The sequence below is a fragment of the Poecile atricapillus genome, chromosome 2, assembly GCF_030490865.1.
Source record: "Poecile atricapillus isolate bPoeAtr1 chromosome 2, bPoeAtr1.hap1, whole genome shotgun sequence".
In the NCBI taxonomy this organism is placed as follows: Eukaryota; Metazoa; Chordata; class Aves; order Passeriformes; family Paridae; genus Poecile; species Poecile atricapillus.
The window spans coordinates 152,185,359-152,255,272 of record NC_081250.1 but is presented as its reverse complement, the minus strand read 5'-3'; the positions used below and the strand labels follow the sequence as shown (position 1 = coordinate 152,255,272).

General features: G+C 46.7%; 2 protein-coding genes and 1 long non-coding RNA gene across 6 annotated transcripts; 1 reads left to right on the top strand and 2 right to left on the bottom strand.

Moving 5' to 3' along the window:
* Window positions 1-11,163: 11,163 nt before the first annotated feature.
* LOC131575115 (ly6/PLAUR domain-containing protein 2-like) lies at window positions 11,164-33,450 on the bottom strand. Of its 3 annotated transcripts, XR_009276707.1 has the most exons (6): window positions 28,491-28,641; window positions 28,200-28,296; window positions 17,124-17,896; window positions 14,114-14,233; window positions 12,691-13,079; window positions 11,164-12,381 (listed from the first exon to the last, which is right to left on the bottom strand). XR_009276707.1 is itself a non-coding variant. In XM_058830160.1 (5 exons), the coding sequence occupies exons 3-5, from the start codon at window positions 17,173-17,175 to the stop codon at window positions 12,868-12,870; spliced, it is 384 nt and encodes a 127-aa protein (XP_058686143.1). In that variant the 5' UTR covers window positions 17,176-17,896; window positions 28,200-28,296; window positions 28,491-28,641; the 3' UTR covers window positions 11,164-12,867. The 3 variants fall into 3 exon arrangements, 2 of the variants coding, with proteins under 2 accessions (XP_058686143.1, XP_058686144.1); XM_058830160.1 differs by having other exon boundaries at window positions 11,164-13,079; XM_058830161.1 differs by lacking the exons at window positions 28,200-28,296; window positions 28,491-28,641 and adding an exon at window positions 33,281-33,450 and having other exon boundaries at window positions 11,164-13,079.
* A 2,663-nt stretch (window positions 33,451-36,113) lies between these two features.
* LOC131575119 (prostate stem cell antigen-like) lies at window positions 36,114-40,358 on the bottom strand. Its single transcript, XM_058830167.1, has 3 exons — window positions 40,118-40,358; window positions 37,658-37,762; window positions 36,114-36,563 (listed from the first exon to the last, which is right to left on the bottom strand). Exons 1-3 carry the CDS (start codon window positions 40,167-40,169, stop codon window positions 36,352-36,354), a joined length of 369 nt encoding a protein of 122 aa, XP_058686150.1. The 5' UTR covers window positions 40,170-40,358; the 3' UTR covers window positions 36,114-36,351.
* A 63-nt stretch (window positions 40,359-40,421) lies between these two features.
* On the top strand, window positions 40,422-50,928 carry LOC131575159 (uncharacterized). 2 transcript variants are annotated; one of them, XR_009276719.1, is made up of 4 exons: window positions 40,422-40,636; window positions 40,859-40,951; window positions 49,815-50,020; window positions 50,432-50,928. It is a non-coding gene; the product is annotated as an uncharacterized LOC131575159 (long non-coding RNA). The 2 variants fall into 2 exon arrangements; XR_009276718.1 differs by lacking the exon at window positions 40,859-40,951.
* Window positions 50,929-69,914: the final 18,986 nt, after the last annotated feature.

Sequence of the window (69,914 nt, the reverse complement as noted above, 5' to 3'; positions counted from 1 at the left end):
TGCTTGGAGAAGCTGCGTGTGGTGGAGCTGATCTTCCCCTCCCTTTATTGGCCACGGATGCTTCACCCCTTTGATGTCTGGCCAGTTTGGCAGCGTGTTTCCCACATTCCGGCTGTTCCCCGCAGAGATCATGGCTGAGGGGGGAGATCTGGTCTGAAAGGCAGAAAATCTGTGTGGGTGAGGCTTTGGAGTCACTCCCCCTGGACGGAAGTGGAGCTTGTGGTTAAACATCAACCTGAACCTCTCTGTGGTTTGTATCTTTTCTGGTATAAAAATTAATATATTAATATATATTTTTCACCTGGTGTGAAGCTGTCCTCAACTTCCTGCTTCTGGAAATGTCTCTGATTATTTATTTCCCCCAAGAGCCACAGAAGGATTTTTTTTTTGGTTCATTTTTGCTGAAATTTAATTTCCTCCCCATCCAGTTGACCTCCAGGACCATCTGTTTTTTCTGATCCTCCTCATTCCTGGGGGCTGCTGAAAGCTCTCTCTGAAGGTTTCTCTGCATTTGTTTAGGAATGAGTCTTTTGCTCCTTTTTTCTCTCCCAAGCTCTCCCAACCCTTTTTGCCTCTTCTCCTGTCATGGTGGATCTTTGGGAGAGTTTTGCTCAGTCTTTTCTAGATATTTTTTGAAACACTGGGAGAGGACAAGGGTTCATGTTTCAGACAAAAGGCAAGGAGAACTTCAGGGAGAGATAGATAACTTGTCCAAAATCTCTCTGAGGAAATCAGGCAGGGCTTTGCTTGGTCTGTGGAGACTGGCTTTGGAGCAGACATCCACCCCACACCTTCCTCACTCGGAAGCTGGGACGAGTTGCCACCTAATTTTTGGTTAATGAGAATTAATAAAGTGATCTGCGATTTCCTCCTAGCTCAGCTCAGGCACGAATCTTTGTAGAACAACCTGGCCCTGGTTTGTTTCTTCAGCTCCCAGCCTGAGAGACCTTCCCAAGGGCCTGGATCTGTCTGAACAGATTCCCTTGGGAGCAGCAGGATTAAGGCAGGACTCTGGATAAACACAACCTTGCTGTACACAGAGCTAATCTCCCTACAATATTTCTCTGACTATATTTTGTTTTTGCCTTGTCCCCAGAGGCAAAAGCAGGTGAATTCCCTCTTGGAAGCCCTCCTGGTAAAACCCAGCTTGGTGAGTGCAGGATATAGCTCAGGAATCTGGGAATCAGCAGACAGCCCTGACAGAATGTTTCACTGCTGCCTCTGAAAAACAGGGATGTGTGTCATCCTTCCAATCCTCGCAGAATGGAATCAGTCCAGTGTGTTTGCTAATTCTTCCTTGGAGGAAGTGTTCCAAGAGGCCAAGGCAGTTGTGACTTCCTGCTGGGATTGCAGAACCCTTCAGTGACATCCTGAGGAGGAGGCACAGAGGTTTTCTTTTATGTCCCTGCACAAAAAAGCCCTTTGCTGCTGCTCCTGAAAATGTGAAGTCTGAATTTCAACAGCGCTTGAGTTGTTCCATCTGGAAGGTAATCCCTCTAATTCCCTGGACCAGGGACACCTTCCACTATCCCAGGTTGCTCCAAGCCCTGTCCAGCCTGGCCTTGGACACTTCCAGGGATCCAGGGGCAGCCACAGCTACTCTGGGAAACCTGTATCACCCTCACAGGGAAGAATTCCTTCCCAACATCCCATCTATCTCTGCCCTCTGGCAGTGGGATGCCATTCCCTGTCCCTCCATCCCTTATCCAAAGTCCCTGTCCAGCTCTCTTGAAGCCCATTTAGGCACCAGAAGGAGCTCTAAGGTCTCCCTGGAATCTTCTCTTGTCTAGGTGAACACCTGTCACCCTGAAAACTCAGTTTTTCGATCTTGTGGACATAGTTTCTAAAAACTTTCCCAGGACAGTGGCAGTAAACATAGATATGTGTACATTCTTTCTGATACACATCTTTTGATGGACATCTCTCATGGCCAGTGTGGCTGGAAAGGTGTTAACCTGACTATCCAATCCCTGGCTGTGGTCAGAAACTTATAAATACTGAGAAAATAAAACAAAGCTCTTTTTCTTTCACCGCATCTCAAGCTGCGTCTGTGTGACTCACTTTGTGTCCAACAGCGACAAACACCCCCAGCTCTCCCAGCCCATCCATGCAGTGCCACCTCACTTTCCTGGAATAAAAAACAACCCAACCTGGATAGTTGTACCCAGAGTGAGCAGCCCAGTTTGCAAGCAGAGCTGTGCGTGTGCCGAGACCGGGAAGCAGAAATGTGTGCTCCTAAGATCCAGGACTTTCTCCCCAAAACTGATTTTAAGAAGAAATCTGGACGGCTTCCCTCACTCCGAGGAGGATTCCCGTGGTTAGATAAGGAGATTATCTTTGACTTCAAGGCTGTGTCAATGTGACTCAGGCCCTCAAGGGCAGGGCTGTGTCACCAGGCCATGGTTATGAATTTGCAAATCCCTGCTCCCTATGGCAACCCCACCATCCCCTTTGCAAACAAATTGGGAAGGACTTGGACCCAGCACAGGCATCCAAGGGAGAATGGAAACTCTTGATGTTTGGAAAGAGATCCGGCTGGATGTGACAGCAACTAGTGAAAGGTGTCTTGGGATAATGCAGAAATAAAAAAAAGTTATATAAATATTTTTATTTTAAAAATAAAATAAAAGTTGCCTCCCAGTATGGATCTGGATCTGGAATTACCCATGGGGTTGGAAGGCAGCTCTGGAGTCTGTGGTCCAATCCCCTGGGCTGATCTGGGAGACAATTCAGCTGCTTTTCCCAACAAGTGGAGGGAAGTGCTGTTCCAAAGCCCATTTTTGGAACTTCATGGAGTTTTGCAGACTTTTCTTAGGCTACACTAAGACGAAGTTGGGGTGGGAACTGAACCATTCTCCACAGTTCTCCCTTATTCATGGATGAACAATATTGAATGGGGTAATAGGAGGGTTTGAGTAGGAAAGGACTTCAAGATCATCCAGTTCCAACACTCTGCCATGGGCAGGGACACCTCCCATTCTCCCAGGTTGCTCCAAGTGCCACCCAACCTGGCTGTGGACATTCCTGGGGATGGGGCAGCCAGAGCTTCTCTGGGCAACCTGTGCCAGAGCCTCACCACCCTCACAAGAAAGAATTCCTTGCTAAATTCCAATCTAAATCTACCCTTCCTTTCAAACAGAATTGTGTCTGTCTGCTGGGGCAAGTTTAGAACTTGATTTTTTGGAATAATTAATAATTTAAATCTCTTCACAAACCAGAGGTGTTTTTTAATTTATTTTATGAACTTTTACAAAGGGCTTTAGTTCAGTGTCACACACAACAAGTTTATGACACAGCTCCCTTGACTCTAAAATGAGAGGAATATTTATCAGCCAGCTTTGATGCTGAAGTTTTTTTTTGTCTAAATTCAGGCTCTTGAGCTCCTCAGAGGAAAAGTTGTAGAGCTTCAAAGACTTGTTCCAATAATTTGTTATTTTGGCAAGGAATCCTTCCCAGTGCTCCCATTTGATTGTATCCAAGGAATTCAGGAAACTTTCCAGGTGCAAAGTTTTCCTGAGAGAAGGATCTCACAGAAAACTTGGCTGGAAGTGTTGCATTCTCCACCCCCCAAAACCAAGGTCTGGATGCCCAGTGCATTCTTGTCCCAGTTATCAGCCAGAATTAGAATATGCAGCTATTTATAAGGAAAACCTACATCTGAATCCCATAAATAGAGTGGGATAAAGCCCCGTGAGACATTAAAAAAAAAAACCACTGGAAATAACAGTGCTGCATTTCAACAGCTCAGGTTTGTCATGGGCCTGCTTGCTTTAAAAAGCTGTTTACTCCAGTGGTGACTAATTCCATGCATCTTTCCAGACCTGTAGGATGGCAGGATACAGCCCAGGGACAGAACTTTGAGTTTCCAGGAGAGAAGCAATGTGGTAAAATGAGGAACAGGAATGGTTCAGCTTCATTGCTCCTCCTGTGATCGGGGAAAAAAAAATGATCCTGCTCTGGACTGGACCTGCCTGGTCTGGAGAGAGGAACCTGCTGCCACCCATCCCTCTGGGACAATCATTCCCTTGGGATTGGGTGAACCCAGGACATGGCAGGGACATTTCCTGGGGTTATTTCTACCTCAGTGCTGGGAGGAGGTGACTTTGTCATTCCTTGTCCCTAAAAACAAAGCACGAAGATCTTGGGGCCAATCCAGCTGCAAACATCTGGGGGCTTGCAGTCAGCTCCTACAAACTCCTAACAGCCTCATTAAGCTCAGGTGCACCTAATCCTTAATGAACCAATAATGATGTCACTTGTTGTTCCCGAGTTTGGATGATTACAGGATTCCACAAAACCCATTAACTCTTCCTTGGCCTCCAGGGCTGGCAAGAGGCTGCCAAAATAAACGAGGTTATTGAGCAATGAGGGAGAAACAAGAACACAGATCCATCCATCCATCCATCCATCCATCCATCCATCCATCCATCCATCCATCCATCCATCCATCCATCCATCCATCCATCCATCCATCCTCCTGTCCTGACCCTCCCAAAAAAACCCCATCCACTCCCCAGGGCTCCTAATCGAAACACTGCTGGCACCACGGTTCAGAGGTTGGGACATGGATCAGGATGGATTCCATCACTTTCTGGGAATTCTCAGCTTGAATAGAGCTTTCTTGAGAAATTCATGGTGGGGGAACCAGCTGTCTGCTTGTGGGGTTGAGCTCCAAAGCCTGGAAAAATCCATGGAATCATGGCAAATAGAGAAATGACACTGAATAAAAGACCTGGATGAAGGAAAAAAAGAGGTGCTGAACACCTCATCTTAGACTAGAAATTAGAAGGGATTTCTTCACAGAGAGGGAGGTCAAACACTGAAGAAGTGAGAGGTGTTCCAAACCTGTCAGTGCTTCAGAAATATTTGGATAATGCCACTTATAACAAGGTTTAACTTTTGGTAAGTACATAGGTGATCATGCAGTTGGATTAGGTGGTTATTGTATGTATTGTATTCACTTCCGACTGAAATCCTTCCCTTCCCTTCCCTTCCCTTCCCTTCCCTTCCCTTCCCTTCCCTTCCCTTCCCTTCCCTTCCCTTCCCTTCCCTTCCCTTCCCTTCCCTTCCCTTCCCTTCCCTTCCCTTCCCTTCCCTTCCCTTCCCTTCCCTTCCCTTCCCTTCCCTTCCCTTCCCACATTTCCAGATAAAAAGGGAAATTCCATGCAGGAAAACCCATTTTTAGCTTTGCTGCCATTTCTCACAGGACACAGAATTTCTGCAAGTTTTAGGTGCATTCCTGTGACCAAATCATCGTCCTCTGAGCACAAAGTGAGTGCTTGACTCCTCACACCTGATACTTCTTTCCCAGTGACCTCCTGGCTTTTCAAAGCAGCCTCCTGCCAGGAATTGCATTTTATTCCAAGAAAAAGGGAACACCTGTGGGACTCCCAGCTGTGTTTTCCTATGGAGTAAGGATTAATGAATTACCTTTTTAAAGGGGTAATATAGCTCAGAGATTATCTGAATAAAACATCTCAGCTCCTTTATCCAGCCCAGGAGATGGACAACAACACATCCTCCAAGGACCGTTTTTGTGATATTCTCCTATCTGGTGACCTCTAGCACAGAGCTTGGATTTCTCAAGGTGACAGTCACAAACAATGATAATTATCGTGCTTAGAGTGCTGATCTTCCAGGAGCAGATCAGAATAGGCTGGAGCCCATGGAAATTCCACCTGAGAACAGGGAGAAGGAGAGCAGTCATTTATTCTCCATGTGGTTTTTTTGACCATTGCAGCTGTGAAAGTCTGGAATTTGAGCCACAAAGATGCACAGATTTCAAGTTTTTTTCTTCAAAGAAGAAATAAGAAATAGAATAGAAATAAGGGTGGGAGTTGACTTTTAGAAGCTCAGGAGATCCTAAGCATGTGCTCCTTGAGTAGTAAAAACCCCTTGAAATACCAAGACTGTCTCTCTGTGCTTGAAGAACCCCACCATGCCGTGACATCTTTGCACAGAGCTGGAACAGCACAAATAAGATTTCAGAAACCCCTTTTATGATCCAAGGGCACCAGCAGGCTAAAACCCCTTCCTACTTGCATTCCCCAAGGTTCTTAAGCTGCCCATGGATGTTGGATGATGGCATTTTGTTCAAAACCCCTATTTTGTGGGGAAAATTCAGATATTTTGCTATTCACTCTCTCCTCCTTTCCAGGATGACTTTCCTGCTCTGCTGTGTGCGTCAAAGTCTGTCACCATCTCCCGGGTGTTTGTTTCTCTTTCAGATTTGGGTGGCATCTCCCAAAGCACAGTGACAGCTGTCTTGATGCTAAAAACACCTCTTCCCCCGTGGCTTCTCTCCCTGGAGATTGGCAGCAGCCAGAAAAGATTAGGAACAACTTCTGGCTTGTTTTCAGCCCGGTTTTGTAAGGACATGGCTCATCTGACCGTGGCTTTGTGCATGAGCAGGTAACAACACCGAGCCGCTGCTTTGGATTCGCTGCACTGAAGGAGATTCTGGAGGCCCTGTGGATTTCAGGAAACAGATTTTTGGGTGGAAAACGCTCTTTTAAAGCTTCCACTGGGACTGAAGATACCTTTTTAAGGATTCAGAAGGTCCGTGAGGTAGGATGACATCAAAGCACGTTGATAATCATCAGCTCATGGTGAGCCTGTTCCCAGGAATCCCACTTTGGATCAATGTGCCTCGCTGGGAGCAGTGGCACATCCCTCTGCAAGCATCTCCCATCCCTGCTGGCTCCCAGCCACCCTCTGGAATCCTGCCACTGCCCAGGGCACAGTTTCGACTGGCACATTTCCACCCACCCCCGGGATTTCACGGAGGCAAAGCCTTCAGCCCAAGCCCTCGTGTTTGTGCCTCGTCCAGGGAACCCAGGGAGCAGCCAAGGAACGTGTGGAGCAGATTGCCTCAAAGAAGGAGCAGAGCTTCTCCCAGTCATCCCAAGCTCCTCACTCTGCTCATCTGGTGAGATTTTTGGAGGTGTCCTGTGCAAGGCCAGGACTCAATGATCCTTGTGGGTCCCTTCCAGCTTGGGACATTCTGTGATTCCATGATTCCAAATCCAAAGGTGCTGCAGGAGCAAATGCACCGACACTGGAGTGCCTTGACTTCACTCAACCTGCTTTTCCGGGAAATCTTTTCTATCTCCTTCCCTGATTACTGAGTGAAAGACATTTCTTTTGTAAGGATGTGAAGGGATGGATATCCCAGTCGCACCAGGACAAGAATAACTCTACTGCTCCTGGATGATGAGTCCATCATCTCTGTGAGATGTGCATTAAAACAAGATTAAGGCTGTGCATTAAAACAAGATTTGAACTTTGCCTCAGTTCAGGGGTGTCACTGCTGCTGTGACTGGGGACACATCAAATTGTCCTTGGAATGCACAGGAAAGACCTGAAGGCATGGAAAAGATATTCACCTCTTGTATTACACAGGCCTGGAGTGCCAGGACAAGGGGGAATTGCTTCCCACTGACAGAAGGCAGGGATAGATGGGATACTGGGAGGAAATTCTTCTCTGTGAAGGTGGTGAGGCCCTGGCACAGGTTGCCCAGAGAAGCTGTGGCTGCCCCGTTCCTGGAAGTGTTCCAGGCAAGGCTGGACAGGGCTTGGAGCAAACTGGGATAGTGGAAGGTGTCCCAAGGCAAGGGGTTGGAATTTGATGATTTTTACAGACCCATCCATCCCAAACCATTCCATGATTCCATTAAGAGACCTGCTGGCCAAAGGCAGCCTGTAGGATTTTTGTTCAGATTCTGGAGTAGGTTTTGGAGACTCTGATCCATGTATTTCATGTTTTGGCTTTCAGTTCCCTGTAATGTGTTTGATATCATGGATTTCAGCAGCTTTCCCAACCATGAGCTGGTGCAAAAGTGTTTCTCCCCAAGGCACAACATCCTCACCCACATTCACTGAGGATATTCAAAAACTTAAAGCTCAGTCCTAAAATTGTGTGGCTGGACCAAGCCTGGAGCCACCAGTGTGTGACAATTCCCATCTGTCCAACGGGGGCTGAGGGATGACCAGGACCCAGACCAGGGCACAGAAGGATTAAAACACATCCTAGGTGTTTTCCAACCTGTTGGGAATTTCCAGAGTGCAGCCCAGGTCTGTGCTGGAGGTGGAGCCCACCCAGACCATCTGCTCCGGCCTTTTACAACACTCTGAGTGTCTCTTTCACTCCCAAGTGACCCAAAATGACTTTTCTAAATTAAGATCCCAACCACGATGCTGTGCTCGACTTCCTTCCCCCTCAACACATCTGCTGCTGACACTGAAAGGTTCTTTTCACCTCATTTTTAGGCTTTGTTTTCAGGCCTGGAGCTGTATGGAATAAAGAGGGAAAGAGGCTTCTGTGTTCCTCTGGAATTAGGGATGTCAAGCAGCAGAAAAATGAAGATATCCAAGAGAGGATGTGCTGCTGTGTCAGAGGCAGATGCTCCAAACCCTCCAAAGCCTAATATGGAAAAATAGCTCTATTTTAAGACCGGAAAAAAGTGCACATGATAGGTTTGAGATGAGAAATAATTTGTGAGTGATATTGAAAATGATATCACTGCTGCTGTACTTCAGCGCTGCCAGGCTCATTCCATAATTAATAACTCCTTCAGATGGAGTGACTTTCCTTTGAGGGTGCAGAATTAAACATTTAAATCCCTTTCTGTAAATACAAGGCTGTGGCAGAGCTCTCCAGAAGCCTCGCAGCTACACTCTAATGTATATTTATATTCTAGATAAGTATTTTTAGCAAGAACTACAAGTCCTCTCTGTATTTGATGACATCAGAGCTCTGTTTTACATGCAATATCCCAACTGCAAAAAATATCCCGTTCTTTTTCCTGCTCTTGGAATATTGCAATAATTTCTGTCCTTGTCTCATCTCTCTTTCACATTTAATGTCTTTTCTAAGAGGGCTGTGTGGGGCTTTTTTCCTCTCTTTCACTCCCAAAGATGATAAAATATATCAATTTTTTTAAAAAACCAAGCAGCCAAACCGCTCCTGGTGTTTCCCACCTCTGCAATCAGGACATGCTGGGATAACAACCACCGCTCATGGCCTGACCAGTGTCCTGCTGTGGAAAGCGACCAGAAATGATCCCTGCTGGAAAACCCAGTCCTTTAAATATTAATCCTGCTGTTCCCGAGATGCTTCTCTGGGAATCCTGCTCAGGGCAAACCAAGATTGAACCTGGGTCCTCTTTCAGTTCAAATCCAAGCTGAGTGTTGTGACTTTCCAGAGGAGGAATTATCTTTTGGAATGCCCACTCCACCTTCTGGAATTGCGGAGTTTGCAAGTAAAGGCTACTCAAGGCTCCTATATATAGCCCTGATTTTTGGCTGGAGGTGGGACTCAACAGGGTATCCCAGCTGGAATATCCTCACAGATGAGCTTCTCTTGTTCTTTACTCTCTGATTTCTGGGTTGAATAAAGCACTTCAGGTTTGTAACTGGAAGCAGGAGATGAAGATCAGGAAAAAAATCCTCCCTGGGAGAGTGGTGAGGCCTTGGCGCAGGCTGCCCTGAGAAGTTTTGGCTGCCCCATCCCTGGCAGTGTCCAAGACCAGGTTGGACAGTGCTTGGATAAACCTGAGATAGTGGAAGGTGTTGGAATTTGATGATTTTGAAACTTCCCTTCCCTTCCCTTCCCTTCCCTTCCCTTCCCTTCCCTTCCCTTCCCTTCCCTTCCCTTCCCTTCCCTTCCCTTCCCTTCCCTTCCCTTCCCTTCCCTTCCCTTCCCTTCCCTTCCCTTCCCTTCCCTTCCCTTCCCTTCCCTTCCCTTCCCTTCCCTTCCCTTCCCTTCCCTTCCCTTCCCTTCCCTTCCCTTCCCTTCCCTTCCCTTCCCTTCCCTTCCCTTCCCTTCCCTTCCCTTCCCTTCCCTTCCCTTCCCTTCCCTTCCCTTCCCTTCCCTTCCCTTCCCTTCCCTTCCCTTCCCTTCCCTTCCCTTCCCTTCCCTTCCCTTCCCTTCCCTTCCCTTCCCTTCCCTTCCCTTCCCTTCCCAGGATTCTGCATCTCCCTAGTGCTGCCCCACACTTGCAGAAGGGCTGGAAGGTGATGGAAAAGGTAATTTTTTTTTGGCCAGATAAAGCATAAAACACTGAGGAACGCCCTCAAATCCGGAGATAAAATCTCTGTATGTGCTGGGAGGATCAAGCCCTCGGACGGACACGAAAAAAATCCTTCAGCAGAGCAACATCAGCGCTGGATTCCGCCGGCTGTGAAGCCTCACCCGGCAGGGCCGAGAGGTTGCAGGTCTTTTTCTGGCCCTTTGGAGACACATTTTCCTCTGTTCTATTTTCTCCAGCCTATATTTAAACTTCTCCCTCCCCGCGTCCACTCGACCCAGTGACGCAAAATTCCGGCCAGGCCTTTGAATCTCCTGCATTTCCTGGGGCAGTGGCGCTCACTGGGTTTAACTCCCAAGGAGCAAAGGGAGGGATAAATAACAGCAATAACCAAAGAAACAGCAAATTTAATTTTTTTTAAGTGCTCCCAGTGATGCCTGTTCAGCCTTGTGGCTGCCACGGTGTGAGCAGGTGAATTGTAATGCACAAAAGGCCATTTTGTTCCCCTGTGTGAAGGGTTTGTCACCTCTCCTAATCAAGGAATGTATTAGAGATGCTCTGAAGATAAAAAATCTGCTTTGGAGTCTGTTTTGGCTCCAGTAGGAACTCGTGGGTCACCTTGGCAGGTAAGTGCTGGGTGACAGGAGGCTGGGAGGGACAGGATGCTCACAGCCAGCGCTGGTGACACCAGGGGACAGTCCCGTCCCTCATGGAGCATCTTTGCAGCACAACATGGTCATGGTCACTCCCAGCCTCCTGCTGGCCTCGAGGCTGAGCTCAGGTGTTTTCTCTTTCGATCCCTGAAACCCCCCCAGTTCTCCCAGTGCATATCCCAAAAGAGCCTCCTGTCCCCACTATATTTTACCCTTCTCCCCCTCCTTTTCCAGCAGGGACAGCCTTAAATCTGGCTCTTCCAAGGAGGACTTTTGCACTGCCTTGCTCATCCCTGTGTGTGGTTTTCCCCTTGCCTGGCAGTTTGGGAGCTGAAAAACAAGTCAGAGACACCCTCCCTGCACCCTGTGCTGCCCCACGCTCCTTTCCCAGGGGAATATCGAGCAGAAAAGAAAGATGCTGCAGGCTGAAAAACAGAGAATCCAACTTTATTTACGAAATTCTCACCCAGAAGGGAGCCCTCACCCTCCCAGTCCCTCTGTGTCCAGACCCTGCCCCATCCACACGTGGAAGGCAGAGCCCAGGATTCTGCAGAAAATGTGGAAAGGCTGCTGGAGACAGAGCTGGAAGCCGGGATAAAAAAAAAAAAGGAATGTCATCTGAGGATGGCTGGGATGGAGCTTTGCTCCTGGCCTGACACATCTGACTGGTTTTGAAGCAGGGAAAAACTGAACAGACGAGTGGGAAGCAGGGGCTGGTGCTCAGTGTCTGCGAGGGAGGGTGGAATACTGGGATTTGAGTAACTTCCAATTATTATCCTCTGCATGGCATTTGCTCCCTGCAGATCTCAGCATTGCCAGGGGGTTCTCAGGGAAGTTGTCAGTGTTTTAGTGGAGCTCTGAGGGTTTCACCTCCAGGAAAAAGGGCTCATCATCCTCCTGAGCTCACAGGGACCTCTGCCAAGGAATGCAAAATTGTCAGAGTTTTTCTTCTAAATGGTACTGAGACAGACCTTGAGAAACAATTCCCTCTGTGCAGGGAGGAAAAAGAGCCTCATTCTTTGGCTTCTTGTGGAAACAGTGTAGAAAAAATAATAATAAAAAAAAATATTAATGGAGGAAAAATAGACTTTGCCACAGAGGAGGTCGCAGGGATGCCGCGAACACACAGGGATGGTGCACGGGGTGTATCCATGCTCCACTTGATCCTTGCTTCCCGATCATCTGGATGATCTCTGGCAATAGGAACAGAGGGGATGGCAAATTTCCTGGATCTCTGCGAGCTGGGCACACCTGGCTCATTCATATCTGCTTCCACTCCAGCTGCTTTTACAGCAGACAGGGCATCAGAATCAATCCCACATCTGCTGCAAGCAAATCCCAGCTGGGATCCCAGCAATTTTAAGTGATTTTTCCCAGAGCTGAGGGTCTGGGATAACCATTATTTTTAATATCCAGGGCAGAATAAGAGAAGAACTTGCTTGGAATAGTCTTTAAAACATCTGGAAAGGGAAGTCTGGGAGCTCCAACAGCAACCTGAGCTCAGGAAGAAGCTGAGAGGGGGTGGGGGGCACGTGTTTGTCTGGCCAAACTTGGAAATTTGCATTTCAGTTCTGACCTACCCATGTCTGTCAGTCCAGGGAGTGTTCTGAGCTTTCCAGAAATCCATCCCGTTCCCACATGGAAGCTGAGCCCTTCTGAACTCATTCCTTAGCTTATTCTTGGAGTTAAGCGCTGGCTCTCTGCAGTTGCCACCCCACACCCTGATGGGCAGGAAGTAACTGGGCCCAAATCCATCTGCTCCTCTCAATCAGGACATGGCACAGGTTGCCCAGAGAAGCTGAAGCTGTGGCTGCCCCATCCCTGGGATTGTTCCAGGCCAGGTTGATCGGGCTTTGAGCAACCTGGGATAGTGGAAGGTGTCCCTGCCCATGGCAGGGTGTGGGAACTGGATGATCCTGAAGGTTCCTTCCAGCCCAACCCATTCTCTGTGGGTCCTGACAACCAGAAGTAGCTGAAGGTGAGGAACATCTGCTTAAACAGCTGGAAACTGGAGATCTGAGGGGTTTAAGTCCAGGTGTCCAAACTCTTGGCTTGAATCCAGCGTTGAAGATGGGGTGAAACTGCACATCAGCGAAGAAGGACATTCCCAAAGCATCTAAGAGTTCATGAGGCAGCTTGGCAGGGAGAGTGGTGGGATTTCAGCTGGAGCTGGGACTCTTGTGACCTCACAGGGAGCACTGGAGGACCGTGCCAGCCACCACGGCCACCAGAGCCAGCGCTGCGGAGCTGCTCCTCACCCCGCTGCTGCTCTTGGTGTCATCCGTGCACAGGTCGGTGTAGCAGCAGGATTTGGGCCTGGATGACCCGATCCCGTTGTCGGGGAGGCATTCCTCCTCACAGGCTCTGGTCACGGTGATGTTGCCAAAAAAGGGATAACCTGGGAGAGGTGGATTGGAGAGGAGGAGGAGGAGGAGGTGAGAGAGGGGAAAAAAATAGTGAAGGAAAATGGGATTGAGAAACACTGACAGAGGAGGGGTTGGACATCCCCAATCCATGGGTGTCTCTAATCCAGCCTGTTTTTTGTAGGAATGGGTCTGCCAGTTCTCTCTGCTGACTCTCTGTCACCCTCCTGCTCCTTCCAAAATCATTCCAGCATGGACAAGGGACAAAATTCCCTGTAGATGTTCGCACCATTGAAAAATTCAGGGTCCACAGAGATATTGGGGTAGGAAAGGCAACACAAAGGGAACAAGTGCAGTGTGTCCTGATACTTCACTGTGAGGCTCCCACATCTGATGGGTTCCCTCTTTGAAGTGGGATAATTTCACCTGGGTTTTTATAGAGCCGTTAAAGGATAATCCAAGCTGGGCCTGGGATTGGGAGAGGGAAGCGTGGCCAGCGGATTGAGGGAGGTGATTCTCCCCGTCTGTTCTAGTGAGACCCCACCTGAAGAGCTGCTTCCAGCTCTGAGGTCCTGACACGACACAGACGGGGAATTGTTGGAACAGGTCCAGAGGAGGCCACGGAGATGCTCCAAGGGCTGGAGCCCCTCTGCTCTGGAGCCAGGCTGGGAGAGCTGGGAATGTCCAGGCTGGAGAAGAGAAGGCTCCAGGGAGACCTCAGAGCCCTGCCAGTGCCTGAAGGGGCTCCAGGAGAGCTGGAGGGGGACTTGGGACAAGGGATGGAGAGACAGGACACAGGGAATGGCTTCCCACTGCCAGAGGATGGGGTTAGATGGGATTTTGGGAAGGAATTCTTGGCTGTGATGGTGCTGAGGCCCTGGCACCGGTTGCCCAGAGAAGCTGTGGCTGCTCCATCCCTGGAAATGTCCAAGACCAGGTTGGATGGGGTTTGGAGCAGCTTAGTCTACCGGAATGTGAGGGTTTGGAGTACGATGGTCTTTAAGCTCCCTCCCAACCCAACCCATCCTGGAATTCCCAGGTTTCCCTCAGGGGGAGTGGTGGGACTCACCTATCTCCACAGAGTGCAGCGTCGTGGTGCACACGTTGGCTTTTGGGGAGCACACGACGGCCGTCTTGCATTTGGAAATGTCGGTGGGCTCCTTGCACGTGTAACATCGCAGGGACTGGGCTGCAGAGGGGACAGAAGGGCTCTGAGGTGACACAGCAGGGAAGATGGACCCAAATCTGCAGCTTTTTGACCAAAACGCAGCAGTGCCTGCATTAAGCATGTCTGGAGGCAATGGCAAAGTTTGGATATGCCAGGGGGGAGAAGACCAAATCCCAGCACTGGAGGACAAGGGTGGTGCAGGAGCTGGGCCTGGGCATGGGACTCATTTGGAGGCTCAGCAGCCCAAAAAAGAGGGATTTAGAACAAGAGGGAACAAAGTCCTCTTGTTCCTTGAGGAGCTTTGGTAGGTCTGAGCATCCTCTGTAAGAATTCAGCCTGGAGAAGAGGAGGCTGAGGGGAGGCTTTTTGGGATCTACAATTTCCTCATGAGGGGAAGTGGAGGGGCAGCACTGATCTCTTCTCCTGGGGCAGTGACAGATTCCAAGGGAATGGCCTGAAACTGTGTCAGGGGAGGTTTACGTTGGATATCAGGGAAAGGTTCTTCCCCCAGAGAGTGTTCAGGCAGTGGAACAGGGTCCCCAGGGAATGGTCACAGCATCAAGAGTACAGGAAGTGTTTGGACAATGCTCTCAGGCATGGGATAGGATTGTTGGGATGTCCTGTTCAGGGCAAGGAGTTAGGCTTTGATAATCCTTGTGGGTCCCTTCCAAATGAGGCTATTCCATGATCGTAAAAACCAGCTCCTTCTGCTGACAGCAGCATTCCCCACCAGTTCCCCCATCCCTCCCTCCATAGCAACAGCTCCTTGCTGCTTGTTTAAGGGGAATTCTGCAGGAATCAGTAACTGAGAGCAGGATTTAAATTTCAGAGCTGTACCAGAGCTCCTGAGGGCTGAGTGTGGCCTCAAAACCACTCTCATCAGGGGCCACTGCTGCTTTGAAAAGAGATGATGCACAAACCCTTGCTGGCTGCCACCTGAGGGAGGGACATCTCTAAATATGCAAATCTTGGTCACAGCAGCTCTCAAAAACCTCACTGCTGCCCATCCACAGCCAGCAGACACTGAGAGTGTGGATTTTTCCAAAGTCCTGCTGGTGTGGCGTGATGACAAAAGCCAGCCTGGTTTGAGATTTTCTATCCTGTCCTCCTTCCACCTGCTGGAAAGAACCTGAAAGCGTCCAGTGCCATCTATTGGTAAAAATTCACACTGTCGCTGTTTTTTTTGTTCCCGTTCTGCTGTCAGAGGAACCTCTGGGGCTTTGTGATAAGGATAAATATTTTTGAAGGCATTTGTTTGAGCACCTGACTTCAGAAGGAATTTTAAGGCATCTACTCCTCGCAGCAGCTCCTTTGGAAAATTCAGCTGTGGGGTAGAGGCCACACAGTGCAAAACTTATTTTTGTCTCTTTGCACTAATAAAAAGGATTTTTTTCATGGGAGTATTTCAATGTTCTTGTGGCCAAACTCCCTGTAAGCAGGGGTGGTGGAGCCATCCCTGTTTATCCCAGCTCAGGACCTCACTAGATCCCTTCCCAATGATCCATGAGAGGTTGTTGTATATTTTAACAGAGGTAATACAGTATCAGCAATCATTTGGATGCCTGTGGATGTGCAGGATGGATGGATGGATGGAGCAGTTCCAGCTCCAGGCACTTGAGAAACTACCCTGCAACCCTTGGGGTGAGAAGGTTTCCATTTACAAACCTCGACCTTTTCATGGATGAGCCGGGAAGTGCCTTGGGGGAATTAATCCCGGTCAAAAACTGGTTTAAGGAAGGAAAACCTCAACCCCCTCGTCTTTCTCTGGCTGGGGCATTTAGAGGACGTAGGTTTTGTGGGAAGGTTGCATGGAAGAGGAAAGCCCAAATCCATAAGGAGTGGGACAGGAGAACAGGGACAGATCTGTGTCCTGATCTGAGCCAGTAATTCCCTGCTCCTCACTGTCCAACAGGACCTTCTATTCCTTGATACAAAGCCTCGGGAATATGAACAGTCAGAGACACATCCCTCAGCCACAACAGGGGTGCCTAGACCAGCTGCTTCCCTCTGGATCATCCCCCCCAAAAATATTTCTGCCTTATTTCAGCTATAAAGCAAGGTTGATAACCCTGTCCAAATTCTCTGAGACCTTGGGTGGTTTCTCAGAAATTCCGTTAAATCCAAGACAGGGCTTCAGATGGAGAGGTTTGATCCCTGCCCAGGCTGCTTTTCCTTTGGGATCTTCCAGGGTCCCATGGAAACAGCCTGAGGATCTCTGGGGCCCATGGGCTGTAGGTTAAACCCCTGTGGGCTGGTGTCATCCCTGGAATGCCTGTTCCAGGCAGGGATGTAGCTGCAGTTGGTCACATCTCCACAGAGGAAGGACACAGTGATGGCCAAACCCTGCTGCCAGCTTGCCCAAGATCCAGACCCATCACAGACCCAGAGGAATTTCCCATTTCAGCCTGAAATAAGGGGAAATCCTGGAGCTGGGGGTTTAATAAAACTTTCCAATGTCCTTGGAGGTATTTCTCATACCCCCCCACCCTTATTTATATTGAAGTTCTACCTTCTGGCTTTCAGCACCTCCAGCAGAGAGCTGGGAGGTTTTAGGGATGTCAGGAGCTCGGGATGGACATATCCCACCCCATTCCTGAAGGGACAGGGTGGCAGCTCAGGTAGAGCTCTTGCCCAGGCTGGTCCTGCCCTGTGCCTTGTGGTTGTCCCCTCCATCCCTGGCTATGGGTGACAGGTACATATAAAATATCCAGAGGACGTGCATCGTTCCCTGTCAGGCATCACAGCTATTCCCACCAGGAATGCATCTCCCCTTTCCCATTTCACCCTCTCCTTTGACCTTCTTCTACAAAAAAAGCGTCTTTTCCCCTACCTGGGGGTTACCAGGTCTTTCCCCTCCCTCCCCTCCCCCGGGTGAGGAGACCCTGGAGTTTTGGGAATGAGGAGCTCTTACCCAACTCCACAAATGCCAGGCCCAGCAGGAATCCCACCAGGAGTTTCTTCATGCTGAGAGCAGATCCAGGCAGCCAGGACAGGTCCAGAGAGCTGCTCCCAGGGAGCTTTATATATTTTCCCACCCTCCACCACCTGCTGTTGATGCTGTGGGCGGATTCCCTTGGGGTGATCAGGGGAGAGCCCAGCTCCAGTCTGGATTGGGATTTGCAGAGGAACGAGTTCTCTGATGAGGTGACATCACCACAACGAGCAGACTCCTGCCATGCCTTGGCTCTTCCCTAGGTTTATGTCCTGGGGCTGGTCCCATGGAAAAGGAAAAACACGGCTGGCACTGCAAGGTGTGGCCCCATGCCAGGGCTTGGATGGGAAATGTGACAAGGTTTGTTTGCTCCTTCCAGTCTGGCTCCACGAGCCCAGAGCTGGCTTGTGTCACATGTGTTGCACTGGCCAACAACTGTCAAAGGGCAAGTGGCAGCAGGCTGGGCTTCCACGTGCTTTGGAGAAATGATTCCATGGGCTGGCAGGGCTGGGGTTGCCCAAAGATGTCTGTTTTCCCAGATCCAGTTCAAAATCAAGCCTGGTTTCTGGATCCTTTGGTTATTAACTGAGCTGCTGGGTGCGGGAATGACTTGGAGGGCAGTGGGATATGGTGTTCCAGGTCTGGAATTGGGATAAAGCACATGGTCTCAGGTCCTGGGCCATGCTGGAAAAGCAGAAAGCTCATCCTTCCTTTGGAAAGCTGTCAGTTATTTACCAAATTTTATCCTGTAGCTGGGAAATAGACCCAACATGGAGCAATTAATAAATTTTCCCACTCCAGCACCTTCCTGATAGCAAATTACACTTTATCCACATCAAGGCAATCCTTTCAAACGTCATAATTTATTTTGCATCTTATCCCTTAGCTTCAAATGCTTAGAGCTGAGGAGAAATTATTTACTTCTCCATTTGGATTGAGCTGCTGGTATTTTATATTTCACAGGAAAAGCTGATAGACTTTTCGTTGGGTTTGTGGTGATCCAAATTGGAAAACCCCAGGGTTGTGCAATTTCCCATAAAAACAGCTGAATAAGCCAAAGTGGCAAAGTTTGTGAATCACTGTAGCACTTGGAGATTTTAGGGATGGAGATGGGGTGAGTGAAGGTGCTTTAACGAGGTGCTTTGCCTGTCACAGACTTGTTACGACAACACATGTGGGAATATTGCTGCCAGTCCCGGCAGCCTCTCCTCCTTCCCAGATGGAGGATGGCTCCCAGTAACCTGAGAAGCATTGCTAATGAAAATTTCCACAGCCACGGATGACACAAAGCTGACAGAGCTGTGGGAAAGGGAGAGAAAGACCTACACCCTAATCCTTCTCTATGAGAGCGAAAATGTTCTTTATTTTATCTTCCTGCGCTCTCCGAGTTCAGGGACTAAACGATCCTGGATAAAACATAACTTTCTGGGCAGATAGGAAAAAGTCCACTGGGTGAAAGCCACCAGACCTGGTGACATCCAGATCCTTGCTCGGAACTGGGCAGCTCAAGGCACATTTGAGCAATATCCTTAATTGACAGCTGTGAAACTGGAAAAGATCCAGTGCTTTCAGCATTCCAGAGGGTTGTGGCTCAAATGGGAAAGCACAGTGGGGTTGGCACGGTAAAGCTGCTTTGTGCAGTGGAAATGTCCATGGAGACATCCTCTAGAACCTGAAAGGCATTCCATACCGGGAAATTTTTGGGATAAATCTGTTTGGCTGAAGGAATAGGGATAGAAATACTTAACCAGTGTCTTAACTCTGTCTTAAAGGGTTGGAAAGGTTGGAGATCTTGCACTGGCAAAACACCAGAGCTCCTGCAGAGGGGCTGAGAGTGCAGCGGTGCCAGAAAACTTGGGAGTGTTCCAGTAAAATTGTGGAGGCAAGGAAAGACCTTTAAGGTCTGTTACCTTCAAGGTATTCCTTGATCTAAAGATAGTCAGGAGCCTACAGAGAGATGGAGCCCTGGAAATAAACCCCAAGCCCAACCCAAACAACCACAGGTAATGTCCAGGCGTGTGCTGGGGTGGAAGGGAGGCTGATTTTGGAAGTGGCAACACCCTCCTGGCTTCCCAGGTGGAATTCCACTGCCACTGTCATGAATAAAATGGGATCCTAATGGAAAAAAACCAAAACAATAATGAGGAGAATGGGACAAGGTTCACAGCAAAAGATGATGCTGGAAAACACTGTCTCCTTTTATCCTGGCAGAGTTAAGACAAACCTAAGTTAAATGAGACTGGAAATTGAGGTTGGATCTTAAACACTAAAAAAATTTGGATTATTTCTGTAAGCAAAGGTAGGGGAGAAACCTGATGTGCTTTAAACCTGATAAATATGTGGAAGCCGTAGTTTGACAGAGCAGTTAGGCAAGGCTTAGACAGCTTGTAGGACTCAGGAGGCCCTAAAAATTCCCTTCTGTCTCTGTCAGGGGTGGAATAAGCCCTGGGAAAGATTTTGAGCACTGACTGACAGGAGGCAGAAGGGACTTTGGTTGAAATGTCACTTTGGGTCTGGAGAGCTGAGAATATCAACGAGGCGTGGTGTGTAAGGAAGAAAAGTTTGTGTGCCAAAAGCCTTCAGGAATTCTCAGTGGGATCAATCCAAACCCTCTCCCAGCCTGTCCATGGGAGACTGTTCTAATTTATAATGTGAGACAGGAAGAAATAATATCTCTGCTTATCACAAATACCAGGAAAGGCGGATGGCAGAAATTCAGTGTTTACAGGTAAGAAGGTGAAGTGCTTCACCTGCTCTGACTTCCCTTACGGTAAATTCATGTTTGAATGATAAAGCCACACGTTTTTATGAGCTGTTCTGTGGCAGGGAGTGAACACCAAGCTTTGCTCAGCTGTTCCAGTTGTTGATTATCAGCCACCTGTGAAATTAGTCCTGTGTAAAATATTTCTACTCTGATTTATGGAGTCCCTACAGCCGGTGGCTCTTGTTGCACCTCTCTGCTAAATTTAATTTCTCACTGCTGCAATTTTCCTCTTCTCCATAGAAATGTATTTTTTTCTGGGATATCCTTTGGATAGACTTTGTTGAGCTCTCTGACTCCTTCTATGGAAAGTCTGTTCCCAAGGCTTTAATCCTTCTGATTGTCCTTCTCTGAACTCCCTCTGTTTCACCACCTTCTCTCCTACATTGTTCAGCACGGATATGGACATTTTCTTGAGCCATTCCATTGAATCCCAGAATGTTTTGGGTTGGAAGTGACCTTCAAGATCACCCAGTTTCAATCCCCTGCAGTGGTCAGGGACACCTTCCACTATCTCAGTTTGTTCCAATCCCTCTCCAATCTGGTCTTGGACGCTTCCAGGGCTGGGGCAGCCACAACTTTTCTGGGCAACCTGTGCCACCCTCCCAGAGAAGAGTTTATTCCCAATATCCCATAAAACCCACTCTCTTTCAGTTTGAAGCCATTCTCCCTGGTCCTGAAACTCCATGCCTGTGTCCAAAATCCCTCTCCAGCTCTCCTGGAGCCCCACTTCAGCTACTGAGAGCTCACAGTAAGGTCAGCCCAGAGCCTTCTCCTCTGCAGTTCCAGGAATAAACAGAATGGATCCATCTGCCGTGTTACAAACACCAACCAAGCCAATCTGACACCGTGGTCATGCCATGGTAACCGTGGCATCAATCTACATGACATCAACGCCTTTCCTGAGAACTGATTTGCAGGATGAAGTCTGCTCCATTTTCCATTTTTCAGATTCCCGAGCATCCTGGTGACAACTGGTTTGCAGGAAAACACAGATACTGTTGATCATTGCACTGAGTCACCTGGAGCTCAGCCCCTGTGATTCCAGAGGGGTAGAATTTTTGCCAGGGGACTTTTTGGATGCTCCACCATCTTCACGTGTGACTCAGTAGCGGGGAACCTCTCTGCCCGTGCCCGTGGCTGCGGCGATGTTTGACGATCCAATGGAAGTTCCACCTCTCATGGGTGTGTGTCAACAAACAAGGCTTTGGGCTTGTTGGGGTGGAGTTGGTCTCCACCCTCCTCATGAAACTCTGCCACCGAGCAAGAAGGAATTCAGGTTTCGTTGGGCTGGAAAAGGGTGAAAATGTGAGCACCCTTCTCCAAGGAGCTCTTTAGGTCTGTCTTCCAGGGGCTGTTTGATTTTAATGTTTCTCCTCCATGGGGAGTATCAAAAAAAAATCCAGATTCACAGCTCTGATTCAGTCTCTAAAGAGCTCCTGCCTCTTATTTTCTGTGTCTGGGTTTAATTTTGCTGCTTTGCCTCCCCCTGTCTGAAGATGTGAGGTGAGAAGTTGAACCTCTCCAAGCAGAGAAGGGAACTGTACTCGCATCTCCCAGATTCTGGCTTAAGCTCACTAATCCAGAGGCTAAAAAGGATGGGAGGAAAGATTCCAGACTTGCTGGATTTGTATAAAAAGATTAGTGTTCAGGGCTCTGAGAGAAAAAAAAAAAAGGAGTCCAGGGATATGGTCACGTGAAGGCTGGAATCATTGAATCATGGAATGGTTTGGGTTGGAAGGAACCCTAAATCTCATCTCATCCAACCTCCCAGCCATGGGCAGGGACACCTTCCACTAGACCAGGTTGGTCAGGTTCCTCTTCTTCCAGCCAGAGGACTGAGGACTATTCCTTCAGGCATCGCCTGTGTTTGGTCCACCCTGGGAATGTAGGTCCCTCAAACATTTTCAGAAAACAGCAGAAATATCCAAGTTGTGATTCTGGATTGGATCCCAGAGGGATGAATATCCACAATTCAGGCATTTCAGGCTTCCTTTAAGCTGTCCTACCATGGACTTGAGAGATGTCTACCTAGTGTAAAGTGGTCCCTGAGTGTGTTATGTCCTGAACCCACTGGATTTGTTCCAGGGAATGCCCAGGCACACTCTGAGGGCCAAGGATGTTTCCAGAAAGGTCATTCTGGTGGGAAGGATGAGAAATTCAGGCACGAGCTGTGACAGTTGTGACCAGGATCAGAGAATGGATCCTGATCCCTTTTAAAGACCAGCAATGTCACAACCTGGATGTGGCCTCAGGTGCAAACCTCGTGTATTCCTCATTCTGGTGTGATTCCCTTTTCCATCCCAGAGACAGCTGCTGCCAACCCTACATGAAAGTCCAAGTGACCCATAAATCCACACATAGGGAGCCTTTGGCCATGCGATTTTTCCATCTGAAATTTGGATGATTTGGAATAATGGGATTGTTAAAGTTTGGAAAAGACCTCTGAGATCACCAAATCCAGCCACCACCATGTTCACCATTAAGCCAAGTCCTCAACTGCCAGATTGGGTGGTTTTTTGAACACTTCCAGGCATGGTGACTCCACCATTTCCCTTTTCTGATGCTTGAACACTAAAAAAGCCAAGGCTGAAGGATGCTGGGGATATTCCTGGGGGTTGCTGTTGGCTGGGAGTCTCCAGTATCTTTCTCCACACTTTAATCAGCTGATGGGACTGCCGATCTCTTATCAACATTCTGCGGTACAAGGGCAACGTGCAGAGACTGCCCAGTCACAGAGCTACTTCCTTCCCTTTATCAGGAAGATTTTCCCTCTTTATCAACTTTGGTTGTGCACAGAAAGGAAACAGAGTCCTCGCTGTGAACTTGTCACTTGTCAAACCCAGCGACTGTCCCCGAGTCTGTGACTGAGAGTTGCCTGACATCACTTTTGTCAGCCCTCAGCATCATCAGCAGTGCCTTTGACTGGCAGGCTGGCAGCAAAGTCTGTCACCAGATACAGACCTGGGTGAGTCAATCTAAATAAGTAACCCCTGCTAAGTAATAAAATTATCCTGCGCTGGGTGTTGCCATGGGGATCCAGCACAGTAATGGGAATAGCGTGACAAGGAAGCCAATTCCCGTCGTCGGGGTCTGTATGGTCAAGGCATCAAGTTGGTGGGAGCACCAATTAGCAGAAAGTGCAGCAGAAATAACCTTTGAAAATTTGCAGAGTCACAGACAGACTGAAGCAGGACAAAAAATCCTGAGTGGGAGCCACCTGGCCTAAGTACAGCCTTTCTTCTCTACCGTAGGAGGCTCCTGGGTGACTCATCGGAGCTGTTTCTTTTTCCAGTTGGGCAGACAGCTCCAAATCTCATCAGACAAAAGCTTCATCAAAAAGTGCATGGCACTGGGGATTACCTGCTTCCCTTCACTGGCTTTAGAAGGAAGCCTCCAAGGGTGGAGGTGAGGTCACCTGGAGGCCTCTTCTCAGTAAATGCGTGTGTTTTGTCATGGAGTGGCTTATGTTAGAAGGGACCTTAAAAACCATCTTGTTCCAACCCCTGCCATGGGCTGGGATACCTTTCACTATCCCAGGTTGCTCCAAGCCCTGTCCAGCCTGGCCTCAGACACTTCCAGGGATCCAGGGACAGCCACATCTTCAGGAATTCCATTCCAGGGCCTCAGCACCCTTGCAAGGAAGAATTCCTTCCCAATATCCCATCTAACCTTGCCCTCTGGCAGTGGGAAGCTATTCCCTGTGTCCTGTCACTCCATTCCCCTTTCCAAAGTCCCTCTCCAACTCTTCTGGAGACCCTTCAGGCACTGGAAGGGGCTCTGAGCTCTCCCTGGAGCCCAGCACTCCCATCCTGGCTCCAGAGCAGAGGGGCTCCAGCCCTTGGAGCATGGAATGATCCAAGCATGGAATGATCCTTGGATCCAGCATCTCTGTGGCCTCCTCTGGACTTGCTCCAGCATCTCCACATCCTTCTGCAGTTGGACTCCAGAGCTGGATGCAGTGCTCCGAGCAGGATCTCACCAGAGTGGGCAGAATCCCCCCCTCACCTACTGCCCACAACTGCGGGAACACAGCTCAGGACACAGAGGAGTCTCGGGTCTGCCTTTCCCTGGCAGAACAACTCTCAGGCACACACTGGGATCCTTGGAGTGTCCTGTGGAAGGCCAGGAGATGGACTCGGTGATCCTTGCAGGTCCCTTCCAACTCTGGACTTTCCTTCAATTTTGCCAATCGATCCCAGCAGAACCAATCTCCTTCCTCATCCATCCACGTGTCCAGCTTCGGTGACCACATCCAGCGCTCTCTCCATTTGTTGTCCTACTTCTCGGTATCCTACATAACCCCAGAGCAGTTTGGCTTTGCCAATTAATTTTGATTTAATATGACTTCAGCTCCTTTTACCCTCCTACACCACAGACCAATCGTGTCTCTCCTTCCTCGCCCATCCCTTCCCTCCCTGCTGGGATGTTTTTGAGGTGGCACACCCTGATTTCTGGGATCAGGAGTATAAAACACTTGGAATAACATTGTCCCCTCATCCAGCTGGGTTTTGGGATGATTCGGTTTTAGATAAGCAGAAGAATGTTGATATATGGTTGATAAATAGATAAATATGTTGATATCCAGGTATATTTGTTGATATCCAGAAAAAGAAAAAGTGTACTGGAGATTCAAGGACATGTGTGCAAAGTGTGAAACTTGTGGTTCACTAAAATCAAAGATTCAGAAACCTCTTTCTTTTTTTTTTTCCATAAAAATGAAGAAAAGTGGAGAAAAAAAATCTAGAAGAGTAACTGTGGCCTGATATGGGTGAGTAATTTCAAAGATTATTCCAGGAATGAGAGGGAAGCCTAAAGGAATGGATGAAAAACGGAGCAGCAGACAAAACAACATGGGGCAGGTTAAGAAATATATAAAGTAAAAACTTGCAATAGTCAAAATTACTTAGATTTCAAAAAAGACATTGAATGTTACTTATTCACTTATTTAAAGTGAATTATTTTAAGTTATTTAATTAATATGTAAAATTATTTAGCCTTTAAATTGAGAGGCAAAAGAAAGTAGTGATAGATGAAAACTGAATATTAAATTAACCACTTGTTTATTCAATATATAAAATGCTTTTGATTTTGGGGGTAAAGATGGTATAGAAAAAGATGTCCAGAAAAAGAAACAACCACAGCTGAGGTGGAACAAAAAAATTCAATGTATTCAAGCTAGGACAAAGCAGGACAGGATGTTTTCCATCCCAGAACTCTTGGAGAACTGAAATACAGATCAACAGGTCCAGATCCACTCCCAAATATTTATAAATTGGTCAAGGAAGAATCATGAGGTCAGAAATTAGCACCTAAATTAAAAAGAGGAGGGGTAACCGCCTCTGTCTGGCCTCAATAGAATGGCAGGAGTGAAAAACAAGGTTTAAAGGAAGGAAAATAATAAAAAACCCAGGAAAATACTTAAAATCCAATGTTGTATTTGCTGTTTTCACGTTAAAGCCAGATTATCATGAATTTAGCAAAGTAATAACACAGAGTAATGTGGGAATATTTATTAAGATGGCATGGATAAAAATTAAATTGATATAAAGTGGGTGAGAATTTTTTAAAGCTTGGCAGTGGAGGAGCTGGAAAGATTTAAAGTGTTGGGAGTGAGATATGAGCCTGGGGAAATTCGCCAGCACCATTCTTCACTTTTGGGGTGCTCTTGCTTAATTTTTCCCGTTAAGACCTTGAAAGATGCCAAATAGGACGGGATTTACTGGTGGCACAAGCTGGGGAAGCCTCAGCAGTTCCGGGAAGGATCAGGATATCCTGAACAACCAGGTGGCTTGGATGCAAGTCACGGATTAAATAGGATCATCCACCAGGGTAAGTCAGTCGTACGAGCTGTAAACGAGGACGTCGCCTGGAAATGTCTGGGAGATGAAAGACGCGGGAATTCCTGGATGATCCCGGGCAGAATCTCTGATCCTGATGGAAAGGTGTTGTGGCTGGGGCTGTGTCAGCAGGGTCAGTGCAGGGATGTCGTGCAAGGCACCGCTCGCAGCACCGGGTGCATTTCCCCACCTGTGGCTGAGGGACCTGAGTTCCCATCCAAAGGATCACGGGGAGTCGAGAATGGAAGGAACACAAAGCTAAAAAGGGAAGATTTAATAAAGAGGGAGAGTGGCAGATGGTGATAGGACAAAGGGGAAAAGGTTTTAAACTAGAAGAAGACTTACATTGGAATTTGGGAAGAAATACTTCCCTGGGAGAGAAGTGAAACTCTGGATTAAGTTGCCCAGAGAAGCTGTGGCTCCCCCATCCTTGGAAATGTTCCAGACCAGGTTGGACAGGGCTTGGAACAACCTGGGATAGTGGAAGGTGTCCCTGCCCATGGCACGGGATTGGAACTAAATGTCCTTGAAGGCCCCTTAAACCCTAAACCTTTCCATGATTGTAAAAGAGATGGGATTTCTTAGCAGAAGGAGAAAGGATTCCTGAATTTGGGCACACTCAACAGCAGGGAAGAATTGCCTGAGATAAGAAAAATGGTGGCACTAGAAGAAAATAGTCCTTCACTTCTCCATGTAAATGTTCCAGGTTTAGTGCCAGCCTGGGAGCTCTAAAGGCTGGAGAACTGATCCATGCTCATGACTGGAAAATTGGGATGGAGAACAGAAGTAAAGGCTGGTTTGGACTGAAGGAATGTTTTTTCCAGACACTAGAGTGGAAAGGCTTTATGACCTCCCCAGCGTCAACATCCCAGGAAAACCTTTAGTCTTGTCAGCCTCCAGCGCCCATCTGTCCATCCTGGAGAGCTGTCCTGTCATCCAAGGATGTTGGGCCATGCCTCATTTGGGGTTCCAGGTTTGCAAATACCCCCCCATAGCTAAAATAAAGAGTTTATGGACAGTGCTCAGCTCTGTGTACGCTTGAATCCAGCTCTTCCACACTCCACTGCTTGGTGGATTCATATTTGGATAACTCCAAGATTTGGAGTGGATGATGGAGGAAGAAGTGCCCAGGTAACATTTCCACTGGGTTGGAGGGGGTGGAACTGAGCAGGTTTGAAAGTTATTCCACGAGTGAGTGAGGTGAGACTAAAATTTACACCTCGTTTCTGCTGAAAGCACTCCCAAATCTCATGGCAGCTCTGCCTGGATGGGGCTGGAGGAAGGTGACAAGGAAAATAAGGGTGACTTTAGTGGAATATTCACTTGGTTGTGATGTGTGGGAACTGTTTGTCTTGGTGTACTATTAAATATATTGAAAGGCTCAGAGGGCTGGGATTGTAGAGTCTGTAGAAGAGAAGCTCTTTGGAGACCTGAGAGCTCCTCCCAGTACTCGAAGGAGCTCCAAAAAAGCTGGAGAGGGACTTTGGACAAGGGATGGAGGGACAGGACACAGGAAGTGGCTTCCCACTGCCAGAGGGCAGGGTTGGGTGAGATATTGGAAAGAAATTCTTCTTTGTGAGGGTGGTGAGGCCCTGGCAGAGGTTTCCTAGAGTTGCTGTGGCTACCCTAGATCCCTGGAAGTGCCCAAGCCCAGGCTGGATGGGGCTTGGAGCAACCTGGGATAGTGGAAGTTGTCCCTGCCCAGGGCAGGAGGCTGGAACTGGGTGACCATTCAGGCCCTTTCCACCCCAAACCATTCCATGATTCTGAACCTGATACTGATTAAGGGAATTGGACCCTTCTGGGGCTGAGAGAGCTGGAAGAGGCTGTTTCACCCAACATCCCTGAGGACTCCGATGGCTCTGGAGCCACCAGGCCTTGGCCACTTAAATTCCCAGTCTCCAGAAAAGACCACTGTAGCCAAATTGCTTGTTGGGAATGGCCTCTGGATGTGGACACACCCAGGAACTGTTACAGAAAGTGGGCACTGGGAGTGTCCCAGGTGTCAGGGACAAGGAGAGGATTCCCTGGAACAGAGACTTCATGGAGTTGGTCACCCATGCAGAAAACAGCCTGACTGGAAGACCTACAGGTGGATGAGCCCCCTTCCAGGGATGTGACTCAGGTGGTTTGGACCCTTCTCTTGACAGCCCCGTCATGTGAGGCAGAGCAGCACATCCACCCTTCACCAACCACCTTCACCCAGAGTCTGCATTGTCTCCTTGCCTCCTACATCCCTGGCTGTCCTCAGGATGCTGCCTGCCCCCAATCCCGCTGTTCGGTTGGAAAGAGGCAGCTGTGAGTTCTACTTTAGCCAGAGGATTTGGGCTTCTTCATGTCGACATCTTAATCCCGGGGCCAACAGAAGTTCCCCCGTCATTTCCATGATGCAAAGCTGTCCCCTGGTTTTTATTTCGTGGTGAGTCACCGGGGTGGTGGTGGCAGGGCATTTACCTTGGCGTAGCCACACGGTGCTGTGGCTTTGCTTCCTGGTCTGCTTGGGGCTCCACCCTTGGCGTTTTGGGGCTCTTCGCAGAAAGCACGGTGAAATCTGTGCAGGGAAAGAGCCATCTGTCCTAAACAGGTTGGATTAGATTAGATTAGATTAGATTAGATTAGATTAGATTAGATTAGATTAGATTAGAATAAATTAGATTAAATTAGACTAGACTAGACTAGAATTTTCAGTTGGAAGGGTCCTACAATGCCCATCCAGTCCAAGTCCCTGACCCATTCAGGGTTTACCAGAATTTAAAGCATATTCTGAAATCCAAATTCTGGCAGAGCTGAGTCACTGACCACCTCTCCAAGAAGCTGTTCCAGTGTTTGACCACCCTCTTGGTAAAAATATACTTTCTGATGTCCAGTCTATGCCTTCCCTGGTGCAGTTTTGACCCTTTCCCACATGTCCTGTCCCCCGGTCCCAGGGAGCTCAGCACATCTGTCTCCATTTGTCTCCTCAAAGAATTGCAACGAGGTTCCCTCTCACCCTCATCTTCTCCAAACTGGGCAAGCCCAGAGCACTCAAGGGTGTTCCTTCCAGCCCTTCTCCAGCTCTCTTGCCCTCATTCCAGGACACATTCCAGGACATTCCCATCATTCCTAATTTGTGGGGCCCAGAATTGCACAGAATGTTTTAGGGGAAGGCACAGCAATGCTGGACACAGCGGGATAATCTCCCTGGACACAGCCCAGGATGTGGTTTGTCCTCTTGGCTGCCAGGACACACTGGTGACTCCTATGGAACTCCAGTCAGATTCCTTCTGCAGAACTGGTTTCCAGTCCCTCCTCTCCCAGTTTATCTTGTGCCTGGCATTGCTCCATCTTAGGTGCAGAATCTGTCATTTAGACTTGTTAAATTTCATCCCATTAATCACTAATTTAGTTCTCTTTCACAGCTGGGGAATAAACACCCATCCCAGACTGCATTTCCATTTCTTTTCCACTTCACGAAAAGGTCTCTGGGGATGAGACATTTCCCTAGAACAGAGTCACAAAACTTTGGAGGAAAACAAACATTTTCAGCCTGGATATTAAGAATTCCTGCTGAGCATGGAGAATACGGATGTGCAGCCCCGGATGTGAGGATTTTCCATGGGCCAGCAACAGCAATGGCCCATTTTGTAGATCTTGACCTGGGTTGAGATAGCAGCTGGTTGAAAACACTTTGAAAAGGGTTTGGACAGATCCAGGTTGGGAGGGAATGGTTCAGTCTGGGAACCCTTGAATCCATGTGGAAGAGGAGTTTCCTTCAGATTACTCAGATTTCTCCTGCCTGAGCAATCCCACAATTCAATATCACATTTTTACACAAAACCCTCCAGTCTCTTCAAACATGTTCAGCCTTTTTCTATGCATCTCAACTGCAATAAATAGAATTTGGTGTTTGAAACTGATGTTGCAGAGCATCTAAAAAATTAAAGACCAAGGAATAATGGAAATAGTTAATTTTGGAAAGATTGTCAAAGATCCTCTCAACCAACTCCCTGCCATGGGCAGGGACAGAAATGCTGAGGACGAGTCTCTGGCACTGAAGCCGACTAAAAGAATGGTCTGTGATTCTTTTTCCTGCCAAAACCCACTGATTGTATCCAAACTGCCTCTGAAAATGATCTTTGGTTTGTTTTAACTCCTCTGCCACCCCCAGAAATTGGGAGATCCTTGAGCTCAACCCATGCTGGTGACAGTAGGGATGAGGAACCTCCAGTGCCCAGAGGTGTCCACTGTGAACTGTGACCTCTGGCCCTGGGCCTTGCTGGTCCCATTCCTAGAAGGCCAGAAAAGTAGTTAAGTTGTTTGTATTTTGGGTTCCATGATTTTTAAGGAAATATTTTTCTCACCCTTTATTCACCCTGCATTTCTGGGGGGGTGTGTGGGTGTATCCCACCTCTGGTGCTTGTTAAGCAGGATCCTTCCAGGGAATGCAATGTGTTACAAAATGTCCTGGGCTTGATTTACCCCAAAATGGTCCCCAGAACTTGTATAGTAATGTTAAAAAACCCCCAAAATACCACAATGAGACAATAAATTTGGGGGATACCCAGGGAGTGAATACATTTGAATTTTTTCTGGTAATCAAAGTGTCAGGGATTTCTCGATTCTTATGGATACTGATGAAAACCCTGCAAGAATTTCTGACAGGGACATGCTGGCAGTGAATCCCTGCTTGCCATGAATGCTGTGAATCCACAGATCTCCATGGTAAAGGCAAATATTTCCTTTCCTCACGAGAAGGATGAGGAGAATCAGGGCAGAGCTGCCGCACTTGAAGAGCACCTGATAACAGAACGTCTGCTGCGAAAACATCAAAGAAGATAAATTAATTGGCTGGGATTATGAAGGGCAGGGAAACAGCTGTCTTTGATAGTCCATGGGTGTGAGAATGTTTCTAAATGCTCTGTCATTTTACTGCAAGGCAGCTGGAACCAGTCCAAAGGCAATGACTGAACATGATCACCTCGTTCATGACAAGGAATTACCATTCCCTGCCTCCTCCCTGCAAGAGCAAGATTGGAAAGGGTTGTTTTCCTAATTGTTTCATTTTAAGTATTCACATCTTATTTCAATAGTCAAATTCTGATGGCAAGTCTGCCTTCATTTTTCTAAATAGGTCAGGTGTGTTCAAATTATCACCTCTCAATTAATGATTTGAAATCTTGGCCACACCTTCCTCTCTTTTTAATTATGGCATTTGAAAAGGTGTCCAAAAATAGTATTTCAAGCAGGATGATTACCTCCCTCTTCATTAAAGAAATAGTGGAGGTTACAGACAGAGATGACATTTTTTCTTGAATTTGTCTGTGAGAGAAGATGAATCTGTTATTTTTTGCGAGTTCAAAGGCTGCTGCCAAATGCAAATCCAAAGGCAGACTTCACAACTCATTTGGCACCTGTGTGTGGCACCACCCGGGTTTGTCCCTGCAAATACCTCAGTGTGTGGTGACCCCTGAGGAGAACAAATCCATCACTCCACTTTCACTTCCCTGCCCTGGGTGAAGCCCTCATTCCACGGATTCCCTCAAGGCCAGGCTGAATCGGAATGAAAATAAGCAGAGAGGAAGCAGGGAAACGTTTTTGCCTTTTCTAACTCAGACCCATGCTTGTCACCTCTGTTTCAGGGGAGGTGGTGACACTGCCCCAGCCAGGGAGGGCCACCAGCAGAGCTGAGAAATGTCCCAGGGCTGGCTCATGGTGTCTTAGAGTGATTAATGTGGAGAACCACTGGCAGAGGTGAGCAGGTGCCTTTAAATTTCACTATTCCAGGCATAGATGGGATGAACTTGTCTGGTGTAAAAAATTCTGGGAAAGGCACGTTACAAGAGCTTTTTCATTGAGTTGATGGCTTTTAAGGCAATGTCTCCATAAAATATGGATGAGAAATCGGAGAAGCCGTAGAGGGAGGAGGTTGGGGTTGCAAGAGAATCTGAGCATCATCAGAGGAGTCAGAGCAGCACCTGTTTTGCAAGGAGACCTGAGGAGGAGTTTGGGAAGGTGTTAGGAGAGCTCAGGATAAGGTCAGAAATGAGGGATCGAGGGATCTCTGGCACACGGAGCTGTCAAGTGGCAGGATGGAAGTGGGATTTGTCAAGATGCCATGGGATGAACTCGTCCTGCATGAGGGGCAGCTACAATTCGTTGAGGGAAGTTCTGCAAAGGGCAGGAATTTGGATTGGTTCTAGTGGTAACGATGCTTTAGGATTTAAACTTTTATATTTTTTTTAATATTTGTAATCCTGTAATTCTTCAGTGTATAACTCTAAAGTTCATATACAGTGTTAGCTACTGTCTTCCCATTTTGCTTTGGCAAAACAATTCCCCTGTAGGCCTGGGAATCAGGGACACCTCACTGTCTCAGGCCCTGGAGCAAACTTGAGGTAAATTACTTCAATACCTGACGTTGTAATTGGAAGATTAACCCCCAATATGCAAATGGACCCAACTTATAAAAGTATGAAAATGGACCTGTTGTCTGGGTTTTTTTGGGTGGGCTTCATCTGCCCAAAATGTACCTGAAGGCCCTTCAATAAATACAACTGCTTTTTATACTTTCATTTTTGTCTGGCCTCTGTTTTTAGGTAGCCCCAAAAAGGCATCAGTTTTATAAGAGATAGAGAGCTAACTGGTCTCTCTCAGCTCTATTTGTCCTCAAAAACACCTTCAGTGCACAGCAACATGTGCATGATTCAGAGCAGGAATGTGGCTGGGCAGGGTGAGCTGGGAACGGGCGAGCCTTCCCCAGCTGACTCTGTGAGATCATTTTTAGCCTCAATCTCTCCCCTGGCCCGTTAAAGTCGCTATCTGAGCATCTCTCCATGTATTGGGCCTGATAACATCTGTACAAGGCAGAGGAATGGAAATGCTGTGGAGCTTGCCCCGGGCCATGAAGGAAATGCGGAGCACAGCAAGGAGCAGCTGGTCCCAAGTCCAACTCATCCAGCCTCTCTGCCCCAGAGACTTTCCCCAGTGGTTTAAATCCTGTTCTTAATCAGCTGCTGAAAGCTGGGTTGATTTCAGAGGAACTTGGTGACAGTTTTCAGGCTAGTTAAGGCACTGGATGTAAATTTTAATGGGCTGTAGGAAATACTGGATGGCCTAATCCTTATCCACAGGGATGATGAATAATGGTTAATTGTACCAGGGGTAAAGAGAATCATGAAGCCTTAGAATGGTGGAATGGTTTGATTTGGAGATGAGATTGCTCCAAGCCCCATCAAACCTGGCCTGGGACACTTGAGTTTTTTAAAGACCCTGTCCTCAATTTTAGGCCTCTTGAGAAGTGTGGAGAGGACAGAAGAATTGATAAAACTGTTCAAGAAGCAACTTCCTTGGGCAAAATACACCCAGCCTTGATTACTGTGCTTGTGTGTCCTGCAGCAGCTCTCAGGATGTTTTATCAGCACCTGAAATGTAAATTTTCACAGATTTCTGCACCCACAGAGCACTTTAGTGACAGAGGGTGCAGGGCAGAGCAGAGTGACCTGACCCGCAGTCCTGTTGAAATTTGTGAAGGGTTTAAAGCAGGAGGGGGAACCAACCTTTCTGCCAACGTGCAGTCCCAGCCCTTGGGAAAACATCCCATCCTCTTCCTGGTCCTGCCCTGGCCCAGCCCAGGTTCTGATCCACGGCTGAGTCATTTATCTGCCCCAGTTCACCACCTCCTTGCCCGTCCCAGAATTCAGAGGGTTGTTTTTGAGGCTGCTCTGTCGGTGACCTGGATGGAGAGTGAGGTTTGGGGTTATTCCAAGTGCTGTGCCAGGTGCCACCAGTCCCACAGGGGGTTCCTGACCAGTTCTTTACTGTGTCTGTCCAGTCTTGGCCTCTCCCAAGGGCACCTTCTCTAAACTATCTCATCACCAAATCACAGAATCCCAGAATACCTTGGGCTGGAACCCCCTCTAGACCAGACTGCTCCAAACCAAATCCAACCTGGCCTTGGACACTTCCAGGGATCCAGGGGCAGCCACAGCTTCTCTGGGAAATGCTATGTCAGGGTCTCACCACCCTCCCAGGGAACAATTCCTTCCCCAAATCTGAGCTATCCCTGCCCTCTGGCAGTGGGAAGCCATTCCCTGTGTCCTGTCCCTCCATCCCTTTTCCAAAGTCCCTCTCCAGCTCTCCTGGAGCCCCTTCAGGCACTGAAAGCTCTCACCAGAGCCTTCCCTTCTTCAGGCTGAGCAACCCCAGCCCTCTCTGTCTCTCCTTATTGGAGAGGTGCTCCGTGCCTTCCTACCCGTGTGACTTCCAGATATGTCCACAGAGAGGATTTATCTCTAGGTAAATCCAGATGAGAATAACTCAGTGGTCAATCCTGGACTCCTCCAGAGCAGAAATTGGGAGAAGAAATCATCCCTTGATCCTCTGGGTGTGTTTAGGCATTGGTTCTCAACCACCAGACCTTGGGAAAGCCACCTCGTTGCTCAGGGAAGAAACTCCTCAATTTCATGCTCGAGGAATTAGACAGCATTGCCATGGGACCAACATGTTAAATTAGAGCTGAACAGCCTCCATTCCCAAAATTCCCATCCCTGGAAGCGTTCAAGGCCAGGTTGGATGGGGATCTGAGCCACCTGGTCTAGTGGAAGGTATCTCTGGCCATGGCAGGGCAGTGGAACAAGAGGATCTTCAAGGTCCTTTCCAACCCAAACCATTCCATGATTTTATGAATGTGTTTGACAGGAGCTGGAAGAGGCTCTTTCATCCAAAATCCCTGAGGACTCCGATGGCTCTGGAGCCACCAGGCCTTGGCCACTTAAATTCCCAGTCTCCAGAAAAGACCACTGTAGCCAAATTGCTGGTTGGGAATGGCCTCTGGATGTGGACACACCCAGGAATTGTTTCAGAAAGTGGGGACTGGGCGTGTCCCAGGTGTCAGGGACAAGGAGAGGATTCCCTGGAATGGAGACTCCATGGAGCTGATCACCCATGCAGAAAACAGCCTGACTGAAGACCTACAGGTGGATGAGCCCCCTTCCAGGGATGTGACTCAGGAGGTCTGGAAAAGCCAGAATAAATCACTCCACTTGTCCCATATCCTCCCTTCACCAATAACCAGATTGGATTCCTATAAACAAGGTGGCTCATTCTTGATTTCCTCTGGGGAAAAACCCCTTCCCAGCTTCCTACAATTAGCAGCTTCCTTACAATTAGCCTTGCATCCCAAGGATTTACGCACTTTTGTCTTTCACAACCGCAGATTGGTGTCATTATCTCCTGACATCCCTTTGACTTCATCCCATATGGGATTTTGACCCTTGTCCCATGGCTGTGGATCCTCCAGGTGATGCATCCCCACCAGGGAAATGATTCCCTGTGGTTTCAGCCTCTGGATCCTCACATCTTTGGCAGCTCCAATAGGTTTTAAGGTGGAACAGAGGAATTTGGGGCTCTTGGCCAATCTCCCTCCCCTTTTAATCCTCCCCCCATTGCTGTCCTGACTTCACAGCTCATTAAATCCTGTTCTCCCACCCAGGGCTCTCCCAGATTTACTCTCTATGTTTTCTTCCTTGTTTTTTACCAGATCTCCTCACGTGGCTCTAGCTTGGAAAACCCACCTCAGAGTGTCTCTCGGGCCTCTTTGTACTGTGCTTTTTCTGCTGCCTTTGCCAAAGGATCTACCAATGCAAGGTGGGAACATCCAAGTTTATATCCATAAAATAAATCAGCTGGAGAAGGCATGGGATAACTTTGAATCCGTAGCCACAGAGAGAGGGGCTACAACTGTACATGAGAGATATTAAAGAGTCTGCCTTGTACTCAGACACCTCACTGGTACTGAATCTCAGACCACTGGCCCTGGAACACTGATCCAGCCTGTCCAGATCCCTCTGCAGAGCCTTCCTGCCCTCCAGCAGATCAACATCCCACTCAGTTTGGGAAATTCTGTGAAATTCCAGAGGGCGGTCTTGACCTCCTCATCCAGATCAATATATTTATTGATGATTGTTGCCCTGAAAACTCAGCTTCTGTTATTTTATTTTTTTTTTTTAAATATATTGGCCTGACCCCATCACTGATCCCAGGGGGACACCATTGGTGACCGGCCACCAGCTGGATGTGGCACCATTCCCCACCACTCTGTGCCTGGAATCCAGCCAGTTTTAAACCCAGCCAAGAGAGCACATTCCCAAGCCCTGGGCTTTTTCAGGAGAACGTCATGGGAAGCAGCACCAAAGGCTTCCCTGAACTCCAGGGAGATACATCTGCAGCCTTTCCCTCATCCTCTGGGCCAGCTACTTGGTCACAAAATGGACTTCAGGTCACATTGCACAGCAGTGACCTGGGCTGGACATTGGCTGGACATAAAAGCTCTGCAGCTCTGCTGTGGCCAGAAAGAGGTGACCGAGTGATAGGCACGTGACACACTCACAGTTGGTGGAGAAATAACTTTATTTTAGGTGTTTTGCAGATAACATGAACACACATTTCCTTATCTGGTCGCACTTGAGCTTTGTAATAAGATTAAAGCAGAAGCCATCATATGGCAAAGAGCTGCCATCAGCTCCCAGGGTGCTAGGTGCCCAACACACCCCACTGCCCCTGGTTACAATTCCTGTTATTAGGAGGGTGCTCCAAGGCTTTCTGTGGCCATGGGAGGCATCTTTGCTCCTCAAAATTTGTTGTTGACCACGATCCAGAGCACTCCGGCCGCTATGCCTCCGGCCAGCCCATAGCTGGACCTCACACTGCCTGCGGCGTTGACGTTGCAGAGGTCACTGCTGCAGCAGGAGATGTTCCTGTTGCCCACGTTGAAGTCCTGGTAGGATGTTTCACATGAGGAGTCACATCCCTTGCTGATGATGCTGAAGAGCCCCACAACCCCTGGGAGGAAAGCAGGACTGTGATTACAAGGATTCAGTACAAGCCAAGCCTGATGGAACCGAATAACGGGATGCTGTTCTTATCTGAGCTCGTTCTGTGGGATGAAAATTGGAATCACAGAATGGTTTGGGCTGGAAGGGACATTCAAGATTATCTGGTGGTTATTCCAAGCCCTGTCCAACCTTGCCTTGAACAATTCCATGGGTGGGGCAGCCACAGCTTCTCTGGGCCCCACCACCCTCAAAGCGAGGCATTTCATTTTAATATCCCATCTAACCCTGTCCTCCCTCATATGAAGCCAAATCCCAAACATCTTTGGTGCATGGAGCCTTTCAGCACCTGGGAAAGGGTGGAAACACGGCTATTCCCACTTCAAATGGCACAGTTACTGTTTGATTTGCTTCACAGCCCATTTTTTGGGCCATTTTTAGCAACTGCTTGTTACCAGCAGGTTTTGACCTCCAGCAGATTTGATCCATTCTCCTCCAGGAGATCTAAAATCCATTCTGTGCAATAAATAACAGAGTTCTACAACATCTTGGCTCTCCTGCATGTGAATGTCATGGATTTGCACATTTCCAGCTGGGATAATTCTTACTGGAGATATCACATCTACAGCCAGACAGAGAGGACCTTAAATGTGAGGTTTTTGGGGTTCTGTGCCCCAGGTCTGAGAGCAGTTCAGCTGTTGGCAAAAGCCAGATCTAGAACAGAAAGGTAAAATCCTAGTTTTTCAAGTTTCCCACAGACACAGAGATGAAATTTTGTCATTTTCATTGATTTCACCTCAAATCAGTGCCTCCTAACTTCACAGCCAGGCTGGACCACGCTCAGCCCCTCCCATTTTAATTCCTGTTTGCAATTACTGCAAAAAATTAACCATTGCCCTTGCAAGCAAATAATTTTTGTCGCTGTGAAAGAGAAATAAATATTAATTTTGTGCAGGGGATAGACATTTGCAGGCTGAGGTTTGCTGGCCCAATCCACCTGGAGTATCCAGGCTGGGTGAGCCTGGAGGAGGGGACACCTGAGGTGGGAAGATGTTTGGCCCCAACATCCCAATTAAGACATTTCCCACCCCTGCTTTTCCTTACGGATCACATCTGTCTTGCACACATCCTTCTCGCCACATTCCGCCTTCGTCAGGCACCTGGAGTTGCTGAGCTGGGATGTGCAGCTGTAGCACTGCAAAGAGGAGCCTGCAAGAGACCAAGAGGGGTTAGGAGAGGAATCAGGGAGTAATGGAATGGTTTGGCTCAGAAGAGACTTTAAAATCATCAAGTTCCACCCCTCTGCCATGGGAAGGGACAACGTCCACTAGCCCAGGTTGCTCCAAGCCCGATCCAACCTGGCCTTGGACACTTCCAGGGATGAGGTAGCCACAGTTTCCCTGGGCAGCCTGATCTATTTTTTTACCACTTTAATTATAATAATAATTAAGATTATAACTATAATCTTAATTATAGTTAACCTAAATCCACCCTCTTTTAGTTTTAAAAAATTAGCCTACATCTTATCCCAACAGGACCTCCTAAAAATTTATCCCCAACTCTCCTGGAGCCTCTCCAGGGACTGAAAGGGGCTCTGAGGTCTCCCCAGGGTTTTCTCTTCTGCAGGATGGACACTCCCAGCTCCAGAGGAGAGAGGTTCCAGCCCTTGGAGCACGGAGACCTCCATGGAGATGTCCATGGTCTCCTCTGGACTTGCTCCAGCAGCTCCACATCCTTCTGATGCTGGACCCCAGAACTGGACCCAGCCCTGCAGGTGGAGAACATTTCTACACTTCTCAGGTATCTTCAATCTATCTGAAGCTCTCCAGAGAATTCTACCGAGTGCTTGCACTGGGAAACAGGATCATTCCTGGGGATCCTCAAAGGAAGGTATCTCCTCTGCTATGGGGAAAAAAAAAAATTGTTTTTTTTCTTTTTTTTTTTTTTCCTTTTTTTTGTGGATAATAATATTCCTGTCTGAGGTGGAAATCAGGTTTGGCAGGTGCTGAAGATATTTTGGATGCAATCAGTGCAGTGAGGGAGGAAAAAAAAAGAGAGCAGATGGGCAGCTGAGCTTGAAGAGGATCATGGAATGGTCTGGGTTGGAAGGATCATTTCATCACATCCCTCTAGACCGAGTTTCTCCAATCCCCATCTGACCTGGCCTTGAGTGGGGGATGAAGCAGGAATTTGAAAAGTCTCTTCCAGCCCCTTGCCTCAGTTCTTAACTTTTTAACTTGCCTTTTTCACCACACCCTCCTAGAAATCAAAGTGCAAATGGCTTTCACCCCTCTCTGACCACCAGGTCATGCCCTGTCCCCATCCCTGGTGGAAATGTCACTCCAAAGGGGATGGAAATCAGTGCTGGCAGCACCTGCTGGGCTGCTCTGTGCATCCAGGAAAGGCAGGAAAACCCTGGCAGCTCCCAAGCAACCAGCCCTGGTGAAAAATTGTCCCCAGAGGAGTGAGTTTGTGGTGTAATTATCTGTTCCTGTCACTACTTGTGCCCCTGGGTGTCACTGGAGTCTTGCAATTGTCAGTTGATATAAATATATGTGTGTATATATATATATATATAAAAATGTATGTGTATGTGTATTTTCTTGAGCCCCATGACCACCAAACTTACATCACAAATCCCCCAACTCAATATCCTAATGCCTGAATGACTCTTTTAGGATGCTGGAAAGTCCTGTTTAGAAATTGGTGAGTGAAGGAATTAACCTGAGGCACAGAGGTCTCCCTCTGTCCAAGCCTCTCTGGTTTAAATGACTGAGGCATGAGGTGAGGAGCCAACCCCCAATTTGTCTGAGTGCTGCACTCTGTTCTCACATTGATTTGACTTTTAAAGCAATAAAAGTCAAATTTTGAGTGTTCTGATGGAAGCTGGCAGAGAGGAAGGTCTGAGGGCTGTGCAAGACCCTTCACAGCTTATTCCTTAAGCATCCTCTGCTGACTGAGCAACTGCTCAAATTTGATTTTTCTCTTCTCTGGTAGCAGGGAAAAGCTGCTTTAAACCCATTTTTTATCTCGCTGAGGCTATAAAAACCTGACATTCTCTATGCCTCACCCATTCACTCTATAAAATAACGTATCATGGCACTGTAATTTTTACTGTCCTACTAAAACTCTGGAAATCTGGGCAGCATCAGAGTCCACTTTTGAAAGGAAGAGTAAAAAAAAAAAAAAAAAAGTTGGAGGAAAACTTTGCATAAATGTTGTAATTTTGATAGCCTGGGAAGAAGGAAAGTAATCCTCCCACCCCACTTAGCCCCTCCCCTTCCCCCATTACTGTATGGTCTGGCATAAGAAAATTTGGATTTTGATTAATCCAGGATTCAGGATTTACCTTTCCCGGAAGCTGCTCTCCTCAGCACTCAGATCCCACCATCCCCAGGGCAGCCCTGTGCATTTTTCCCACTCAACACCCATCCGAAGGGAAATATCTTGGGATGACAACGCGCCAACATCTCCTCCCTCGTCGCCAAACCCGGTCACAAATCCTTCTTGCAGACTGCAAATCCGCAGGGAGGGATGCGGGGCGCATCCTCCGCGGGGTCTTACCTGAGTCCACGCACAGGAGCGCTCCCAGCAGGAGCACAAGGAAAGCCTTCATCTTGGGATAACCTCTCTGGGGCTGCCTCTCTGGGTTCTTTCCTCCCGGGGCAGGTTATATATCCTGGGAGGCCGGGCGTGCCCGCAAGGTCATCCCTGAGAAGGCACCTGAGGGAGCTGCTGGCAGGACCAAGGGAGGGGTTGCTTTGTGTGTTGGGATATTTGCCTTTGGTGCCTCTCCTCTTTCCCTGCCACCCTCTGGGCCACCGCTGCCACCCCCGCCTTCCCTCCTACCCTTGGGCAAAGTGCTCACAGGAGTGGAAAAAGCCCCAAATTCTTCCGAACAAGGCCGGCCTTATGCATTTCTTCTGAGCCACTGAGGGTGCAGTGGCACCCTGTGAACGAGGCTCTCCACCCCCGGTGCCACCCTGAGTGGAGCCATTGTGTTTAAACCGAGGACAAAATGTTCTTTGGATCAACAGCTCCGGGTATTTATCTGCCTGTGTGAGTGATACTCGTGATAACAAGGTATGTGGTGGGGAGGTATGTGGGCAGATTAAAAGTGCATCGGCCTTTCCAGGTATAGAGGAGTTCATTCGCCCTCGTTTGCATTTGTTTTCTGGTAAAAAGCAATGGCCAACTCTTATCTATTGTTGTTTGAAACCCAGAGAAAGGGACTTTGACCTGGATTTATTTGGCGTTTTGAGATGTTTGGTGATGGTTCTCTTTGTGTGCTCCTGTCTGGCACAGGCTGGGTGCAAGTTTGGGCACTTGACTCACAGCAGATGTGATATCAACAGCCTAGGCTTGTCCAAAAAATGCCACTTCTCTGTCACAGACGGGGTGAGTTCAGCCACATTCCAGCCTCGAGTGTGAATGTTTGCTCTCGTGGGTTGAGCAGAGTCCTCTCCCATTCCTCACATCCTGTGACCACTTCTCAGGACGTGCCAGGGCAAAAGAACACAGGGCTTTTTTTTGCTAAATTTAACCTTTAATTTTTATTCCCCCCCCCCCCCCCCCCCCCCCCCTTCCCGGGCTCTTGGGATTACTGCTGGGCATTTCTTTCTTTCAGGGATTTATTCCCATGCAGTTTAACTCCCAGACACTTTTCTAAATGGAAAGGAAGGTGTGCAGGTGGATCATTTATCAGTGGCTGTGGGATGAAGGGTAGAGACTAAAACTCCTGCCCTGATTTAGGCCAGAGGAGACTCTGTTGTAGGAGATGATTTGACAAATCCTAATTCCTCTGTGAGGATTTTAACCAATTCCACTTTGCACTCTTCTGTTTAAAAAATACCTAAAAAAACACGCCAACACCTTCTTTCTGTGTCTATTGGCTTCTGCCTCATCATAGTTTTACAGACCATATAATTTATAGCCAAGTTTTATGGATAAAAAAAGCCTTTATTTTTTCAGGCTGTGCACTTCCTCATTTAGAGGTATTTGAGGTTATTTTTCTTTTTTAATCCCTTAGGACTGTCCCTGTAGGGTTTGGCTTTTTGTGGTAAGGAAGAACAGGGCCAAGGGGGAAAAACCCTCTCCCTATCAAATCCACCAGGGCCTGGAATTAAATATTTCTTCAAAAAAGCATTGATAAGGAAGAAAATCTCTTTCCATCTTTCCCAGTACCATTATTTTTATTCTTTTTCTAACATCAGCCAGAAAAGCTCAAAATTGGTGTTGCTGTGAGAGAATCTGACAGCTGAGAGCTCCTCCATCCCCCAGTCCTGCTTGCCTGAGGCTGTGCGAGATCCCAGGAATTCCTGTACTCTTACATAAACTGTTGATTCTCACCGATTTTTGGGAAATTGAAGTGCAATTCCTGCCCGACTCCTGAAGATGGCAAACATACCCCGTTATAATTCCACATGCATTAACACACAGTTATCCATAGGACTGGGTGTACGAGGTGGTGTTTTCTTTTCCTGAGGTTATAAAATTCCAAATTCATCTGCCTGCATGGAAAAGGCCATCAGTTCCCTCTGGGAATCTCACGGTGTCTGCAAAATCCCTTGGAATTTGTTTATTTAATACTATTTTTGCTGTCACTGCAGATTCCTGATAGAGACAGGTCTGGAGCTCTCTGTTTGGGAAGGGGGAAACAGGAGTTGATTATTTTCTCTATCCTGGTTCTGGATTATTTGCTCCTGCCCTGTGCCAGGCTGGGAAAATGGTGATGGATCACGGTATAGAGCGTGGTGTCATGGATCACATCGAGGAGCAGCCATGAGCTGGAAATTTGAGGAAAAAACAGTGAAAGGATTCCTGGAAAATCTGGACAGAGAGACATCAAAAGGAATTTTCTCCAATTTCGCGGTCAGATGTAGGGGAGCTTGTAGGAGGTCAGAGATCTTAGAATCACAGGGTCACAGAGTTATTTGGGTTGGAAGAGTCTTCAAGATGATCTCGTTCCACACCCCTGCCAGGGGGTCTAAACCCTGTCCAACCTGGCCTTGGACACTTCCAGGTGTGGGGCAGCCACAGCTTCTCTGAGCACTGCGTTGTTTTCTCAGCATGGTCGTGACTGTAACTCCTTTCCAGGATGTCCCGAAGTCCCTGTGTGTGGTTAAAATGGGCTCCAGAGGGAATTTTATTGTCTTTTCCATTCATGGATGGTGTTAACAGAGAGCTGATGCTGCCTGAAGTGCTGTTCTGCAAATCTGTGGGGTTGTGGGATGTTAGAGAAGGGATTTTAGTGACCAATTTTAGGCGTCCAAGTGGGAATTTCTAATGGCTGTTCACAGCCTCGGGAATATTCAGCTGTCCCAAATCAGAACGGGTGGGGAATAAATGAGATTGAGTCACCAGGTGGGAGTGAGGCAAATCTCATTAGAGACTCTTCTGCAAGGAGGGAAGCATGGATCCCAAATGAGGCATGGAGCTGGATAGGCAGGAAAACAGACGGATTGAGTAAGGGAGGAGAAAGATTTCAAGAGGAGGAGATGTAGACATGTTCCCAGAGATGGATGGATGGATGGATGATGGATGGATGGATGGATGATGGATGGATGGATGGATGATGGATGGATGGATGATGGATGGATGGATGGATGGATGGATGGATGGATGGATGATGGATGGATGATGGATGGATGGATGGTGGATGGATGGATGGGTGGATGGATGGATGGATGGGTGGATGGATGGATGGATGATGGATGGATGGATGGATGATGGATGGGAGATGGATGGATGATGGATGGATGGATGGATGGATGGATGGATGGGAGATGGATGGATGATGGATGGATGATGGATGGATGGATGGATGGGAGATAGATGGATGATGGATGGATGGGAGATGGATGGATGGATGGATGATGGATGGATGGATGGATGGATGGATGGATGGATGGATGATGGATGGATGGATGGATGGATGATGGATGGATGATGGATGATGGATGGATGGATGGATGATGGATGGATGATGGATGATGGATGGATGGATGATGGATGATGGATGGATGATGGATGGATGATGGATGATGGATGGACGGATGGATGGATGGATGGATGGATGATGGATGGATGATGGATGGGAGATGGATGGATGATGGATGGATGGATGGATGATGGATGGATGATGGATGGATGGATTGGATGGATGGATGGATGATGGATGGATGATGGATGGATGGATGGATGGATGGATGGATGATGGATGGATGGATGGATGGGAGATGGATGGATGACGGATGGATGGATGATGGATGGATGGATGGATGGGAGATGGATGGATGATGGATGATTGATGGATGGATGGATGGATGGATGATGGATGGATGATGGATGGATGTACGGATGGATGGATGGATGATGGATGGATGGATGATGGATGGATGGGTGGATGATGGATGATAGATGGATGGATGATGGACGGATGGAGTTTAGATTGGATTTTGGGAAGGAATTCCTCCTTTGAGAGTGTTGAGGTACAGGCTGCCCAGAGAAGCTGTGGCTGCCCCGTCTCTGGAGCCGTCCGAGACCACAACAGGACAGCAGAAGGCACCTGGTCCAGTGGAAGATGTCCCTGTCCATGGCAGGGGGCTGGACAAGGTGACCTTGGTGGTCCCTTCCCACCCAAACCATTCCATGATTCTATGGAAAACACACAGGTTGTCCCCTATCTCAGCCTCAAGTATTTTTTCCCCAGCTCCCAGCTGTTTTCCACTTTCTTCTGTCCTGGGATAGACACGAATGATGCTGATCCAGCAGCAGGAAAAAGTGATTCCAGCTGCTCCAGAGGTGCCCTTGGCTGCCAGCAGAGAGAGGTTCCAGCTCCTGGAGATATTAAACACTGTTCCATGTCCTGGCCCATCTCTCACTCCAAGGATTTATATCCAGGTTTGCTGCTCAAATGAGCTTCAGAGCACATGGATGCAAGGCTGGGATTCCTGCTGGAATTCCAGAGCCCAGCAATGGAGACTGGAGCTGCCATTAAGAGCAGGACATTGAGGGGGTGCAGGAGGTGTTTGGGTCTCTGTCACTGGGCTTCTCAGGGACCTGTGGCTCAAGCCTGCCGTTCTTTGTGCCTCTTTCTCCAGCACCATACAGGGTTTGGAATTCCTGCATTCCAAGAGAAGTTTTTGGGATCTGTGGGTGCACACGGGTACAACCCGGTTGCATTACAAAAGCTTAACAAGCAAGGAGTCTGCTTGACCTTGAGTATTTCTCCAAGGGTCTGGGCGCAGAGTGAAACATCCAGCGATTCCAATTCGGGATTTCTGAATTCCTGAGCCAGCGTGACCAGCCCTGGAGAAAAAGTTCACCTTCACATCCCACACATTCCTGGTGACAACCGTGAAATCAATGCAGGGCTGAAAATAGATCCCACCACGGTGCTGATCTTGTCAGTGGAGCAAGGAGTCCGATGGAGAAAATTCCAAGGGCTGCAGGGATTGGAGATTCCCATACGATGGTGCTGTTGCCACATGGCTGGAGCTCAACCCGCTCCCAGCGTGTGGGAGCAGCCCCAGATTGTTTGTTTAAAAATCTCAGCAACTTCAGAGCATCAAAAATGCATTTGACTCTCTCTTTTTTTTTTTTTTTTTTTTTTTTTTTGTTATTTTGCTAATTGCTGAGCTCTTCTGCTCGCAAAAGACTCAGGGTGTGGGATCCCTGCCAGCTCCTGCCGGCGATGCCTGGCACATCCTGGAGTTGTTTGCAGGGAGAAAGGGGAGAATTTTCCTGCACCCACACTTTGGAGTTGGGGTGAAGGGTGGGGAGAGCAGCCTGGGCTGGGACCACAAAGAGGTTCTGTGCTTCTTCTGCCCTCACAAAAACTTTCTGACTTTTCCCTTACCAGGCATTGCATCTTCCTGTGTACAAATGTGGCAAAATATTGGAAATACAGGCAGGAAACATGAATTTCCTGGGGTCACACAACAGATCTCAAACCAGGACCCTCAGCCAACCTTGATGAACATTTACTTCCACCAGAAAAATTAATTTTCCTGGACCCACAAGAAGCCACAGAATATGGACAGGGAAGAACCTGAGATTTCCAGTCCAGCTGCTGCAGGAGGAAACACAGGATCACAGAAAAATTTTAGGTGGAAGGGATCATCCCAGGGCAGGGACAGCTTCTGCCAGATCAGGTTGCTCCAGGTCCTGTCCAGCCCTGGCTTTGAATGTGGGGGGTAGAAAAGTTGTCTCCCCCTCATGCAAAGGTCATAAAATCTCCTTTTTTTGTCCATCTTGCCCTTAGTTTGTGGTCAGTCCCCAGAAGTGGTGGTGCTTTCCCAATATTAACAAGGCTTTGGGAAAAAAAATCTGCACAGAAGGAGCTCATCTCATGAATTTATGCATTGGGAAGAAGGTTTTCTTGAGGGATCATTCTTGTCAGGGCTTTTTTTGTGGCTTGGTTCTGAAGTTGTTGACAAAGTGTTGGAAAATAGGATTCTGTGGACAAAGAAGCACTCTGAAGAAATAATAAAGTTATTTGAAGTCCAGGATGGATTTTGGGATCAAACCCAGTTATGGAGAGCAAAGATCCATCTAAATCAGTGAGTCTCCACTCAGGACATGAAATTAAGACACAGGAGATATAGGATCAGTCCTTTAAAGTCAGGTTTCCTTTCTGTGGAGCAGATGCTCCTCTATTTACAGGGGCAGGAATTCTGATAACGCTTGTCTTTGTCCCTCTGCTTAGAACTGCTCCACTTTGTGTTAACTAATTACAAACTAATTGGGCTGGAGAGATGTGGTGGCATGAAGCAATTTGATTTTGATGAATTGGCAATTTCTTACAAAAACTATTTCATTAAAAAGTTGATTTTTTTTTTTCCCCCCCCCGACTGCTTTGTCAAATGCTCTGATGCTTAGGACAGCAGAGGATGAGTTGCACAAACCAGGAGAGATAATGGGAATTCTGATTAATATTTGTCATTTCCTCCTGGTTTAACTGTTTATCTGGAAAATCTTTTGGAAAAATCAACCCTCAGTTGCTTGAAGTCGTTAGGAATTTGCCAATTTGAAAGCGCAGGGGGGAATGGCTTCAAGGTACCCCTGATAAAGGGCAGGTTTAGATGGAATATTGGGAAGGAATTCTTCCCTCTGAGGGTGGGGAGGCCCTGACACAGTTTTCCCAGAGAAGCTGTGGTTTCCCCATCCCTGGAAATGTCCAGGACCAGGTTGGATGGGGCTTGGATCAGCCTGAGATAGTGGAAGATGCCCATGGCAGGGTGGTTGGAATGAGATGAGCTTTAAGATCCCTTCCAATCCAAACCATTCCAAGATTCCACGATATGCCCAGGGGCAGCCTGGTCAGAAGAGCTTGGAGCATTGTCCAACACGTCCTAAAGCCAAACCTGAATTTGATTAAACAAATTGGAGTCCCAGCTCCATTTTTTGGCTAAATCTTTACTGATTCCCAGGAGCTTGGCTGTTAAATAGGCACCACCATGCAGGTGGTTGTGTTTTGTCAGATTCTTAACAATAAATGGAAACACAAAAGGAAAAACAAAATCCTATTGTGTGATTCAGAGCTGCTCCCAGCAGTTCACTTTTGATTTTGTGGCCGGAATGAAATCATCCCTCTCAGCTCCCCTGGCAGGAGTCAAGGATCCCTTCCCCTGCCTGACCTTTGCAAATTGCACATCCTGCTGGGCCGTGACCTTTTCCAAGGAGCCACAGATCCCGAGCCCAGAGGTTTTGGAATCGATAGCGCAGCCAGCACTGAGCACGGAATTAACATCTGCCTTGTCAGTCTCTCCAGCCAAAAGTGGGATGCCAGAGGATGGCCAGGAATGTGTCTGGGATTAAACAGACCTGATAGGAAGGAAATGGGGGAGATGGATTTGCAGTCTCTGCAGCCCAGGCAAAGCCAAAGGGGTGGAATTTTCATTGAATGCCAAAATTATTTGGGTTGGAATGGTCCTTAAAGATCATTCCAACCCCTGCCATGGACAGGGACACATTCCACTATCCCAGGTTGCTCCAAGCCCCATTCAGCCTGGCCTTGGGCACTTCCAGAGATCCAGGGGCAGCCACAGCTTCTCTGGCAATTCCATTCCAGGGCCTCTGCACCCTCACAGCCAAGAATTCCTTCCCAATATCCCATTTAATCCTGCCCTCTGGCATTTTGAAGCCACTCCTCCTGGTCCTGTCACTCCATCCCTTGTCCCAAGTCCCTCTCCAGCTCTCCTGGAGCCCCTTTAGGCACTGGAAGGGGCTCTGAGCTCTCTCTGGAGTCTTCTCCAGGCTGAACATTCCCAGCTCTCCCAGCTTGGCTCCAGAGCAGAGGGGCTCCAACCCTTGGAGCATCTCCATGGTCTCCTCTGGATCTGCTTCAGCAGCTCCACGTCCTTCTGCTGTTGGACCCCAGAGCTGGATGCAGAATTCCAGGTGGGATCTCACCTGAGCAGAGGGAGGCAATTGTCTCCCTCAACCCGAAACTTTTGGAATGAGTGAAGCTGAAAATCACATTGTCTCCTCAATCCTCTAAGCTCCCAGTTATCTGTTTTTTTTTTCCTGCCTTTGGGCTCCTTCCCAGGATTTCTTCCTCTTTTGCTGAGCAAAAGGAATCATCAGGGGATGGATTTTCCTGGTGTCCACCTGGCTGCTACTTCCAGGAGTGTTTGAGGAGCTGAGATCCTTTTATGGGACCCTTCATTTTGAGGTTTCTCCTCTTTTTGACCAATTTTCACACAACATGAGGTTATTTCTAGAGCTTTGAGAGCTTTCTCCTAATTTATTTTGCTTGAATCTGGGCAGGGTGATGCCCAGTTAGATCCATGGGCAGACAGGTAGATGGACAGAGGGATGGAGCTGCATAAACCATATTTCCACAGACTAGGTTGAGACTTATGGAATTGTAGGAACAGCATCCAGAGGTGAATTTAAAAAGAAAAGAAACAGAAAAAATAAATAAATAAAAAAAAATCATCAAAATAAATGTCAAGGATCTCCACAAAATATCAAGATTGATATAATTGCTGGCCAGGGAATAGTAGGGATGGTAATGGGAGCTCTTCCTCCCTTGTGGTCCACAAATCCTGTGTGGATAAAAACAGTCAGGAGATTGGGAACATCCTGTTCCTCCCGTTTTGATGGCTCACATTGGATGGACCTTGGCTAATTTGTCTTCCCTGCACAAAGCAAGGTCGTTTGCTCTCACGGGCATCGCCGCCTGCCTTGAATTAATTCTCTATTAATTACTGGAATGATTTGAGCGTGGATAAGCAGCAGTTATTTTTAGCAGTCAGACTGATTAGACTTCGGAGAGAGCTGTCTGGGGAAGTTGTGGGGCTCCTGCTGCTTGGGAAGGGGAGAACAACCATTCCCAGTTGGATCAAAGGGTCCACCTGGGTCCTGAGCACCTTCTGACACCGCTCCTTAGTGGTTTCACCGGGAAAGTAAAAGATTTCATCCAATTTCCACCCCTGGAAGTGCTCAAGGACAGGCTGGGTGGGGCTTGGAGCAGCTTGGTTCTGTGGAAATTCCCTGCCCATAGCAGGGGTTGGAATAAAATGGTTTTTAGGGTCCCTTCCGACCCAAACCATTTTATTATTCCATGACGTCACCTGCAGCTGGCATCCCTGATGAAATACCCTCTTGAACAATGGTCAGGGACATCCTCCACACCTCCCGACCTTTTATTAAAGTTATTTATTCTCACTAATCCAGGTATTTCTTGTTTTCCTTGTCTGCCCTGCCCTGTAATAATTTGCTTTTTGCTCTGTGTAAAGAGAGCTGATGCACCAGTTCAGCTTGAAACTCACTTGCTTTTACATATTTCCGTGTGAATTCTCTTTTATTTCCTCCTCTACTTTTTTTTTTTTTTTTTTTCTTTTTTAATAACACTGTTTTCAGGCCCCCAAACTGTCTGGTAATTACCCTGCCTTTGATAAACCTTTCTATTAAGCACAACTTGTAAATACCTTGCCTGCTCTAACTGCATTCAATTCATCATAAAAGCTCTGGAAGCCTTTTGCTTTCCCTCTTTTGTGTGGAAAAAATGGAAACAAGAGGGAAATTCACTGTTATTTTCAGCAAGGAATTAAGAAAAAGACTTGGATTCATAGATTTTTTTTTTTTTTTTAAATTTTTAATTAATATGATTATTTAAACTTCCTTTTCCAGGATTATAAATCTTAACTCCTGGTTTATATATTCTTTTATTTGTTATATTTTATCCCTAGTGGGGTTTATTTTGATTTGGTTTGTTGTTTTTTTGTTTTTTTGTTTTTTGTTTTTTTTTCAGGGAATCAGAGACTGCTTTGGGTGGAAGGGACCTTTGAGATCATCTTGTCCCAACCCCCTGCCATGGGCAGGGACACCTTCCACTATCCCAGGTTGCTCCCCCCAACCTGACCTGGAACACTTCCATGGATGGGAAGGAATTTCCTTTCATCCTTCTTCCTTTAGGAGCACATGGCCTCGCCCAAACGCTGCTCAGGTGAGCTCCAGGTCAGTCTCCATCTCCAGGAGATGTCCAAAAATCCCACCCTGTGCCTGGCAACGCTGTCCAAACTCTCCTTGAGCTTTGTCAGGCTTGGGGCTGTGACCATCCCCTGGAGAGATGTTCCGGTGCCCAACCACCCTGGGGGGAAGAACCTTTTCCTAAAAGCCAACCTAAACCTCCCCTGACACAACTTGAGGCCGTTCCCTCGGGCTCTGTCACCAGACACAAGAGATCAGTGCCTGCCCTTCCCCCCAAGCTCCAGATCCAAGGAGGTCCCTCCTCAGAATCTTCCCCAGGCTGAGAAAACCAAGGAACCCAAAACTTTCCTCATCAAGCTTCCCCTCCAGAGCCCTCACCACCTTCGTGTCCCTCCTTTGGACAATTTCTCATATCTTTATATCATTTTTATGTTACAGTGGTGCCCAAAGCTGCCCACAAATGGATTCTGAAGCCTCCCCTCTTTCAGACCAACCAATGACTTGTGATTCCTGAAGGTCCTGGAGATCCCACCTGGAGCAGGACCTCAGAGGTGGAAATTCCCAGTGGAGATGCTCAGAACTATGAAAACTTTTCCTTTATCTCTCCTGGATGTTCACATTTAAATGAAAGATGCCTGTTCTTTATTTAAATGATCTTCTGAATGATGTTGTTGGAAAGTCTTGATCAATTTAAGAAATCCCAAAGTTTTGGGGGTGTTTTTTCTTTTCCACATCACAGTGGAGCAGAACAAAGTGGAACAGCTCCTCCACTGGTTTTCCTTCTGTTTTAAACCTTTTGTCCTGCCCAGGAAACAGCTCATTAACGTGACCTCATGGAAGGACCAGACCAAGGGAATGTTTGAAGGTTCAGCCTTTATGAAATGCTGTCTCTATTTCTCCTCCCCAGCCACAAGAGTTTCTTTTTTTTTTTCTTTTTTTTTCCTTCTCAGCCACAGCTCATCTTGGTTGCCTCCATGGATTTAATTATTATTTCTGGCAAAGCATGTGTCATTTTTTCACTTGTCACCAGCATTTTTCTCAAGCCAGGTTTAGTTAGCTGGAAAGTTCACATCGTGCTGCTCAGATTGACGTTTTCCATGTCTGGAAAAGCAGCAAATTTGCCAAAATATTCAGAAGAAAGTTACAAAACAATGAAGTTTGAATTGTTTTATTTGGTAAATAATGTTTGTGAATGTCTCCAACCGGGATCTTTTTTTCACCTGGAGAAGGCCAGGGAGGATTGGGTTTCACAGAAAATTTTGCCTGAATTTTTGTGGCAAATATTCCTTAAATCCCTGAGTGAAAAGTTCAGCCCAAAACCTATAAAATATAAAATATAAAACCTATATAAATATTTATCTTCCTAACTCCCACTGGTGGAAAGGTCTGAAGATTTGGACTGGAGGTTTCCTGTGATCTCCTGCAGTGCGTGGGAATGTCTGGAACATTCTGATTCCCGTTGATTTTAAATGCTTCAAGAATGGATCCCCTTTGGGTCAGAATGAGAGAATTAGAGTGGGTCAAAGAGGAAAAAATAATTTGAATTTTTCCCACTTTGATTTCCCAGGTCACTTTTCTCCATCAGGACTCTTTGGGGATTTTACTCAAGGGAATTCCTGCTGTTGGAAGGAGATGGAGCAAAAGTGGTTCAGGCTCTGTCGGGAATTCTGGTCCAGAGCTTGTCCCAGATGATTTGTGTTGCTTTTCCTGCAGTCCTTTTAAAGCTGGAGCTGGGAATGTCCCCCCTAAATCATCAGTGTGGGCCAGAAACGTTTTGGCTTTGGAGGTGGGAGCCAGTGCTGTGCTTTTCAGGCTCTGGAAGGTATTAATTAAAGCGGGTATTAATTAAAGGTGAATGATCCAAGACCTAGAGAAATGGGGGATGATCACAGAATCACAGAATCACAAAATGAGTGAGGTTGGAAAGGGCCACTGGAGTCATTTGGTCCATGATGGTGTCATTTTGCCTCATATATGGATATATTTATTTAAAATGAGCAGGATTTTATTTCCCATCTCAGTTTTTGGGTTCATGAAATTACCAGACAATCAACACAGTACATAAATCCCCTGTGCCTGCCCAGAGAAATGTAAAATCACTGACTTTAGGGCAAATATGTGTCTTCTCAGATGGCAAAGAAACCCCTGAGCTGTTCCTCACCCCTGTTCATGCGGAGGAGCTGACAGAGCTGGAAAATCAATTTGCTTTTGGTTCTGATTGAGAGACCATAGAGATTTGGGATGCTGGGCATGTGGATGATGCTGGAGAAGAGTGGGAAGGTGCTGCAGGTTGTTGCCCACCCCATGGATGCCAGGACATCCATGCTGGGGCAGGACAGCCCAAAGGAGCATCTTTTTCCCAAGGGGATGAGTCCTGTGACCCACCAGGAGTCCAAGATCCTCCTGCAAAAGCACTGCAGGGAAATCCTGTCCCTGAGTGTTCCCCAGCACTGATTTCACCCAAGGAATTGGTAGGAATTGCCTGAGTCTTGCAGGAAAAGTTACTTTGCAGTGGCTGATTGCACTCTCACAGATCCTGTTTTCCCTTGGAATCTCCTTGGGGATTGCTGTTCTCAGCACAGGCTTTTCTGAGAGCGCACAGTGATGGCTCCCACGGGGTGGGAGCTTTCTCACCCTCCAAAAGGGCAGAAAAACGTTTGAAAAGCATTTTTCAGGTTACACAGCCTCTGATTTTGTTTCCATCCAGCCCCTGAAGTCTGCAGGAGCAGCAGAGATCTCACCGGGGAGAAGGTCCAAGGAAACACAAGCTGCAGGAGCTGGGTAGGAACTGGGCCACTGAAATGGACTTGGTGATCTCAGAAGATCTTTTCCAGCCTTAAGGATTTTTGTTTCCATGATTTTTGCACTAAATGTAAGGAAGTTTCCACCTTCTCTCCCTTTCCTTTTGTATGGATTTAACCTCTTCTCCCTCCCTTTGCATTTCAATTTTTGCCAGTCCGGGACAATATTTGTGATGCACTTGCAGAGGTCACAGGGGAAAAGGATGGTGTCCAAGAGGGAAGGAGAGCTGGAAAACAAATTATCACAAGCACTGTGGTGGAATTCATCCCACCACCATCCCTGGGAATGTTAAAAAACCATGGATATGGCATTGAGGGAATGGTTGATGGTGAGCATCCTGCTGGGCCGATGGTTGGACTTAATAATCTCAAAAGTCTTTCCCAACCTCAGCAATTCCATGATTTTATGAATAATTTAATTTTCCCCTGATGGAATCAATGTGGAAAAAATTCAGGAGCCCCACCTTGAGAGAAGAGAGACTGGGCATTGAGTGTAGTCATTGGACTGGATATTAGGAAGGAATTCTTCCCTGTGAGGGTGGTGAGGTCCTGGAAGAGATTCCTCAGAGAAATTGTGGATGCCTCATCCCTAGAAATGTTCAAGGCCAGGTTGGATGGGGCTTGAAGCAACCTGAGATAGTGGAAAATGTCCCTGCCCATGTCATTGGAAATGGATGATCTTTAAGGTCCCTCCCAATCCAAACCCTTCTGTGATGTTTCTATCAAAAAGTGTAAACCCAGGAATATTTGGAAATTATCCAGGTGGGTTTTTCACCGTTATCTGTGCTTTGGTTTTTGCTCTTCAATGTTGTTTAATTGCTAAGAATGGCCAGGTGGAGAACTCATCCTGCTCAATATCTGCCTCGTGTCTGGTTAAAACAGAACAAATCTGTTTCATATTGAGATAAACTTCTGGAATTCACAAATATACAAAAGGCATGAATTAGATGGCGTTGTACAGTAATATCACATTTGACAGACAAATTGAAAGTTCAATTCTCCTTGAATTTTCCTGGAATTTGAATGAAATGCATGACGGGGATCATCTCACACCCACTGGAGAAAAATTGAGAGAGCAAATAAAAAGTGGAAAATAGGGCCCCTGGAGAAATATATCTGGGAACTATTCTGGAACACCTTTAATAGAGCCAGAATATACAATAGAGAAAGAAAAGGAGAAATAATTCTAAAAGGGAGAAGTTATGTGGGTTTGAATCCTCTCACTCTTTGTGACCTCAGCTCCTGAAGCAATCCATCTGAAAAACGTCCTGATAGGAATATTAATTATGGGTCAGCCTTTCAGGGGTGTGAGATCACAGCTGCTCTGATTTAGAATTCCTCAACAACTCATCCCAAAGCATTTTCAGGATTTTAGCTCACGAGGGGAAGGAATATTGTTTATGGAACCAGCAGATGCAGCTGGAGAACACCCTTGAGCTGTCAGGCACAGAACTCCCAAATCCGGTGTGAAATGGAAGCAGGATGCTTGAAAACAAGGAGAGATGGGAGCAAAACTGCTTCGAGTTATCTTCATGGTGTTAATTGGGGGGATAATTTGAGAGAAAAGAGAGATAATTTGAGGGGAAAGACATCTTGCACTTGAGGAGGGAGCAGGCGTTGGGAGGGCTGGTAAATGGTAAGGTCATTACCCTGTGGGTCAGAGAGACACAAGGAAAACAGATTTAGTGTTAATAGTTAGATTTGTTGGGACATTGAGGATCAGAGCAGCAAAACCTTGCCTTTGTCACCTGTCAGTGACAAAGCTGAGAATAAAACTGAGGGTCTGGAAGCTCAATCCATGGATCCTGGGGTTTCCCAGAATAACTGCAGCACTGTCACCATCGAGATAGTGATGTGTAACTCTTTAATTTGTTTTTTCTTCTCTCGATTCTGCTGCACTTCTTCTGTGTTTTTTTTTACTCTCGGATTTCTCAGTCCCCTTTGGGCTGAGCTCCTTTGGGATGCTCCTTCAAGGGGAGTCTCACTTATCTCAGTTCTTTGGGTTTGAAGAAAACTCTCAAGCTCTTTAGGATCTTGTTTCTCATATTCATTAGGATGCTATTACAAAACTTGGCAGGTCTCTCCAGACTATCTGCACAAGTTCAATTCACCTCAGCCTGGATCATTTTTCTCTGATGATACAAAATGGCCCTGAACCAGGCAGCCGCCTCATCTTTATATCAATTTTTACCCTATTAACTACAGACACGTGTCTTGTTTTCATATTTTAACAAATAAGTTTTCTATATCTACTTACGTAACTAAAACTGCGACTAACTTTCAACCAATCACTCTTTGTGCCTATAAAAACTGCAGAATTATGGAGAAGGAAGAAGAAGAGCTAAAAACCGCACCTTTTTTCCTCCATCTTGATGTATTAAACTTTCTAAAATCTGTATTTTTCACTTCAGTGGCATACTAAACATTCTATTACCTTCTACTTAATTTTTTACAAACCCAGGGATATTTTGAAGCCTTTCTGTCAGTGGAAAATGGGATTAATACTACTTTTTTTTTGAGAATAGGACAAACAGAGAAATGTCTCTCCATTTCTGGATTCCTACGTAAGGGAAGAGAAAAGCAGGTGCTGACAGGGGATGTAGGAAAGGACTTCAGGAGCTGCAGCAGGAATGCTGTTCCCTAATTCAGCTCCTTGGATCTGGTGCTTCTGGAGTGGGACACTCACAGTGATGTGGTTGGATGCTCCTGAGCCAGGGATGAGGATCTGAACTTGAGGCTTGTTTTTATCTTTGTTGTCCAAATCAAAAATTCACTCTGCCACGTTCAGGATTGTGCCCTCATCTCCTCGTTTGACCAGCATCCCCTGCACAACAAATCCTGCTGTACCTTCCTTCCTGGGCACACGAGAACAGGGAATCATTGGAAGGGGCTTGAGGGATCGTCCAGTTCCAATCTCTGCACCGTGGGCAGGGGAATGCAGAATCCTGCAGAACCCTACATGCAGGCTGGAGAACAGATCCAACCATGCTGCGAGCAGGAAAACATGAAACATCAGGATATGTTGTTCTGGAGGTGATAACTGCTGCCTCTAACATCTCTGGAGGAGATAAGGGGCAGGGCCATTAACTGGAACCAAACTGGTTCCAGTTCTAGGGTTGCCCTGACTAGGATTGGCTCAGTGCTTCACTTCCTGGCTGTAATGTGCCTCTCCAACCCTTCCAAACCTATCTAAAATATCATTTAGGTATAACTTTTCCCTGTTATCCCAGGGAATTGTCTGCCTTCCTCATCTTCAAGGTATTTCAGGCAGGACATCCCCTGGAAATGAGTCAGGGAGCATTTCCATGCCAGCACCAGTATTTTGAGACAAAAAGCCAATAGAGGGAGAAAGAACTTTCTTCTTTTCCTCTACACAGGGAGCTTAGGGTGGAGCTGTGGGGATTCTCCCTGGAGACCTGGCTTTGCAGCCATCCTTTTATCCCGCTTTTTGTGATCTCCCATCACGAGTCAGTCCTGATTTAGCTGTTACAGAGAAATCTGCTGCCAGTTGAAGACTTAATTGCAACAAAGGCATTCAGCAACGTGGGCACTAATGAGCTGGGGTTCAGATATTCCTGACTTAATGAAAACCAAGGAAAGGCTAGCCATGGGCTCCGGGCAGTTCTGGATCTCATGGAGGAAGAATTTTCTCCTGGATAGTTCATTAATAAAAGGAGGGTAGAGGAGAGTGGCTCATCACCATCTGTCAGTGGAAGCTGGAGCCCAGCCAGGAGAGCCAGCAGTTAATTAGGAATGAGAGCTGCTTGCTTTCACAGACATTTCTATATGTTTATATATAGCCATTGTATTGCCATTAGTGGAAGCATCTCTTTTTTTTCTAGTTAAACGAGCCAGCCAAAGTTTTTGTTGGGTAGTATTAACTCTGGAGAGCTTGCTCAGCCACAGGGATCTGCCTTTCCTCTTCCCAAGCTCTAGGACTGGCTTAGGAAAACACAGCCTGAGGGATGACGGGACACCCAGGGAACTTCTCTTTTGGGATGGGTTTCAAGAGAGTGACAGACTGAGAGGGGAAAGATGTCACCTGTGTTCCAGGATTTATTGTCCTTGCTGGAATCATCAGCTGATTGTCTCCTGGAAAGCTGGAGAGGGCATGGAGTGACTGGACAGGGGGGGAGTGGCTGCCAGCTCAAAGGGAGTTGGTTTAGATTTGATTTTAGGAAAAAATTCTTCCCTGCGAGGGTGGTGAGATTCCCTAGAGAAGCTGTGGCTGCCTCATCCCTGGAAGTGTCCAAGGCCAGGCTGGACAGGGCTTAGAGGAACCTGGTCAAGGGGAAGGTCCAGAGAGCTCGGAACCAGGTGACCTTGAATGTCCCTTCCCACCCAAACTGTTCCATGGTAATTCCATCAGGAAAGCTGGGTGTCCCAAGGTTTGTGATCCTCCTCCCAAGTCCTCACTGTTGCTTTTTTCTTTCTCCTCTTTACAAGAGCTCTCTTTGTGCACAAAGAACCTTCCAGTGCACCTCTCCCACCTTTCCAGGTGCATCCTTGTCAGGAAAACTTCATTTTTTTTTTTGTGATGCCCAGAAGAAATATGACTTATACAGGGAAAGAGGAAGGTGTAGATGTGGAATTGGTTTGAGGGGACTGTCTGTGAGACAGACCTGTCTGTGAGGTCTCTTTTTGGCCTCTGAAGACTAAAAGGGTTGGGTTTTTTTTCCCAGCATTCCCTGACAGATGTTTAACATTCACACAAATCCAAGCTCCATCCCACTACTCCCAGCAGCCACCAGCGTGTGATGGAGATAAGAGATGAGCTGAGGTTCACAGCTCACTTGCAGAATGACTCATCCCTTTAATTGCATCCCTTTAATTACAAATTAGCCTCCTTGACCTTTTCTTCCTGCTCTTTCCTGAGTGTCACGGCACAGTTTGATCTCTGTGCTGCCAGGAACAGAAGGAGGTGATGTCTCTTGGTGGAAGGGTTTTTTCAGCTGAGGCCACACTCTCACCTCCCTTAATCCCATGAGTTGTGTCAAAAAAAAGTTCATCTTCTTCTTGAAAAGGTCTTTGTGACTTAGAGATGAAAAACACAAAGTCACCACCTAAAACTGCAGAAGGAACAGAAATACTCTGACAAATGAAGAAATTTGGGCAAAAAGTCCTCAAAGATTAGGTCTTGAAGACCTAAAATTGTCATTCCTATACTGATTTGCTGTAGGTTTTCCCTTTTTCGAGGTCCTTGAAACTCTGTTGGAATCAGTGATGTAACTGTTGGAATCAGTGATGTTATTCTGACACAGAACTAAAAGAAGTATAAGGCTTATTCAACAGGAATATTCTAGCAGAAATGCTTCTTGGCAAGAGCAGACACGGAATACCACCAGGAAACTTCCAGAAAAGCATGGGAGAACCACCTCAAAAAACGGCAATTCCTTGGCAGAAGTGGATTTGGGAAGTGGAGTTCACCTGTGAATTTCCTTTCCGACATCAAAGTCTTTGGGAACAGGAGTTTCTAAAGAGGAGAAAACACTGTTTGAAACTCTTTGCCTTTATTCATCAGTGAATTCTTGAAATGTTCTCCCCTGCGAAAATGTTTGGAATAACACCAGATTCGCCCACTCTGTGCTGACATTTAACTCATCCCATTATGTGTATTACGCCACCACTGCAGCGTTATCCAGGATATAATGTAAGGAACATATACACAGATTTAGAAAAATACAGAGCCTTATAGATTTATTTATAACAGTTCATATATTTATAATTAACTTCATTGTGAGGAGAGTTCTGCACGAAGTAGGACAACAATGGACTCCTCAGTTATATAAAAGGGCCTTGAAAAGCTCTTCCCTCCTCAGAGAAAAGTTTCCTGAACTGCTCAGGGAAAGCTGCATTCTTCAAAAAAAAAAAAAAAAAGGCTGAAAGTGGAAATTTTTTGATTATAACAATGTATTCCATTTGAAAGTTAATTTTTATTTCATTTTTAGCATGTGCTTGAGAAGAAGCTGTAGGGTTTTATATAAATGTTGAGACACACGGGACAAGAGAGGGGTCAAGGGCACTCGGCAAATTTGTGGATGACACAAAGTTGAGGGTGCAGTGATGAAGGATGGGGCCATCCAGAGGGACCAGGAGAAGCTGGAGAAGTGGGAATCTTGTGTGGTTTAACAAGAGCAGGTGCTGCAGCTTAGCTGGGGTCAATCCCAGTGTCAGTCCAGGCTCGGGATGAGCAGATGGAGCAGCCCTGGGGAGAAGGACCTGGGGGGTGCTGGTGGATGAGAGGCTGGACATGACCCAGCCACGTGCACTTGGAGCCCAGAAATCCAAACATGTCCTGGGCTCATCCAAAGCTGGCAGGCAGCAGCTGAGGGGGGGATTCTGCCCCTCTCAGGTGAGACCCCACCTGCAGAGCAGCCTCCAGCTCTGGGCTCCCCAGCACAGGAGGGACCTGGAGCTGTTGGAGTGAGTACAGAGGAAACACCAAGGGGATCAGAGGGATGGAGCACCTCTGCTGCGAGAAAATGTTGGGAGAATTGGGATTGTTCAACCTGGAGATGAGAAGCTTTGGGGTGACCTAATTTTAGCCTTCTGGTAGCTAGAGAGAATGACAAAAAAAGACTATTAACAGGGGCCTAGAGTGACAGGAAAACGGAAAATGGCTTCAAACCGGCAGAAAGTAGGTTTAGTTTGGATATTAGGAAGGAATTCTTTCTGAGAGGGTGGGGAAGCCCTGGCACAGGTTTCCCAGAGCAGCTGTGGCTCCCCCATCCCTGGAAGTGTCCAATTCCAGGTTGGACGGGGCTTGAAGCGACCTGGGATGGTTGAAGGTGTCCCTGCCCATGGCAGGGCAGTGGAATGAGATGATCTGGAAGATCCCATCTGTGCATGGGAGAAGGTTTCAAAGGTTCACATGACCTTATCCCAGGATCACAGAATCGTTGTGGTTGTAAAAGACCTCCAGGATCACTGAATCCATTCAACTCTCCAAAGCCTACCACTAAACCGTTTTCAAGCACCACATTCGTAGGTTTTTTGGACAGTTCCAGGGATGGTGACTCCACCTCCACCCTGTGCAGTCTGTTCTAATGTTTGATAATCCTTTCAGTGATTAAATTTTTCCTGTTATACAGTCTAAGCCTTCCCTGGCACAACTTGAGGCCATTTCCTCTTGTTACCTGGAAGAAGAGACCAACCCTCACCTTGCTAGAACCTTCTTCCAGGGAGCTGTAGATTCCTTGCGCTGTCACTTGTCCCCGATGAGATCCTGAATTCCCTGAGAATGAGATTTCTTTAGCTTCTGAAAATCCCGCTGTTCTGCTGTTTCCAGCTCAGAGAACTTGAGGTGTGGTTGGTGATGCCGTTGAAACCTTCCCACACCAAGTTCCAGCCAGATGGAAAATAACTCCCTGCTTCATGAGGAGCAAGTGGGAAATTCCACCTTGCATAAGAGGCCTTTTGACCTAATTTCCTTGTGATTTTCCCTAGAACTAGTCAAAGGATTTCACACGAGTGGAAAAGGAAAGAACAGGAGCCTTGCTTGCTTTCCTCCTGCACGTTGCATAAAGCTTTAATAGCGAGTAATAGCTGACATGGCTTTGATTTTATTGCACTTAACTGGGTAATTCTCCTGTCCCCAACTGTGCCCGTGAGGACTGAGTGGAACAGGAGTGACTGTGCCACAGTACAAATGGGTCTTTGAATTCCTCTAACATTCCCATGGCCTGGATTGTGTTCAATAAGTCATGCGCAGTAAATACAGCCAGGAGACGGGAGGAGACTCATGAATACTTGCAAGGCACTCAGGTGCCACTTTGGTGAATGTGCTGCAGGCAGAATATGGGGAAAAAATTCCCTGCTTGTGTCTCTGCCCCTCCCCTCACTTGATAGTGAAGGCTGCTCCCCACCAGAGATCCCCAGGCAGAGCTAATGAACCAAAAGAAGCCATTTGTCATTTTATCCCTGCTTTCTCACAAGGAGACACCAGTTCACATCCAAAATCTGACATCCATACCCCGGGTTTGTTGATGGGTTCATAGAATCACAGAATATCCTCAGCTGGAGGGATCCACAAGGATCGTTGGGTCCAACTCCTGGCCCTGCACAGGACAACCCAGAGAATCCCACCATGTGCCTGGAATGATTTTCCAAGCATTTACTGAGCCCTGGAAGGCTTTGTCTGCATCATTTCAATGTCTGTTGGTTGCAGGGAAGGGCACGAGGTTTCTTTGATGGACAAGCCAAACAGCACCATGGACAATTTGGGTGGGCAACCTGGGCAGTGCCCAGCTGGACACTGGGCCAGGAGACACAGCTGTGACAGTTTGGTTGGAGATACAGCCTGGAACTCTCTTGTCCCATCCCTGTTTTCACTCTGTTCCTCCCTTTCCAGGTGGTGAGAATTATGGAGACCTCTGAATATCTCCTGCGCTGTCTCCATCTTGCTGCATCGTATTTCAATGTTTTGGTAATGTTCTTGTGCTCCATTCTATTTCCAACCCATCTTCTTAATCTGTCCTCCCTGAAGCCAAGGCCTTGCACCATCTCCTCCCGTTTGTCTCTCCAAAAATCCGGAATCCCTGCACCTTCACTGAGGGAGCAGCAGCGGTGCCCCTGTGAGAAACACCCAAATAACTTCCCTCTGATGATCCCAGTTCCTTCTTCTGCGTTAGGCAAACCTCTGGAAGTTTTCTGGGATGCTCAGAACTGGTCTGAACTGGGGACTTGGCTCAATGGGATGGGCTGTTGACCTTCCCGTGGATGATCTGTGCAAATCCACCCTAATGAAGGTGTTCCAGTCACAGGAGATCCTGTGCTGGAGCCTTTGCAGGCTGTTTAGCAAGGCAAAGAAGGAATTGCACCGTCTCCTTTAATGCTTTTAAATAGTTCACCTCTCACTGCTGGCAGGTGAATAAATCGGTAATGAATATGCAAATCAGCAGGTCTTCTGAGCGGGCTGAGAAACCTCATTTCGAGGTGTTTGTGAGGCAGGATGAGCACTTTAATGTTTGCCAGTGATCCCCCCTCTCCTTCGTAGAACAGAGCTGCTGTTAATCCGTGACCTGTTCCACGCCGGCTTTGTCGGCAACAGTAAATTAAAAAATGTCAGGGAACGTTGTTAATTGCTGTAAATGGGTAGTTATTTATTTATTTATTTATTTATTTATTTTTATCCCGTGGGGTTTCTAGAATGGAATTAGAGAATGGTTTGGGTTGGAAGGGATCTTAAAGATCGTCTTGTCCCAACCCCTGCCACGGGCAGGGACACCTTCCACTATCCCAGGTTGCTCCAAGCCCCATCCAACCTGGCCTTGGACACTTCCAGGGATGGGGCAGCCACAGCTTCGTTGGATTCCATGGCCTCACCACCCTCCCAGCTCTATCAGATGTTCTTTCCTCCCTCATCCTTCTTAATTTCCTTTTGTCCCACACAGAAATCTTCCCATTCTGAGGGGTACCTCAGGGAGTAATGAAATTCCTTCATTAATGTCCCTGATTTCAACCCAAAATTTTCACTTTTGGAGATTAAAAAACTACTGCTGAGCTTTTAATATTCAATTTTCCTCCTGCTTAATGGAAATTTGGACATGTCTGTCCCTCAAGGACTTCTGAGGTTCTTTCTCCAATATTTTGGATGTCTCAGAAGTCTCTGTGGAGCCTCCAAAATATGCAGGAAATCAGCACTATCCCTGAAGCAACAACTGAAGGAGACACAGCGAGGCCGAAATGTATTTATTGTTTTAATTTAAATCTCATCAGACTTTATCAGTTTTACCCCTTGTGCGCCTCCTTCCATTCTCCACCTCCTTACACAATCCTTTGCAGCATCTCCAGGATTGTGTGATCTGCCTGGAAACGCGCCAAGGGTTCAACACAACGCCTCATGCCCAGCACACATCACACAAATCCATCACTGCTTCTTTTCCCTCAATATTTTGCCTCTCCTAAAAGATTCTGGTCCAAGAATCCCTAAAGTTCCACTTCCCAGAGCGGTGCTTCTGTGGATCTAGAAGATGTTCAGGGAGCTGAGTCACAGTTCCATGACAAGAAGTGTTCTGCTTAGCCTGAAGTTGTTTTTTGTAGGCAGGGAATGTGCACAAATCAAGGATGAAGTCAGTTTTCCCACTTGCCAGCAATTTGTTGGCTGGGATCATTCCAGCACTTGCATTCTGGGTGCATTCTCTGTGATTCCCATTTTAGCCTTGGAGGCAGCAGATTCCTTTATTTTATCGGGAGAAGTTTTTCAAAAGCCTGGAAACTGTGGATGAAGCAGCAAACTCTGCATTCCTGGAGGATTGTCATCATAGCCCATTTTTTGGAGCAAATTCTAAAACTTTAGTAATTTTTCTTAGGTTGTAAGTGAAGCAATTAAATTTGGAATGAAAATTTAGATTATTACTGATTAACAATTTTTTAGTTCAATCTCGATTTGATTAAAGCAAGAAAAGACAGGCTGGAACTTTTTAAACTACACTTATTTTAAAAATTGAAGTTTCACTGAATATGGAAAATTATCTGGTTTTTGTAAGTCTATCCAGAGGCTCATGCAGCTGAACATTGCTGAACATTCCTCATGGCTATTCCTGGGTTTTTAGCTCCCAGATCAGCCTGATGGTGCAATGTGCCCACATCTCATAAAACGTAAGTGGGAAGAAGAGGCTTGAGGATGAAAATATCCTGGTAATGAAGCTGGTGTTTCTGAGATCATGGAATTATAGAATCATGGAATGGTTTGGATTGGAAGAGACCTAGAAGATCATCTCATCCACCCCCTGCCATGGGCAGGGACACCTTCCACTATCCCAGGTTGCTCCAAGCCCCGTCCAACCTGACCTTGGGCACTTCCAGGGATCCAGGGGCAGCCACAGCTCCTCTCTGCCAGTGCCTTGCTACTCTCCAGGTAAAGAATTTCTTCTGAAATCCCACCTAAACCTCTCCTTCTTGTAGTTTGAAACCACTGCCATCACCAACAAATTGTCACTTTGAGAGACACTTTCTCGGGATGCTGATTTCCTCCTTGTACAACCCAATTCTATTTTAGAAATGAGAAATTTGGGCTCCTACGCCTAAAATGTGACCAGTCTCAACACTGGGTGGCTTTCACTTTGTTACCTTCACTGATTTCTTCCTTCTGATTTTTGCAACACTCAGCCCCAGCAGCCAAAGACTGACATTTATTAAAATGGTTTTGTCTGCTTGTTTCGTCCCTCAAGAGCTGTTGAGGTTTGAGAGCTTCGTTGGAGCTCTGGATCAAGCACAGGCACAACCCAGGAGAGCGGGGAGGAGACGGCAGGGGAGTGGAGAGAACAGCAGCTCTCCTCTTTTCCCTGCTGGGATAAGCAGTCATTAGGTCCACAAAAACATTTTTGCCTAAAGGATGCGCTGAAAACAAAATATTGCAAGATAACGATGGGCTCTACCCAGAGATAATTAATCTACAGATGGAAACATTCATTAACCTGTGCTCTCTTTATCCATCTGTCCTTTCATTATTTTTGCGAAGTCCATTCAACTCAAGAAAGGAATTCTGCTGCTTTCTAGGCACAGATAAAAATTCCCTGTGCCATTCCTAGGGTTTCTGGCAAATTCTCCTTGCCCAGAGTGCTCAGCTCAGCAGTGACATGGCCAACAAGGAGCAAAAGCCACCTTTTAGTTCTGTGAAGGTTTTTACTTCCTTCCCCTCTGTGTGAGGAAGGAAAAAAAAGGCTGCTTGAAATTTTCCTTCCAGCTGTCCATGGTACAGAATCTCCCCAGGTTGCCACAGGAATAAATTCATTACCTGTTTCTCTAATGATGGCAGCTGAATATTTTAGTGCAGTTACGTTTAATCCCTTTTTAAAATCCACAGTGAAACCTCTGCAATTGCCCTCAGGGCCAACAACTGCTCAGTGAACCGTGGGGTGGATTCAACTCCTTTCTCTGGATAAAGCAAATCCATCTCTCCAGAAGAAAAGCGTCCCAGGCAGGACACTCTGAGCTTTCTGCCTGTTGGTGCTGTTGTGCTGTGCATGGAAATGTGGGAATATTCACTGGAATAGCGAAGATGGAGATGAATCGGCTTCATAACGTGCTGGGTACTTCTCATACCTGCAAAATCCCAGCTCCATCTTGCTGTAAATAGATCAGAAAAAAGGGGAACAACTTCAGTGAAAAGATCAGGAAGAGCTCCAGCATGGGCTGGGCACTGTGCCACCAGTTCAGAAAGAAAGAAAATCCAAGGTCTGTGCAATTCTGAGGTGGAATTTTGAATCGTGACAGGGAGCTGAACAAATTCAGTCATCACTCTCATTGTTTCTTTTCCCGCTTTTTTTTACTGCTTGTTTCAAGCAAACACCCTCCAGAAAATTGTTTTCCTTTGTATCAGACAGAATTATGCACTTTCAAATGCACAAACCCCAAAACTTTCAGTTTATTTGACCTGTTGGGTAGAGGGGACAGGAAAAGTTTCTTCAAAGTTTTTTTGGTGATGAACCAAATCTTATTTCCCAGGAGAGAAGGGGTTTCAGTACAAGATTTCCACCCTGAGGACCATGGAATCGTGGAATGGTTTAGAAGAGACCTTCAAGATCATCTAATTCCTTACACTAGACCAGGTGGCTGCAACCTGACCTTGAACACTTCCAGGGATGGGGCAGCCAAAACTTCTCTGGGAAACCTGTGCCAGGGTCTCACAGGGAGGAATTTCTTTGGAATTCTTTGGAATTTCTTTGGAAAAGAAAAGAATTCTTTCTCCCTGTTCTCCCTTCTACGCAGGACTTGCGTGAGGTTACTTAGGAACATAACGCACATCAATGAGTAATAAATGATATTTAGCTCTAAAAATACAGATGTTCCTGGTTCCAAGGCTCTGGTGCATCGTTGTCCCTTCAAGTGGGACCGAATCCTTCTGGGATCTTTCTCCTGGAAGTGGCTCTGAGTAATCCTCCCACAGCACTGTCACAGTTTGCACAAGGGAAATAGGAAAAGAAGCAACTTCTCCCCTCCCGGCTGGTATCTGGATTTTAGGGATAACTTTTCAGGAAGTTTTACTCTCCAGTCAGATGTGCTGGTTCCTTTCAGGGTCTGAGAGGTGCCAGGACAAATTTATACACAGGCACTGATTTCATCCTGACCCTCTGTGTGTTCCTTTTTTCCCCCTCTGACTTCCAGAGGTTCTTTCAGGGGAAGTGGATCACCTGGGAAGCGATGCCTGCAAGAGGGAGAAGGAAGAGCAGCTGCCATCAGCAAAGGGATTAAAGCCAAGGAAACCTAAATCCTGAAAAAAGACACAGCCTGGCTGCCTCGACTTGCTGCCTGGTTTTTTTTTTAATGCAGGGGAAATTTTCTGCTTGACTTTTCTAATTCTCAGCCTGCTGAGAGCAGGTGAGAAAGAGGAACAAGCAGAATTTTTGGGGATCCTTATCACAGAGAATGGGTTGGATTGGAAGGAATCTCCAAGATCATCCCATTCCAACCCCTTTCCATGGGAAGGGACACCTTCCACTATCCCAGGTTGCTCCAAGACACATCCAGCTTGGCCTTGGACACTTCCAGGGATGAGGAAGCCAGAGCTTCTTTGGGATTTCTATTCAAGGGCCTCCCCAAACTCACAGGGAAGAATTTCTTCCCAATATCCCATCCAAATCCACTCAGTATCTCTCTCCATTATTTCTTGTTCTTCAGCAGCAGCTCAGCAGCATCATAACTCCCTGTCTGCACAGGTAGAGGTGATTTATATTTATATAAATATATGTCCATATATGTGCAAAGAAATCCTCATCTCCTGAAGGAAAGCAACAGGAATAACATTGGGTGTAAATCCAAGAGGATAAAATCAAATGTTCATTGAGGACACTGAATTCCTGAGTCTTCAATGTAACAACCCTGATTTTGACTTTTCTTTAAATTTTACTTTTCTTTAGGTTCCTTCCCGTGATATAAGGTGAGGGATCCCAGTTTTAAAGGGTCTCATGAGGCTGAGCTCCATAAATGATTTCTGGATGTTGGGGTGCCAGGAAACAGATAAAACCCAAAAATTAACCCCCACTCCTGCAGGGTGTGGGATGGTTTAAATGGGAAATAGGTGGGGGGGAGACTAGCTGGAAATATATAGAAGACTGATTGGTGCAAACTTAATTCCCAGGAAAGAGATGGAGTCAGTACCTTTCCTCATGGAAAACATGAACACAAGCTCTGAAATCCACTGATGTTCATAAGAATGATTGGGTTTTTTTTTTTCCCAGTGACTGCCAGGAACACTCAAAATATTTCATTTTAATTGCTGGCAAGGTGACATGGTGGTTACAAATTGTGACCCTCGCACTTTAAAGACATAATTTGGAGGGAAAATGTAATCCCAGTGTGTTGCTCCACCAGCACATGGGGTATATAGGGAGTGTACACCAGTTTATCCCACTTTACTGGCCCTCTGATCCATGTGTTTCCTTAAAAAAGCCACAGTAAAAGGTGGAAAAGGACATTAAAATAACACATTTGTTATAGAGTGGATTTTCAGTGTATTAAAGTGGGAAATCCCACTCTGTTTTTATGGAGAGTTGTAAATAAGTCAACAAGATTTAGGCTACAGCTTTGGAATTTGCTCGGCGGTCAGTGGTAATTCCTGAGTTTCTGTGGGGGGCTGAAAAAGTCACAATATTTCCTGCAGGATATCAGAAACCTTTTCCAGAAAGCCCCTGTTTGGAGCTTCCCTTTTTTCAATTCATTGTTAATCCTGCTGCAAGATTTCATTAGGCTGTTAGACTCATAAAATGATTTTTTCATGTTTTTTTTTTCAGCCTGGTTCTCTTCAGCTCCCCTTTGACTGGGAAAGGAGAGCCAAAGAAAGACCCACGAGCTTTTTGTCAGTCAGGAGAGGAGTTATTTTACAAATTGAACCTGAGCTGATGAGTTTGGGGCACAAGGGAAATTATTATTCCTTTGAATATTGTTCCAGAAATTATTTATTAAATTTTTTTTTCCCCAGCTGATCTCTCCATTGTGAACCTTGAGGTCTCCTCTTTCTTCCAGCTGAACCTTGTGGGAGCTAAAATAATATGCAAAGCTCAAATGCTGAGCTATTCCAACTCCAGGGTTATTCAGGCAGGAAAATCCTTCCCCAGTCTGACCGGCTCAGCTGATTAAAAACTCCAAGTCCAGAGCATTTCACACACGCAGAGAACATCAGAAAAATCAATGCTGAATTTATTGACTTTCCCTTCGGTTATTGCCATTGTTTGCTAATTCCACAACAATTTTCCTGTCTTCTTTTATCAGAGTTTCTCTTCTCATCCCTCTCCCTGAGGGGCTGCTCTTTTATTGCTTTTTTGGGGCTGTCTGGGCATCCCATTTCAGCCCTGGCCTCTGGAAAGCAGAAGGTCGGAGGAGAATCAACCAGACAGCAACGTGCATTTTGAGACTGAGCTCTAGGTGGGGCATTAAATCCAGTTCCGTGCTTTCAGCCGTCTGAAAATGCTGTATTTTCCTTATTTTTCCTTATTTTTCTTAAATTTTCTTAAATACATTTGTTTTTTTTTTACCATTCCCTCCTCATAATTACTTTAAATAACACTTTCAGTTCCAAGCACAGAGCGCCTACATTTGATTGCCTTTCTCAGGAACAAATATATCGAATAAAAAAAAATCCAGCCTAATCACCACTCTGATTTTCTTCCTTTTTTTTTTTCATTTTTCCCAGGGAAGATGATTTTTCCTGGGGGAGAAGAAAGCAATGCACTAAAGGAGATTTTCTCCATGATTTTAATGCAAAGGAGGATTTTGGAGGACTAAACACTGCGCTTCCAAATGTGTTTTAATATCTATATTTACACAGATAAACTCAGACAACTCAGAGCAACTCATCCTCCTGGGATATGATATGGGATATGTTATTATTCCCACTTTCCAGTGGGAAATAAGGACCCACTTGGGAAGCTGCAATGAAGACAGGACTTGAGTCACGTTGCCTGAACAATACCAAAGTGGTATTTTTAGCTTTTTATTCGTTCTAATCAGTGACTAATCCTGTTTTCTTTTTTTTTTTTTTTTCTTCTGGGGGTGAAATTCCAGCCATTGGTGGACAAATTGGTGTCTGATCATCCTTAATCTGCAAAAATTTAAAACTTCATGATTAAATAATGTAATTTCTTTTGAAGACCGCTCACCCACCGCTTCATTTTGATGGTCTCTCTCAGACCCTCTGAGCATAAGCCCAGCTAAACCCAAGGTTCCATCACCTTAAAATAATCCCTTTAGGAGATTTCTGCATTGTTCTATTTAATTAACAAGGATGTCTAATATATCATTATTGTATTTCCTGAATTTTATAAAGAATCAGGATTTTCTAAGACAAGGACAATCAGTGGCTGGAAGAAATACAGATCCTCAAAGCTTCTCAAAGCACGTTTCCTTGAGTTATTGTAGCTCTAAACATTTTTTTTTTTTACTTTTTATTTTTTAATTGATTCAATCTCTTTCCACCTTTTTGCACTACCCAGATCCAACAGCTCTACAACCCCCTGGAAAATGGAACAGCCACAACTTTTCTGGGAAACTTGTGCCGGGCCCTCTCCACCCTCAGGATAAATAATTTATTCCCAATATCCCGTCTAAACCTGATCCCTTTCAGTTTGAAGCCATTCCCTTCATCCTGCCACCAAAAATTACTGGATTTCATGTGGCAATTAATGACAAATTTTTCTGTTTTCCCTGGAAAATCAGGTTGAATAAAAGTCCGTTCACCACCACAGGGCTGCTGGGAAGATCCCATGGAGAAGGAGCCAGCAGCCAAACAGGAGTCAGGATTGTGGGAAGTTTTCCTGAAGTTTTTTGAGGTGCTGATCCAACCTTTCTTCTCAAACAATTCTGATTCCCACTGACAAACTGAGTTTCAGAATTCCCACAGAAATCTGGCCAGAAGCTGTTCCCCTGCCGAGGGCCCTTCTTTGACTGCAAGTCCAAGAGCTCATTGTTCGTACGATTCCTGGGACTGTAACAGGATATTTTCCTGTAAAAGGGTATTTTCCCACTTTTCCTCTTCCAACTATGTTACCATAGAGAAAATAATCATCTTGGGCCAGGAGGAATCATGAAATGTGCTTCATGGCTTTGCCTTGTGCTCGTTCCACTTTGGCATGAAGTCAAACAGACCAGGAAACGCCAAAATCCCCAAATGCCAAGAGGAACCA

Excerpts from the sequence above, each read along its gene's own strand:
- LOC131575115 (XM_058830161.1), bottom strand. The coding sequence starts at position 17,175 with ATGAAGAAACTCCTGGTGGGATTCCTGCTGGGCCTGGCATTTGTGGAG. Across the intron at positions 14,234-17,123 it reads CCTGGCATTTGTGGAGTTGG|CCCAGTCCCTGCGATGTTAC; the intron begins GTAAGAGCTCCT and ends TCCCCTCTGCAG. Across the intron at positions 13,080-14,113 it reads GCTGCACTCTGTGGAGATAG|GTTATCCCTTTTTTGGCAAC; the intron begins GTGAGTCCCACC and ends CACCTCTCCCAG.
- LOC131575119 (XM_058830167.1), bottom strand. The coding sequence starts at position 40,169 with ATGAAGGCTTTCCTTGTGCTCCTGCTGGGAGCGCTCCTGTGCGTGGAC. Across the intron at positions 37,763-40,117 it reads GCTCCTGTGCGTGGACTCAG|GCTCCTCTTTGCAGTGCTAC; the intron begins GTAAGACCCCGC and ends GGTCTCTTGCAG. Across the intron at positions 36,564-37,657 it reads GTGCAAGACAGATGTGATCC|GGGTTGTGGGGCTCTTCAGC; the intron begins GTAAGGAAAAGC and ends CTTTCCTCCCAG.